The sequence below is a fragment of the Glycine soja genome, chromosome 8, assembly GCF_004193775.1.
Source record: "Glycine soja cultivar W05 chromosome 8, ASM419377v2, whole genome shotgun sequence".
NCBI lineage: Eukaryota > Viridiplantae > Streptophyta > Magnoliopsida > Fabales > Fabaceae > Glycine > Glycine soja.
In genome coordinates, this window is record NC_041009.1 from 36,470,118 (window position 1) to 36,542,206 (window position 72,089).

At 33.0% G+C, this 72,089-nt stretch overlaps 1 protein-coding gene and 1 pseudogene across 1 annotated transcript; one reads left to right on the forward strand and one right to left on the reverse strand.

Annotated features, from left to right (window-relative positions):
- Nucleotides 1–23,519: 23,519 nt before the first annotated feature.
- Nucleotides 23,520–33,826, reverse strand: LOC114424120 (annotated as a pseudogene).
- A 35,897-nt stretch (nt 33,827–69,723) lies between these two features.
- On the forward strand, nt 69,724–70,155 carry LOC114424121 (protein MAINTENANCE OF MERISTEMS-like). The gene is made up of 2 exons (XM_028390984.1): nt 69,724–70,020; nt 70,114–70,155. The coding sequence occupies exons 1-2, from the start codon at nt 69,724–69,726 to the stop codon at nt 70,153–70,155; spliced, it is 339 nt and encodes a 112-aa protein (XP_028246785.1).
- The last annotated feature ends 1,934 nt before the right edge of the window (nt 70,156–72,089 follow it).

Genomic DNA, 72,089 nt, shown 5'->3' on the forward strand with positions numbered 1-72,089 from the left:
TTTAAGCACGATAGAAAGTTATTTTAGCCACAAATAGTAAAAATTTATTGTCAGAAATATTAATCGTACATAAGATAAGTATTTTTTTAATATGATTAATTTATATTTAAGAACTAAACGAATTAATTCTTGAGTTACTTAAAATAAGAACACTTTGAGTTTGAGATCTAATTTTTTTATTATAGATTATAAATATGGGTTTAATATTTTTGTGTTGTCCGTATTAAACCACAAATCAATCAGAAATTATTATTAATATATTGATAAAATATAGTTCAATCCGTTAAACATGATATTTGTAAGTTGTTCGACTTTTATACATAAAAAATTATTGTTGATATAATTTTAAGGTAATAATTATCATAAAAATTAATATATTTATCATATAAATTTATAATTTTCCTATAGATTATTATCATATGTGTGAGTTTATATGATTAAAGTGAGTCATAAAACCTGATGTTAACTTTTTCTTCTTCTTTTATAATTAAACATGGAATAGTTTATTTTAATGTGTATTTACATGCTGATAAATATTAAATTCTTTTAATTATTTAAATTAACACCTTCATCGGTGAGTTGAGATATTCTTTACTTTAATCCAAAATAGCTTATAAATGTAATGATTAATTGGTATATATCAAACCCACTAGGATTGACCTAGTGGAGGTAGATGTATGAATACTTAAATTTGATCCTCATTGTCATTGTACACTCCCTAAAAAAATTGTATTTATCAAAGTCCATATGATAATTGGTTAATTATTATATACAAAAAAGTTAGTATGGGTTTATGTGCATATATAAAATCAAATATTAAATTATTTTTTAATTTTTTGGTATATAAATATTTTTACAACAATTTAAATCTTCTATAATTCCATAAAAGATACATATAGTCTAGATATAGAAAATCTTTTTTAATTTCTTTTGAAAAAATTCACATAATTACTAAATAAAAATTTAATATTTTTTAAGTATATAAATACATTAACTTTTTGTTTATTATGTAAGAGGATAATATAATTAAGAAGAAATCATTACTTAAATTTTTGTTTTGCAAAACTTTATATTTTACTTTTATTAGTAGTATCCATGCATGGCCAGTTGGACACTCGTTCAAAATATTGAATACATACATTAGATAAGATTGAATATTAACCGTAAAAACAATTTAAAAATATTTTTTGAGTGGTATATATCCATGGACAGTTGGACACATTGAAAATACTGAATACATTAGCATTATAAATTATGAATACTATTAAACTACAGTTAAAATAATTTAAAAGGATTGACTATTAGATTACAAATCATACCAAGAGTAGTGTTTTGCGTGGACTGCAGACGATTAACATCATTATCGAGGAAGATGGGATAGGTCCATAAGTCGAGGGTGGGAAATAGTATAAAATGAGATAATAATTTATTGAAGATGGAGTATAGAAATGGAAAAATTTTGACCAAAAGAATAATAAAGAAAGATGAAGCGGAGTGGCAGGCAAGAAACTTGTGGGAACATGAACGGCGAAGAAGATCAAATTGAAACCAAGGAAATGCGGCTATTCGGAGGCATGAAAGGCTGCATGCTTATGGCCATAAATGGCTCCCCTTTCTATTTATGGCTTATGCCTTCCCAATTCCCCCGTTCTTGTGGCAAATTTCCCTGTTTGGGGGCGCTATTAGAAACAATTTTTCAAAATGGGGTCATTTTTTAATTATTTTTTCCATGGGTTTCTTTTATACGTAAATTGCATGCATGTACCAAGCAAACTGTTAGTGGAACTGACGGTTTGCTTTTTGCGAAGGAGTCGCCAATGGTAATGGCGATATCGCCATGCATGGGAACCGCCAATCAAACTGGCGAGTTCCAAGTTGCAGGTTGTAGGCTTCAGGTGGCAGGTTGCAGGCTTGGCAGACATGCTTTTTTCAGATGGTAGGCTAAAGGCAAGTTGCAATTGCTATTGGCGAGTTAGGGCACTGGAGTAGCCATTACCAGTGGTGAGTTAGCCACAAGAGAATAGCCAATGGGGATGGCAATTTAGGGCCTTTATATACGCACCTGTTTCTTCTAAATTGTTTTAGTGTGTGTTTGAAAAATTGTTTCAGTGTGTTTCAAAACTAGATTTTAGTTTTTTGAAAACTTGTGACTGTTCTTGTTCTTGAGATTTAAATTTGTTCGCATAAGGTTTGAAATTTGCTTCTTGAGGCTTAAATTTGTCAGTCATAAGGTTCGTAATTTCCAGTCAAACAATTTGTATCAAAATTTTTTTAAGTAATTTTTTAGAATAGTTTGAATGTGAAGTTTTTATTAATTTTTTTATTAAATTAGTTTTATATTTGATATGCTTGTTCGTGTGTGTCAAAAATAAAAGAAATTTGTCATCATATTTATTTGAAGAAAATATTTTGAGTCCGGATAAAATATTTGAAATATGAAATTTTTAGTATATTTTTAATTAGATTAGGTTGGTGTTGATGCTTTGTTAGTGTGTTAAAATTTGATCAAGCATGTACTTTCAAAAGTGTTTAAAAGTAAAAATTTTTGTAGCATCATAGTTATTTGAAGTAAGTATTTTGAGTGTGGAAATTTATTTTAATATAAAGTTGTAGTAATTTTTTAATTAGATTAGGTTGATGTTCATGGTTTGTTGGTGTGTGTTAAAAATTTATGAGCGTTCAACTTGAACGGTATTTAAAACTAAATTTTTTTCCATTATATTTATTTGAAGTAAGTATGTTGAAGTTATTATTGTTAAGATTAATTATTTATAAATAATACTAACTTTGTTTATGGTTTATTTTGACTTTAAAATTACTACCTTGGAATCGTTTATTTTTTTAAGTGTTTACCATAAAAAATATTTAAAGTTAATAATTTTTTTATAGAATAAAGTTTTAATGTCAAGTTGCGTTAAAGGGATTTTTTTGTGATTACATTTTACTATTTTGAATTTATTATAATTAATTATTTAAAATATTGTTTTTGTAGGTACATCATGAATTCGGTTATAACAGTGTTGTATTTCAATGGAAGGGTATATGAAGAAAATGATAGTGTAATATTTGAAGGCAATAAAAAAGCGATTCAGATCAAACGTGGAATTAGTTTCAATGCGTTGAAGAAAAAATTGGAGATAAGGTAAAGTTAGAAAATAATGAAATTATTTGTGCTATCAGTTGTAGATTTTTAGTGTCTGGAAAATATGTTGCGTTGCAAATTTGTGATGACGAAGATGTTGAAACCATGCTCGAAAGTTTTCAACAACAAGATCAAATATCAGTTCTAGAATTGTACATAGAAAAAGATGTGGCTGATGGTTCTATGTTTAATTCTGCAAATTCTCTTACATCATGTGGAAATAATTTATCTAATAATGAGGTGCAATCGCCAAGAAATGTGAGCAATTTACATGGTGATGAAGATGATGATGATGATGATTATCTTGTGTCCAACTCATACGTGGAATAGTCTTTAGACGAAGATGATAGTATTGACGGTATATCTGATACAGACGATGAAGTCACCGACATGATTCAACCAGTAAGAATTGTTCACCCAGCAGAAGGTATAATTTCCTCTAAAAAAATACGTCAATACATTTATTATTTGACGACAATTGTATTTAATGGTAAATAAGTATGATTTGAATTTTTTTTTGGAGTATTAGGTGTACAAGGAATTCAAAATCCATTTTGGAATGATGTTTTGCATTATAATAATATCAATTGGAGTCATCCTGATGAGGAGGAGATTTGTGGTTTGGAGATGCCATCGAGTTTTAATGTTGGCCAATAATTATATGTTGGCATGGATTTTGATAGTAAAGATGCGGTCAAGAATGCAATCAAACAATATGTTATGAAGGTGCATCAAAGTTTCAAAGTGGTTGAAAGCAAATCGAACAAGTATGTCGTTTGTTGCTTGAATAAAAGCGCAGAGTGTCCTTGCCCTTTCTATATGAGGTCAATTTTATCTAAAAAAAACTGATTCATGGAAAGTCGCACAATGGGGTGGACCACACACATGTCTCAATATGACCATGACCCAAGATCACGAGAAGCTTGATTCAGATTTAATTGTCACTTGTGTAGTAGGTATGTATTTTATGTTCATATTATGCTATTCTTTAGCGTTAATTGTCATTTAAATTTTGTTATTCTATTGACAGACATGATTAGAGAAGATCCATCAATAAAAGTTTCTTTGATTCAAGAGAGGATTAACAGTGAATTTGCGTACAAGGTGTCGTACAAAAAAACTTGGTTGGCGAAATAAAAAGCCATTGCAATAGAATATGGCGATTGGGAAGAATCATATGCGAAACTGTCGTCGTGACTAACACACATGCAAAATCATTCTCCTGGATCATATTTTCAAATACTACATGACGATTTTATTATTGGGAATACGGTTAGTCGCAAACACTGTCAGTTTCATAGAGTGTTTTGGACTTTTGGTCAATGTAAAGAGACTTTCAAGTATTGTAAGCCAATCATACAAGTTGACGGCACACATTTGTACGACAAATACCGTGAGACCCTCTTAATGGCCACATCACAAGATGGAAATGGTGGTGTCCTTCCTTTAGCATTCGTCGTGGTCGAAGGTGAGACGTTGACAGCGTGGTCATGGTTTTTGGCACACTTGCGTGAACACATGATAGATAAAAATGGTATTTGTCTCATATATGATCGTCACGCGAGTATAAAGTCTGTTGTGGCTAACGAAGCACTTGGTTGGCAACCTCACCACGGTTATCATGTTTACTGCGTCGGACACATAGCAAGCAATTTCAATCGCAAATTCAATAATGCCAAACAAAAAGAAATGCTGAAGAAATTGGGTAAGATTTCATTTTTGATGGTCACGTTAATTTAAGTTTCATATATACTTAAAATTATTGTTCCAAACAAATTTTATGCAGGCTACACTCCGTGTAAGCACATTTTTGATCAAAATTTAGAAAAATTTCGTCAATTGAGTCCAGCTATAGCAACATGGATTAATCGTATTTCAAAGGAAAAATGGACGATGGCTTATGATAGAGAAGGACGTCGATATGGCCACATGACAACAAATCTCTCAGAATGTATCAATAAGGTTTTGAAGAATTGTCGCAACATACCCATAACAACGTTGGTTAAATCAACATACAGTAGGTGTCGAAAGTACTTTGTTAATCGTGGCCGACAAGCCCAAAGACAGTTAAATGAAGGACAAGTATATTGTTCTAAGCTTGTTAAAGAACTTAGAAAAATCAAGAACAAGCTTGTTCGCACATCGTTCACGTGTATGATATCCACTCCACAAGGTTTGAAGTAGAGGAGACCTTCAACCCTATAACGCAACGTGGCGGACAAAAGTGGGCAGTTAACTTGAATGGTCATCATTGTCAATGCGGAAGGTATTCTGCGCTTCACTATCCATGTTCACACATTATTGCAGCTTGTGGTTACGTGAGCATGAACTACTACCAATATATAGATGTTGTTTACACAAATGAGCACATCTTAAAAGCTTACTCCGCACAATGGTGGCCTCTTGGGAATGAAGTGACTATTCTCCTTCTGATGACGCATGGACACTTATCCTTGACCCAACTACAATTCGTGCGAAAGGTCGGCCTAAATCAACAAGGATAAGGAATGAGATGGATTGGCTCGAACCATCTGAGCACCGACAAAAATGTAGTAGATGTGGAGCAGAAGGGCACAACAGGCGTCAATGTCCAATACAATCTGACCGTGGGAGTTGTTAATTTAATTGATTTATGTATGCTACACGAGTGACATGTATTGGTTTAAGTTGTCTTGAATGTATTTACTTTGTGGTCTTCAATGGAATCGTTAGTTAGAAACGTTACTTATTTTGGTTTGTATACTTTAGTTATTTCTTTAACATTAGTTATTTTGGAATGTAGCAGTTTCTTAATGGCTCCTAAACCATAAACCCTAAGCCCTACGCAGAAAACACTAAACCCTAATCCTAAACCCTAAACATTAAGCCCTAAACACTAAACAATAAACCCTCAATCGGAAACCGTAAACCCAAAACCCAAAACCCTAACCCTCAAACCTTAAACCCTAAACTGTAAACAGTAAACCCTGAACCCCAAACCACAAACCCTAACCCTCAAACCCTAAACGCTAACCCTCAAACCCTAAACCATAAATCCTAAACCTTAAACCCTAAACCCTTACACTAACCCCTAAACCATAAACCATAAACTCCTAAACCCTTACACTAAACCCTAAACCCTAAACCATAAACCCTAAACCACAAACCCTAACCTTCAAGCCCTAAACACTAACCCTCAAACCCTAAACCTCAAACCTCAAACCCTAAACCATAAACCCCAAACCTGAAACCCTAAACCCTAAACCCTAAACCTTAGGCGTAAGCCATAAATCGTAAACGCTAACCCTTGAAATCTATGCAGCTTCTAATGAGGAACCTTATAATTTGAGCAAATAGGTAGGTAGAAAAAGTCCAGACTGATGCATGTAATGAAATAAAATTACATTTAGAAGTTGAAATTGGTGTTCATTGTTAGTTAGTACCATTACTTATTTTCGTTTGTCTACTTTAGTTTTTCTTAAAACTTTATTTATTATTCTAGTTTAATGCGCAACATAAACTGTATCCATTAGTAAGGCTTAATAAATGAGATACGATAAATTAAGTGTCAAATTCAAATTACAAACATGCAACAACAAATTTAAACAGAGACATCAAAATCATTCATTATGGTGTCTGTGATGCCGTGAGGATGTGCCCCATGGTCGATCCCATCTTCGGGCTTGACGATCAGGATTTCTTCTGCCGCGCTGTCTCCCCGCTTCTACTTGCTCAACCTCAGCAGAAAACTCGTGACGCAAATCAACACCTAATAAGTCACCCATATCAGGTATTGCTCTGGGTATATTCCATTGCGGAGCTAATGGGGCGTTAGGTGTTGCCATTGGGGCATCATGTTGCTGTGAAGGGGTCATAGTCGGCCATGAAATAATGAGGATGTGTTTCCGCAACACCACCAAACGAATGTTCGCTTGCAGACATATCAGTGTCATGACCTTCGAAAGGATACTGGTACATCTGTGAAGGATACTGAGAAAATGTTGGTGGCGTGTAATACATTCCATGGCCACGCTCCTCCATTTGTTGGGAAAATTCTTCCGCTTCAACAGCCTGCCTATGTCTACCAAAACCCCGAGTTTCAACACTTGACTGAAACATGTGAAACTCTTGTGGTGGAAATCGACGCTCTGATGCTGGACCATGTGCCACAGGCTCAATGATTCTCTCTTGCTCTTCAGATAAAATCGTTATCTTCTCCATATAAGGCACGAGATCATCAACTGTCCATGTGTTCCTCCCTTGCGGTGACACCATATACTGTAATGTCTCTGCAACTTGAGCCTGCAATTATTAGGGTCAGGAAATTAATGCCGATGCTTTAAAAAATAATTTGAAGTTAAATATTCAAAAAGAAATAAATACCAATGTAGTTGTGTTTGAATTCTTTGGGTCGACAAACATCTTCTTTTTCGCTTATACCAGACCATGTAGTTGGAGTTAATACTCAATAGGCCCTCCTGTCGAGGATAAACGTCGACCCTAAACTCAGCTCGATTGTTTCATTGATTGATCATTGGGGCCAACAGCTGGAACCGATTTTCATCTTGTTTGCCTTTCTGCGTTAGGCCATGGATATTCAGTGATTGCGAAGGACACTCGGGAATAGGTTGTTGCATTCCAAATTGTCGCAACACTCTATCGGGTTAGTGCCACTCAACAACATGGAAACAAATGAGTTGCACCACCGCGCACCACGCTACACTACCAACCAAACAAATTGGAGGCAACACTGACATAACAGTTGTTGTGTAAGGCTCCCACAAAAACTACATACAATAACACAATTGTTAATTTTCACTTAAACATGACATTTTATTTATTACTTAACGAATACATAACGATCTTCTTACCTCATGTCGTTTCATGATATCCAATTTGCGATGAAAACTATCAGATCATCATTGCCAATATGTTGATTTCCACGTCGCAGCGACCTACAAAAAAATATGAAATCATCAGTGGCGTTACATTATTAATTATTTTCAAATGAAATCTTATTTTTTAAACAACTAACCTATGTCCGAGTGTTTTATTTTCTATTACAGGAGGAGTCCTATTTGGAGCCAAAGTCGTGCATCGTTCCCATGCCCACATTTGGATTAAGATGCACATACCTCCGATCGATTTTATTTTGTAATCGGTGGCGCTGCACATCTCTCTATATAAAAAAGCAAGCACGGCAGGTCGCCATATGCATACGTGCTGCACTATTCAAAGTCACGTAAAAATTGGAGGTACCTTAGTGATACTTTGCTGCTACTTTTGTCAACAAATAGAACACCTCCTATGAATCTAAGGATCCATGCACGGGTAAACCTTTATAGTTGTTCTACGTTACCGTCATGGTTATTTATTTGTGAAAAATGGTGAGCCAACCAACTTAATTTGACCACACTGCCTTGAAGTTCACCTTCCTGTGGTCTGACTCCCAACAATTCTTCACATGATTCAACCCAATCAAGATTAGTTTGACCAATTAATGGTGCCCCATCAACACGCAGACCTAATAATACAGAGACGTCTTGAAGAGTAATCGTACACTCTCCGCATCTCATGTGAAACGTATGTGTTTCGGGCCTCCATCTTTCAATCAAGGCAGTAATTAATGATGCATTTATTTTTAGGTAGCCCATCTTCATTATCCAATAAAAACCAAATTGCCGAAGTAGAGAAATAATTTCCTCTGGTATTTCTTCTTGTCCTTGATAAATGGGGACAGCTCGTCTGATGTGTAATTTTCTGTCTGCTTCCCCATTCTAAACATGTTTTGAAACATGCTTAACTTGCATTCATAAAACGTCTCCATCTATTAGACCAGACTTAATTTGTATACTAGATGAACATGACGACGAAGATGTCATTGATACTGTAAAATAAAATATAATACAAAAAATTGACATAAAAAATTTTACATTAAAAAAATTAACTACACTTACAAAATATCAATTAAATATACATATCACATAATTAAAATCTGAATAAATAACAAAATACATTAATTTGAACAAATAACAAAATTAAAAATAACAATATATATATATATATATATATATATATATATATATATATATATATATATATAACACAACAATACGTACATAAATTTAAATAAATGACCAAATTAAAATACATAACAAAATTAAAAATTAAAACTCGTACATAAATTTAACACAACAAAACTTAAAATACTCTACAAATAACAAAATTAAAAATTAAAATACGTACATAAATTTAAATAAATGACCAAATTAAAATACATAACAAAAATAAAAATTAAAACACGTATATAAATTTAACACAATAAAACTTAAAATACTAACTAAAATACTCTACAAATAAAAAAATTAAAAATTAAAATACCTACATAAATTTAAATAAATGACCAAATTAAAATACGTACATAACAAAATTAAAAATTAAAACACGTACATAAATTTAACACAATAAAACTTAAAATACTAACTAAAATACTCTACAAATAACAAAATTAAAAATTAAAATACCTACATAAATTTAAATAAATGACCAAATTTTTTTTCCAATTACTAAAATTTAAATTAAATAACATATATTATACAAAAAAATTAAAATAAATCAAAAAATTACTATGGAATCAAAAATTTAAACAATGTATATATATAAAATTAATAATGTATCATATATTTCAATAAAAACTATAAATAAGTAAACTAAATAATATTAACATTCTAATTAAACCTAAAATATCATATATATAATACAAATAATATCATACAAACCTAATAAATCTAAACCAAATAATAATAACATAAGAACTAAAATTAACATAAACATATATATAACACAAATAATAACATACAAATTTAAAAAATCTTAACAAAATCATATTAATAAATCAACTAAAACTAACTTACAAATAATAATATACCAACTAAAATTTTTAACATATACATATAACACAAATAATATTAATATTTCAACGTACTACTTAAAATTTAAAAGTACCACCTAACATCAATAAACCTAGCACATACATATAAAACAAATAATACCATACTAATTTACAAAATTTAAAGAAAATAATATTATCAAATTAACTAAAACTACCCTAGCGAAACACTTACCAAGAAGAGAGAAACCACGTAATAGGAAGAGGAAGGAAGCACTGTCCTACAAAGAGGATAAATAAATCTAACGTAAATAATTTTCATATATAAACTAAAATTAACATATATATATATATATATATATATATATATATATATATAACACAACAAATATTTAAAGTTACCATTAAAAAATACTTACCAAGAAGAAAAAGCACTTAGTAGGAACAAAAAAAGAAGAACACAATGTAGTGGAGGAACGTATGAAGAAGAAGAAAGCAATGCAGGGAACGCAGCTGTGGAGTGATGGAGCTTCTTCTTTTATAACGCCAGAATTTTTAATTAAAGCAACTCGCCAGTGAAACTTGCGAGTCCATTCTGTCCACAAATCGCCAGCCAGGCTGGCGATTCCCTCCCCCAAAGCAAATCGCCAATAGGGATGGCGAGTTACTACTGCTCTGCGTCCCTCCTGCATGGCCTGACCTCCCTCCGCCCTGCTGAACCTGCACCTAGCCCTACTGAGCCTGCACCTACCTGTTGGAACTCGCCAGTTTGACTGGCAGTTCCCCATGCATGGCAAAATCGCCAATGGGGATGGCAAGTCCTTCACGGCACTGCAAACTCGCCAGTTCCACTGGCGGTTTGCTTTGTGCATGCATGCATTCACGTGTAAAATAGACCCATAGCGGAAAAAGTTTGAAAACGGCCCCATATGGGGAAATAGTTTCTAAAAGTGCCCCAAGGGGGCAATTTTCTGTTCTTGGTCACATCACATGCATGCCCTTTAATTAATTTCTATACTCTCACTTCACTTTGAGCAAAATTTAAAGTTTAAATTAGTGTATTTTTTGGGCCAGACGAGCTGACATGTATTTTTATTTGACTCAATTTTGTTAGATCAATGACATCACTACTAGAAAAATTAATTTTTACAATGTTGATTTTATGTCGGTTAATAATCAACCATCTTAGAAAAAAATGTGATGACATTTTTGTAAATAAATACAATCATTCTAAGACGATTTTGTAAAAATCGTCTACAAAACCGTCTTAGAAGGATTTCATTCTAAGATAGTTTTATCAAACTATCTTAGAAGATCTTCAATTGTTTTAAAATCTCCCTCTACTCTCTCGCGCCTCCCTCTATTCTCCCTCTCCCTCTCGCTCTTTGTGCCAACCTCTCGTGTTTCTGCGCTAGGGTTTCTCCATCTTCCTTCTCATCCACCTTCCTCCCCTCTTTCCACCTCCTTGTAAGTCCTATCAATCTATTTTCTTCCTTAACCTATTTTTCCACTCATGATTCTTTTTTGTTGCAAGACATCGTGCCTTCGGGGGGACTTGCTAAGGCCGTTGCTGCTGCCCAATCCTTACTTGACCACTCTCAAGCTTGATTGCGGTCACCTCGACGATTCCGCAATTGGTTTTTTGCTCAAACCCTCCTCGCACCACCTTTCTCTCTACAATGGCGCTGATTTCAATGGTAGACTCTTGTCCTCCATCTGCACCCGATGCAACCATCTCAGGTCTCTCTATTTGGGCTCCATTGCTGAGAAAAAAGTGAGGGCTATTCATATTTTTGATCTCCAGGAGTTACTCACACTTGGAAGTAAGCCATCCATCACAACCTTATTATTTGGATTTCTTTTTTCTTTTTTTTCCTGCATTAAATTGGTAAAGGGTCTGAGCCATGTTGCATTCTCACTAGCACAACCCTTGTGGTTCTTAAGTTGGGTGGTTTAATTATGAACCATGTTTCTTCTTCTGTTGTTGATCTTCCTTCTCTTAAAGCACTTCACTTGAGAAGGGTTCATTTCCTTGAACTTAGATGGCTTCTTCAGATTTTGTCTGCATGTCCACTTATTGAGGACTTGCTCATAAGATCTTTGCATGTTACTAACTTTTCCAGTGATGAGCAGTTAAAAAGGTTACCAAAATTGGTCAGAGCTAATATTTCTGATTCATATATATATATATATATTCCTTTGACAGGGTTTTATCATGTGGAGTTTCTTCAAATAAGAACATATGTCTCAGTCTTACTGACTTATAAAGAAAGAAGAATTAGTGGCACTCAATGTGATTGAAGATTGATAGTAGAATGAGAAGATGAGCGGTGGAGGTATGAATGTGCAGTCGACGCCGAGAAGCTCAGGATACGCTAATGGTATAGGGATTGGTTTAACTTTTTTGATTATTGGTGTTATAGTTGTGATTGCATTTGTATTTGTGCTTGTGTATGTTCCAGAGACATTTGATGAAGTGGAAGTAATATGGAGGGAGAGAGCTTGGGGCAAGAACCCCAACACACAGAACCTTCTTGAGTAGGGAAGTCATTCCTAAATAGATTTTTCGTGTAGCATTTCACATAAGCATCTTATGACTTAATTGTATATTATTTATATATATTTGTTCATGTGGCGTCCCCAAAATAATGACTGGTTTAATAGTAATGATTTAATTAACAAAAACCATGGTATTTTTTTTTCTTCTTTTTCTTTTTCATTTCTTTCTCTTTTCACTAAAACAAGTTTTCGAAGGAAAATCCTCACTACAGAGTCCTGAATGGCCAGTTCACAACTCTGTTCGGAGTCATTTCTTTCTCACTGCTCATAATCTCTAAACTATTTTGCTTTTTCAAAAGAAAGAACGTACCAGCCATTACTTTAGGTCGTCACGTGAAAATAAAAGAATAAAATACGGTCGATAAACTCTTTTACAAATAAAGTTGCTAACGCTTTCTTTTCAAATAACAAGATCAATCATAAATGCATTCATCATTTAAAGCTGTCCAAAATATGGGAGTTTTACAAAATATATAGTGTCATCCAGAGCAAAGGTGTCCATAGTGGTGGCTTCAGCCACATGTATACAATCATCAAATTCCTATACATCAGGTCTACCCATACAAAAACAAAAGAGTAAATCTAACCGTCAGTCCTAGATACACCCACCCTAAAAAATACACAAAACTAATCCAAGGAGCTGTCCACTCCACCGTGCGCTGAAGCGTCCGTGCAGGTTCATCTGGATGCACCAAAGAAGTAGCCGTGAATCCAATGGTGCCCCGAAATCGGCACCTCGTGTTGCCTTCGAGGGTCTCCCAAGCTCCCTCTAGGCACTCCATCTCTACTCGATCACGGATTAGCTGCGCCGCCATCACGATCTACAAGAAAGAAAAGAAAGGGGTAGACTCTTTCACAAGAATCTAACTGCACCGCACACCATTTGTCTCATAACCACTATATGCAAGTAAAAGGGGTATTTTAAGGCTTTCCATCTCTGGTAATCGATTACACAGCCTTGGTAATCGATTACCAGAGGCTAAACTTGAAATACACAGCCTCAGGACATGAAATATGCAATAATACACTGTGTAATCGATTACACATGCCTGGTAATCGATTACCAGTGACCCATTCCTCTGTGTAATCGATTACACAGGCTGGTAATCGATTACCAGAGGCTCCCTAAGTTTCCTGACTTCGTTTTCAAGCCTGGTAATCGATTACACCCCTTGGTAATCGATTACCAGAGACCATCTTAGCCTCCTGTCCTCAATTTTAAGCCTTGTAATCGATTACCCACCCTTGGTAATCGATTACCAGAGGCCACAATCCACATATTACACAAAATTCACAGCTGGCCAGCCACCACAAGCCTCCTTGCTTTGTGGTCTTGTTTTCCTTTTATCTGTTGACTGCCAGGAGCTCGCCTGCTTAGGTACATCACAGGTTCTCACTGACCGACTATGCCTGGGTTAGGTCGGGATTGGTCAAGCTTGGTTTTGGGCAATAGCACCCCACCTGACGTCCCCAAGGTCTCCTGACCCCCGCGACATATCTCCAGGTACCACTCTGTGGTCAACAATAAAAGCAGGAAGTTTCACCCTTCAACACTTCCTCATCTCAAGCTTGTAGGATTATGGGGTACCCATCACATGTGGTACTAGGTGGCGGTCGGGCGATGGTGCACAACAAGTTTTCCACATCCACAATGCGCGCATAAACCCACCATCCCCTGTTGCCCACCTCCAACTGAGCTCACGTACTCCCACGTAGCCCATAGCCTCGTTTCTCTCAACACCGGGTCCCCATCAATCCTCCCAAGCTTCCACAACATTCAAGCAAAACAACATTCAAACAGCATAAGCTATCACAACCAAGCAAAACAGAGCAAAGGCAGAAAACTCTGCTCAACACATCAACCAAAATCACAGCTTTTCTCACGTAAAGACCACAGTAACAATTCCTTTGATCCAATTCATTAACCGTTGGATCGACTCCAAATTTTTACTGGAAGTCTCTAGTACATAAGCCTACATTTTGACCGTTGGGATCTACTAGCAAACATCCAGAACTCATTCTGCACTGCTCTTTCCACAACCAGCAAATGCCTAGTATTTTTCTGCACTTGTGCAAAATCCTGCTGCACAATTTCACAGCAAAAATCTGCACAAAATGCAGATTTCGAAAACCACACTTCCCCTCATCCAATCTTGCCCAAATCAAATCCTACAAGTCCCAAATCATGTATCAATCATGTCTAAACCAAGGTCAAGCTTCAAACCACAGCAACACAAAATCTAGGTGTCCAAAACCCCTCAATTCAATGGGTTTTCTAGGTTTGAAAAGTGAAATTTAGAATGAGGTAAATTTGAGGCAAACTCTCACCTCACACCAGTCCATAACATCCATTTAGACTTGTTCAAACTGGATTTACACCTAAAATCTCACCGAATCAAAATTTGACTCTTCAACACCCAAATTTGCCCTAGAAAAGGCTCTTTGTTCACTTTGGTCATTTGTTTTTCTCTCTAGCTCAGCCTAACCTTTCTCACATGTTCTAAATGAAATTTCAAGCTAGTATTAACTCACTCTAACCTCCATTTACCACATAATTCAGACTTAGCCTTCCAACTCTCAAAGTCTCACTCTTTTTCCACTCATAACATCACATTCTCACTTTCTAACCTTGGGTTAGTTCTACCCTTCATCTCTAACAGATTTCCATCAGCAATTTCAGCATATAAACATCACAAACATCATCACAAAAACCCTAAAACAGAATGGGTATGTTTAACTCATCCAAACATGGCAATTTCAACAAGTTTTCAGCAAATGTCTTCACAAATAATCATCACACAGCAGAAAACTAACAAAACCACCCATCATATCTCCCAAAACCCCATACCCACGAAATTTAAGAGAGAAAGAAGTCCACCCAAACCTGAATTTTCGAAGTCCCACTCGTAGCCACGCACTTCACGACCCCGAAAATGCTCTCCTTTCACGATTTGGGGCAGAAATGAGCACCAAAGGTTGAAGCTTTGTGTGGAGCTTCAATGGAGAATGGAGGAGAAGGAAAAAGCAACGTGAGGAAGAGGGAGAGAGAGAGCTGTTCTGAAATTGGGCTGAGTGAAGAGAGAGAGGGTTGCTTTTTTTTGGGTTTTAATAAAAGGGTTTTCCCTTTTTCTATTATTTTATTCAAGCTCTGCCACATGTCCCTATTTGATTGGAGCAAAAGGGCCCACTTTCTCTTTTTGACTGTGACCCATACTCAGTCACAAAAGTGAGAAAAATCTGACCTTTGAAACGCTAAAATCCTGCCTCGGGTTGCGTGTCATTTCTCTGATTCCAGTTTCTCGCGTTTCTCTGCGTCCGCCGGGGCCAGTTTTCGAAAGCAAGCAATATATATATCAAAACGCTCAGAATAAAACCCCGAGCGTGGTTCAGAGGTTGGTTTCGTTAAATTTTAAGTCGCACGCAAAACGATGATTTTTAACTAATTAATTAGGAATTAACCCATAACCTCCCAGTTATGGATTTCTCTCCCTTAAATAGCCTAACCCGCATATCTTGCCCCCCGCTATTCCTACTTCTACCAAGAACATATAGGCATATACACTGAATAATACTCATATATAATCATTCAAAATACATCGTTTCCAAAAATTCCGGATAGAAATTTCCAGGATGTTACAGTTCACATGTTTGCTTTGGTTAGCATCTTATTCAATGATCACTAGTCACTCCTAGGGGCCTTTTGGGCTATCAAGTAAGAGGGGATTTGGGAAGGTGGCCAATTGCAATGTAAGGATTAATTGGGCCATAATGAAGTATCTCTTCGGTAGTACTGTAGGCTGTACTAGTTTTTATAAGACATTGAGTTGAAACACTATACCTTTGAGGCACCAAAGTCTAGTTCATTTGTTAAACAATGTCTTCTCATGGCTGTAACATTCACTTTTCCAAGAGGATTGAGGAAGATACCATTCGAAAGGGGGAGTTGGTAATCGTTCTTTCCTGCCATCTCTTATATTCATGTAAATTGTAAATTCATCTATAACTGTTGCAAGGTTTCTATAATATATATTCATTTACTTTTTTTTCTTGTAATTTTAAAGGGCTTAGATTTTGGAAGCTGCAAGGACTATTTTTCTATTAACTTGTGATTATTTTAAAATCAACATAATTGAATGTTGTACTAGTATATTGACAATATATAAGTTTCTAACAGAGGATTCCTCGAAGTTTTGTGAATAAATGTTGGGAAGGAATGTCAAACCCAACACTCCTTCTGCTTCCTAATGGTGCTAAATGGAAAGTGAAATGGAAAAAACTTGATGCTGATGTTGGGTTGATCGACGACTGGAAGAAATTTGCAGAAGCTTATTCATTGGACCAGGACCATCTTTTGGTGTTCAGATATGTTGGGAGTCAGAGTTTCAAGTTGTAATACTTGATCAAAGTGGCTTAGAAATGAGTTATCCTTGGATGGAAGCAACTTTAGATGGTGAAGACAATGGTAATACATTTGAAATTTGTGAAAATTTTTGCTGTAATGTTGATTTTTAATATGTATTATCATTAATACTAAATTTCTCTCAATAATTCAGTATATTAATTTCACTTTTTTCTTGTTTATTTATTTTCATAGGTCACTGGTGTTGGTATCAATATTGAATGAGGGCTTCTAATGGCTAGCATCTCAGAATATACTAGTGAAGAAACACCATTGCAGGTTCTTTTGTTAGTTTTGATTTCTGATTGAGTTCTATTTCTCAAAATTTACTCACCTATGCAAGTTTTCAATTTAGGTTCACTTAAATGGTGTATCTACTTTCATCAGTATTGTAGGACTTACTGTTGTTGTTATTGTCCTAATTGTGCTACTGGCAAGGTAACATAGATAGTATCGTATGGTATCCATATATACTTGTGGTTTAATTTGAAGAGTATAATTTGCATGACTCTAAAGTGGGAATTTGTTAGCAGATATTTCTCTGGGCATACTAAAAATCCTGATGGGTCAGTTCAATTCACAACAGGCAAGACTAAAGTTGGTGATGCTATTGATGGTGCAATTAAGATAATAACTGTTGTGGTATGTGCTATGATAAATACTAGATTACTAGATCATGCTTGGTGCAATTAAATATGTATGTCCATATTTATATTTCATACTTTAATATCTATGTAGTGATAATAACCCAATGAATATCTAGGTCACCATCGTAGTGGTTGCAGTACCATAGGGGTTCCCATTAGCAGTTACTTTAACGTAAGTTTGCTAATTTTGATTTGCACTTCATAGTTTTAATCATTTTTTTGCTGTCAAAGTGGATGTTTTATCATTGGTTGCATTTTACATTGTGGATAAATTTGTTATTATTCTTATTCTTTGTTATTATCAAATTTTCTCCCTTAATTTTTGTAGTTTCCATATTTTAGCAAAAACTTTTTGTGAATCCCACGTTGGGTCCAATATAGAATCTATAGTTACCTCTTCATCTTGTGGTGTGGATTTGGATTTTGGAACCTATTCAAGACTTTGATTAGTGAAATCTAGTTGTTTGAGTGATGAAAGGGATTAATTCTTCACTATGGATGAGGAAGAAATAAATGTGGCTTAGAAACTGTGATATTTGTTATGAGTACTTTCTATTTCACTATAGGAAACTCAAAAAACAAGAGATTTTAGTTTCCTTTGTTTCAATGTCAAATTCAAAAATTGTAGGCTATGTTCAATGGAAATTTAGAATGAATTCAAGCGATCAGGCTGGCAGAGTTGACCTTTAAATTATTTTAATATAAGACTTATTACCTTCATAATCAAGTAATGTTCTAATGCATACCCTCTGGATTTTTATCTCTACCATTCCATTTCCTTTTATTCCAGTTTGATTATTCTATGGCCTAGAAAGAAAGTACAATATTTTTTTTTTATTGAAAGACTACTAAATCCATTAATCTTAATGCTTGTATATAAGAATGTATATTCAAATAGTCTAATGTGCGTATTAATTTCTAAAGCATAGTTATCGTAGGCATAAATTTCATTCTCACGCTAGAATGACTTTATTAATTATGTGCTTTCCCTTTTTTCTTCCTTACCACAGTGAGACATACTGATATTTCGAACAGGAACCCAACTATTTACACCGTGAGTTGCTAACTTAAGTACTTATCTTTTAAAGGTGTTAGCCTTGTATTGTTCAGCTCTTTCTTGACCATGATTATTTGCTGTCAGGATATCTTGCATGTGCTCATTGTTCAAGCACAAGAGCACTTGTTTTGATTGAACCAGTATCCACAATCAAAGGTGGAGATAAGCCTCTATCACCACCAAAAATTGAGAGATGTTCAAATTGCTTTGGATTTGGCAAGGTTGGTTATTAGAAGTATTGATTTCATTGTCTGTTACCTTTACACCAATTATATTAAAGAACAGCCATAATCTACATGCCTAAAGCTCAATGTCATTCATTTAAAAAACATTAAAATTGCTAACAGTAATAAGTGCAAAATCATTATGTTAGGATGCCTTTTGCAATAGTAAACATATGTTTAACTATTTTTTCAAGATGTTTGATTTTATGTATGCATTCTGTCTTAAACAAGATTTTAGCTTTAAAATCAACTTTAAGTTTTAAGCCTGCCTCGAGGAGCTTTTGTGTTAAACAAGACGTTAATTATATGAAATTTTTTATTTTTTTAAAAAACACATTCTAAGACAATTATTTGAAAAATCATCTTAGAATGTCAACATTCTAAGACGGTTTTTTTTGAGAAAATCGTCTTAGAATCCTCATTATATTTTATTTTTTATATAAAAAAATGCATTCTAAGATGGTTCTTTGCAAAACCGTCTTAGAATGTCTACATAGTAAGATGGTTTTTTCGAAAAACCGACTTAGAATCCTCCATATATTTTAATTTTTTTTAAAAAAAATTCAACCTAAGATTGTTTTATGAAAAATCATCTTAGAATGTCTACATACTAACATGGTTTTTTCGAAAAACCATCTTAGAATCCTCAATATATTTTAATTTTTTTTAAAAAAATACATTCTAAGACGGTTATATGAAAAACTGTCTTAGAAAGTGTATCATTCTAAGACGATTTTTAGTTAAGAATCGTCTTAGAATGATATCTTTTTCTAAGACGGTTCTCTATGGAACCCTCGTAGAATGTACACCGATCTAAAAATCTTATAAAGGGATTGAATTTATTTTTTTATATTTGTTTAAATGTTTAATTTTTAATAAATAATAGTTTTTAAAAAAAATATTATTTTTACATATAAAATTAAAAATAATTTTTATATTAAATGATAATAACAACAAACACATAATTAATTTTACACTAGTTATCACGTTAAACTTTACAAAAATATTAAATACAACTAAAGGTCAATTTTATAAATTTGAATATAATCCAACTAGAACCACATAATATTTGGGACTAGACCAAATTTTCTTAACTTGTTGACATAATATACTACATTTATTCTTCATTATATAAGAAATATGTGATAGTTGAAAATATAATATCACTTTTTTTTATAATGAGAATTTAAAGTAATATTAATCTAAACATTATTTAGAACTAAAATGTAAAACTAAAGAAAAATACAACTAGATTAAGATATATTTTAAGACAAATTAAATGATATTAGTATTAATACAATATCGTTTTAAACAAAATATATTTTTTATTAAGTCAAAAAGATGTATTATATTAATATATAGTTTAAAATAACTTACTTTTTAAAATAATATATAACATCAATATATGTTAGGATGACCCAAAATATAGTTTGAACTCGTCCTTAAAATGTATGGGGTTTAATTTCTTAGATTCTACCCGTCAAAAGTATATCAACTCAAACCAAGAATTACTATGATCACATTTTATTATGGCTTTCGGGGTATAGTTGGGTGGTTATTTTTGGTTTGTTCCCAAGGTTATAGTGTATTTATAGTCATTTTGTTGGTAACAATAAAAATTAACCACAGAGGAGATAGCGAACCTATAAAATTCTTTTTATTGGATTCATTATTAAAAAGAGATTTTGACTTATTTAAAGTTTAACCAAAAAGTAAGTAAAATCTAATAAAAAATTATTTCTGACTAAAATCGAACTCGAATAATATTCGAATAGTTCAATCGTAACTTTGATACATTAACCACTTATATTTATTTACTTGGTTATATATATATATATATGGTATCCTTATATCCATATAAATATAATCTTTTATCTTTTGCTGATAAAAAATAAAAATAGAACAGGCCGAGTTATGAACACAGTTTAAACCCTGTTGGCTCATTTTCTCAAGATTTATAGTAAAGTTACTTAAGTGACATTTGATTAGATTCAGCTTGATTAAATCATGGGTTACCACCCACTATGTTGGCTCCATTATTAAGAATTATATATATACTAGTCTGTAACCCGTGCATACGCACGAGTCACTTGGTTAATAAAATTACAATCACAGGAGCATAATTGAATATTAAATAAATATATAATTATAATGTTGATGAAATGGAGATTGTTCAGAGAAAATAAACAAAACATAATTACATATATAACAAAATATAATCACATATAAAGCGAAAATTATAGCCACTTCCTTTCTCTTCTGATGACTATTTCCCAAATTCTTTCATGTGGCCGGTAATAGAATGATACCTCGTCTCCGTGATGGAAATTGTTTTCCCTGAGAAACTTGTACCATGGTCGGACGATACTTTTATCTTTAATGCCGCGGTCAAGTGTAACGACGTCCCATTGCAGAGGAGGTGCATTCTTCCTTAAAATTGTCAAGTGATTCTCACATTGTTTCAGATATTTCCTTGCATGTGATGGGATTTCCTGCGGATCATTTATAGAGATTAATAATGTTATTGAAATTCTCATAATAATGCAAGTTAATGTGATTGTATATTACCAGTGGTTGGGGAGCACCCAGTATACATTGGGTAATTTCAGTTCTCCAGGCATGTACACGGGAATGAAGTATTGGTCTACCACATGTCTGTTGATTCAGGGGAGGTGTAAAATGTAGATCAAAGATGGTGTTATCATCACAGGCAAAGAAGTTGATGATAATATACTCGTAAATTTTTAAATCTGCCCTGACGGTTGAGAGTCCATCTGCAAAAAAATATCTGCCTCGGTGTTGTTGGATCCGTATTGGGTAGGTTGCTCCATTGCATTTGAACCGAACTTCGTGTGGGTAATTGGGTGCCCATTGTTCATGGTAAAATAGGGGTATCTCTATGAATGTCTGGATATAAAAAGCAAGAAAATGCATGAAAAGAAATAATATGTCAAAAGAGAAAATGAAAAAAATTAAAGGAACTAAATGAAAATGATATAAACTTCCACGCGAAATCCACAGTCAAAGCAAAATGCTATATATTTAAAGTAGTAATGTGGTGAATTGAAAAGCATGCAAATGCAATGGAAGCATGGAAGTCAGCAGAAATAGGCAAAAACAGAACACGCAAGGCAGGAAACAGGGAAAAAACAGAACAAAGAGAAATGACATGATCAATAAAAAATCATGCAAATGGAATGTAAGCAATAACCAACAGATGCAAGGGAAGGAAAAAAAGCTTTTTGTATTTTAAACTATAACCTGGTCATTGTGGAAAGCTACTCTGAATTGCATGATTGCAGGTGGTCTCACAATTGGATATCTGATTTGCATGAACAAAAGATTTTCTAATGTCAAAAGTTTAAACCGAAAAAATAATGCATTGGAAGATATAAACTTTGTAAGAGTGGCTCCTTACTCTGGTTGAAGCGGTGGAGGATGAGGTACTCATCTTGGGTTTTTCTGAAGTAAAAGTATGGTGATGTGATGTTAAGATGATGTTTGCAGAGGAACGAGTAATATGGGTTAATAGTTTAGTGCACTTGATTAATTGATTTATCTTTTCGATGACATAAGTGGCGGTAGGTTTATGTTGGAAACGGTGTAAGTGAATAGTTGCTTCTTGAATGTGAAAGGCAGTGATGATATGAAGAGCCTCAAGGTGAATAGTTGTGGAAGTAACCGAACGGTTTTTTTCTGAATGGTTTCAGAAGTGATTGGACTTTAGTGCTGTTTGTGGTGTGCATATAATAGTTGGGCCTTAAATTCATTAATTTTTTCCATGAGGTTTTCGGCTTAATAGATTAATTAATAGATTAACAATGTAAAGTTCACCTAATCATTAAAGTATTTTGCACATTCCCGTGCTTGAAGTAATTGCAGTATCAACTTTGCCATCACCCATATCTTCTCAATTAATGCCCCTGTGAAACTGTTGTGTGTGCAGTTTCTAAAAAATCAGTAAAATGGAGGCACGTTAGAAAATAGAGAAGAATAGGCAAGATAGAGTAAAAAAAACTGAAATTCAAGCTGAAATAAATTAAAACAAAATGAAAAGGATTTTCTGTGAGGACTCTAATTCTCCCAGATAGATCAAGTTCCAAAGGATTGTAGTGCACTAACTACTACTACCGCTACTTAGTCATCCTTATTTATCCTTAGTTTTTTATTTATAATGTGATTTAAAAGATAAGATGTTTAACTGATCTAGCATATTTTGGTATTAATAAAACCACGTGTGTGTGTATATATATATGTATGTATGTATTTTTCTCGATGTGTGTCTGTGTGAAAGTGGTGATATGAATGGAATTGTCATTGTTATTTAAAAAATTATAGATTGGTTGTTGTTATTCTTGGTGGATTCTTAGTATTTAAAATCAATGGAATTGTCTGCAAGAAGTGATCACAAAAGAGTAGCACTGTTTCAGAAAGCATCAGAAAAGAATTTAAATTGATTGTCAATTCTCAATATTTAATATCAATTGAATTGTATTGAAGGTTGTAATAACTCAAATTATATAATGCAGTGATAATATAATATTGAACAATTGATTATTAAAGAATAGAACTGTTTGAAAAAGCATGACAATAGAATTGAATCTGATATTAAACAACTGAAACTTAACTTTTAATGTTTCTGAACACTTCTTTGTATACTACATTGGTGGTGGAATTCATGCTTTTCTACTCATCATCATGAATCAGAATTTTTAATCCTTTTGCTGAGTTGACCCTTGACAATGCAACATATAATTGGCCATGAGTGAATACCGGTGTCGGCAAATAAAGTCCAACCATGGATAGTGATTGTCCCTGTGACTTGTTTATTGTCATTGCATAAGATAGCATAATCGGAAATTGTCTTCTTAATAGTTTAAACGGCCAGGGTGATTGTGAAGGAGACATTGACATTCTTGGAATATAAACAGTGAGGCCAATGTTTTTACCTGAGATAATTTCAGTTGCAATTACATGTTTTGCCATCTTTGTTACCACTAATCTAGTACCGTTACATAGACCTTGATTTTGGTCGAGGTTTCTTAACAGCATTATAGGACTTCCAATTTTAAGTTTGATAGAATGAGTTGGCAAACCGGATGTTTTCAATGAATTAAGGAATTCAATAGTAATTAATTGGAAATATGAATTCTCACTGGTTTCTGATTTATCAATGGAATCAGAGCTTAGATATTCCATGTGGTCACCTATGATTTGCAAAATTACAATTTCAGTGGTTATATTTTTGTCTAAGCAAGTGACAATTAAATAAGTAATGATATAATTACCTGGAATGAAGGATAGCACGTAATCATTGATTTGTTCTACCGTTTCATTTGTTAAAGCTAGTATTGCCTTCGATTTAAAGAATTCAGGATTATTGTGGTGCTGATCTAAGTCTGGGAATGTTGATTTGACTATAGCACTGATTGAATCATCATATTGAGTAATGAGTAGATGAGCAGGAATTTGAATTGTAGCATAACCATCATTTTCATCATCTATAATTCCATCTCCAATGTCTAGAATCCATTTAGCAAATGTGGCAGTTTCTTGTTCATCAACTGATTCTAGATTGCTGTGTAAGCGCATGTTTTTTGTCAAGGTCAATATTTCACACGAATCCCATAGATAGGATGAATTGATTGCTGCATTTACAATGTTTGAGCGCGTTCCTCTTGGGATGACTGGTAGTATTTGGCAAAAATCTCCACCAAATACTATAACTTTGCCTCCAAATATTTGATTTGACTTTGATTTATCTGTGATAATATCTCTTAAACTTTGATCAAACACTTCAAAATAGAATTTCTGGGCCATTGGTGCTTCATCCCAAATTATTAGGCTTGTCTGGTTCAATAATTCTGCTAATTTGATGCCTTGATGGATATTACATGTTGAGTCTTCAAAAATTGGTATAGGAATTTTAAATCTGGAATATGCAGTTCTGCATCCTGGTAATAATAGAGAGGCTATTCCGCTAGAAGCAACAATAATTACAATTTGATTTTTTGCTCTCAATGAACTTGCTAATGTTCTCCATATGAATGTTTTTCCTGTGCCTCCAAATCCGTATAGAAAAAACATTCCACCTTCATTGTTGCTGACAACTTGGATAATTCTGTGATAAATTATTTTTTGTTCATCTGCATTGATAGGTAAGCTTATGTTATATTGAAATGAAGATTAATTTAGTCATTGATGGAAACAATTAAGTGAGGGTAGATTGCCTGTTATTAATAGAATATTAAAAGCATCAGTATAATTTATAATTTGCAATGACAACTTTTTATAAGATGTTAACTGTCATTAATAGAATTTATAATATATGAAAAGGTATATTGCCTGTCATGGATGGAAAAAGATGTTCAAATTCTGATCTCGTTTCATCATGGTTGTAGTCGAGTTCTGATAATACCAAGTTGTTTTGTAGGTAGGATGTGAGATTGATATCCTGAGGATATGGCATTGTAGGATAGTCTTTTAGTGATCTTTGGTTTATGTGTAATAGTTGTTCAATTTCAATCAATGTCAAATTTCTAAGAGTATCATCATTGATCTGTACTTCTAAGAAAAAAAAAGCAAGTTGTTAGTCAATAAAAAATAAAAATTAAGTTGGTAGTGAATGATTGTGACCATTGTTGTGGAACATAAAAACTGTTACAGCCTACTTAAGTTGATTGTTGATTTAGTATATTGATATGCAATGTCATAAGCTAGCCAATGCCAACATTGATTCCAAACTTCTTCAGGTTTGCTCATGGCACCTGTTAACAGAATTAATACAAATAATTTCCTTAGATAATTAGCTGTGCCCCAGTCTTTGGCCTCTTTGATTGCCTCAACATATTCTCTGTCATCTTGTAGAAAACCCATTGCAAAACATGCTTCTCTATATGTTGGATATTGGATATTCGCAACAGTCCTGATATCCTCAAATGAAGTAGGTCCTTTGCAGCTGCCAAACATCATTGTTAAATAAAACAATTCTCCTGTGGTTGGTGGTACCCATATCAGTCTTCCAATGGTATATCCTTTTTTTCTAGGTTGCCATGATCTGTTTCTTTTATTATATACAAACTTTGACACAAATTGCGAATAAGTTAGATTCTTGGCCTCATCAAAATCTTTATTAGTGTTCATCCAAGCTAGGAATTTTGAATCTGAAATAGTTGGTTTCGATAGTACATCATCTATATCATCATGATCTTCATAAATAATGTTGTGTTGATCTGGAAGATGAAAATACAATCTCTCAACAGCAGGCTTTCTACCATGGATTGGAAAAGCAAATATTCTCCAAGCAGCTTCACAGGAAGAAATGTATTTGTGATATAGGTTGGTTAGTAAAAATAATAGTTAGATAATAAATTATGCAGGTTAAGATGAAATTACCTGCAATCTAGATATTCTTTAAGTTCATCATTTTGAATATTTACATTTTGAACTACATTATCGCTATCAGAAAGCATAACAACAGTCACCCTATCATAGCCTTTGTTTATGTATTTAAATAAATATTTGATTGAAGTACTTTGATTACACCATTCAATATTTATATGAGCCCGATATTTTTTCAGTAATTTTGGATTGTAAGGTACTACATATCTGTTATCAATGATAACATCATTCTTTGAAATTGAATGACCATTGTTTCTTCTACGATAGACTGGATAACCGTTTGAATCCAAAAGAGTCTGAGGCTGAAATTGTTTAGGATAAAAACGACTGCATTTGCCTTCTTTCATACATGGAGAGTTGGGTTGTAAAATTCTGCATGGGCCATGTATCATATGGTTCTCCACCAATCTGTAGAGTTCTGGGTCATCTTGATGGGAAGGTATTTCAGCTGATATTATCTTATCAATGTCAGTTGAAGATGGATATTTATTGTCTGGATGTAGAAATAGTAATAAATGCACGTGAGGGAGTCCTCGCTTTTGAAACTCTATAGTATGCATATCTGTGATCCACAAAAGATAAAGTTACGATGGTAAGTATAATTCTGTATTTCATATTTGTAAAAGTGTTGGTTAAATTGTAATATTTTAGCTATTAATATCTATGTTATAGAACAAAGAAAAATCTCCAAATGACCAACTAATATTTGTATTTAATTTAAGTATAAAAACTGATGATCAACTAAACTCTATAAAATGCATATCTGTGATTCACAAAAGATAATGTTATGATGGCAAGTATAATTCTGTATTTCATATTTGTAAAAGCGTTGGTTAAATTGTAATATTTTAGCCATTAATATCTGCATTATACAACAAACAAAAATGGCCAAACGACCAAGTTATATTTGTATTTAAGTATAAAAATGATGGTCAACTTACATGCAACCACTTTTCCCAGTAATTGACCCTTTGTTAAGTCTGACAGCATGTGTTCATATTTTAATCTGAAAATTCGTGATACAATATCTAGCCTGTCTATCAGTTTGAGATTCAAAGGTGAAAGTAATCTACGAATTTCAGGCCAATTTGGATTACAGGTTAGAGTAATAAAAAGATTTGGAAAACCAACATGACTGCATATTGCCATACCGTCAAAGTAAAGTTGATCCATATAACGTGGGCTCCCAACAAACATTGAGGGTAAGATGACTCTTTTTCCCTTGGTTAAGCCTTTAGCTGTTCCAGTATCCAATGAAGTTTGTAAGCTAGAATACTTATCAACTCTAAGCTTCTTTTGGTTGTTTCTGATATAGCTAAGTCTTTCAGATTCCACCATGGTATAACCATCAACAATGAATTGTTGAAATAATTTTCGAGAATGCAATAAAGTCTGTGCTTCATTTGACCTGGACTGAAGTCTATAAGCAAACCACTCTCTCATTGTCAAACGGTTTCGCTTTCTTTTTTTGCTGGATGAAGTAAAACGATGAAGTATGTCAGCTCTATATCCGTCTTCTCCATAAGGAAAGAGTAGAGGATACTGTAGTGGTAGATAGCTAGGATGAAGCTCATGGATTCTTTGTAATTCTACATTTTGAGTTTCAACAATAATGTCTCTTTTTGAGCCTGGATGAAAATCGCCAACAATAAGTGCAACAATTTCCGGAACATTAGGCATATTATATACACGACCATCTTTTCCCCGAGCAACTATGAGTTGCAATTTGATATTATTGGCTTGATCGGCTGCCAATCTATCTCTGGGCATTCTAAAACTTTTAGCATGAGAATTGTGTTGATCGAGCATGTGACTTAAAGCTGAAACAATATGATTCTGAATTCTGGAATATTGACTGAAAAAACAATATTTAAAAATATCCATAACTGCACAAACTATTGAAAGTGAATGAATAATTTTCTCACTGACAGAAATAAAAGAACTTCTACCTCATGACATTAATTCTATTTTGCACTTCATTTTCTGTGTCAAAGATATATAGCTGTGCAAATTTGGGTTTTTTCCCAGGCATTGGTAATAGACTGCCTATTCTATGGCATGGTTGCCCTTATTTTGATCGTCGTAGGTCCTCTTGAATTATTAATTGTTTTATCTAGCTTAATTCCAGCAGAAGTAAAGGCAAACATTATGTTGTATGCTCGCAAGTTATGTTGATAATTTTTACTATCAATTGTATCATCATGAAATATAAGTTGTTGCAGATATTGGGGTGGATTTTGTAATAATGGCAATTCAACTTTGCCATCTCCACTACATAAACTGAACCTTGGATTCTGACAATTCTTATTTTTTGATATTCTTTCATCATACCACATTTGTGCATTACAATATCTATATTGGATGAGTTGATCACCAAGATCAGAATATCCTGAAATTGTTCAATATCATAGTACAATATCATGATCAGAATTTTGAATATTAATTTAAGAACATGTACAGTAGCATCTGAAATTGGAAATCAGAATTATAGTCATTACCTTTAGTGTTGATTACAGGCTGATTAGTTGGAGATTGACAATCCTCGAAGGGATTCATAAAATTAGAGCCTGAACCTGCATAAATTAGAAATATATATAATAGCAATATTTGAAACATAGCAAAAAAGAACAGGAAACATTTTTTTCCGGTACCTTGTGTGGATTCAGAATTTTCACTTTCTGATGAATCAGAAACAATCACTACAAAATAGAGAGGAAACAAAAGAACATGTGATTAAGGCAGCTAAGTAAATTCATTTCTTCCAGAACATGGTATATCAGATGTCTCACTATTATATTCTGAAGTGCAATTAACTGTTGGTTGTGAAGATGACTGAGCATGACCATGTCGCTTCTGCTACATAACACATTTTCTGTTGGTCCTTGCTTTTGCAAAATCGCATCTCTTTGCATGTTGATAGTTCTGCATGTTGAAAATGACTAAAGGCAGAATTGAGTTAATTGTGAACTAAACAATAGATTCACATTCAAACAAAGATCCAAATACTTGTTTTAAATGTGCAGAAACTACAATAAAATTAGAAGATGGAAAAAATCGAGGATGAAGCATTTCATTGTTTCTTGATTATAGCCTGACTATTAGTGGTGACATAAATTAGAAATACATATAATAGCAATGTGTAAACCATAGCAAAAAAGAGGATGAAACATTTTTTTTTCAGTACCTTGTGTGGATTCAGAATCTTCACTTTTTTGATGAATCAGACGCAATCACTAAAAAATAGAGAAAAAACAAAAGAAAATGTGATTAAGGCAGCTAAGTAAATTGATTTATTGCAGAACATGCTATATGAGATGTCTCACTATTATATTCTGAAGTGCAGTTAAGTGTTGGTTGTGAAGATGACTGAGCATGACCATGTCGCTTCTGTTGCATAATACGTTTTCTGTTGATCTTGGCTTTTGCAGAATCAGATCTCTTTGCATGTTGATAGTTCTGCATGTTGAAAATGACTAAAGGCAGAATTGGGTGAATTATAAACTAAACAACAGATTTATGTTGAAACGAAGAACCAAACGCTTATTTTAAATCTGCAAAAACTACAATAAAATTAGAAGATGGAATAAATTGGAGATGGGGGACTTCATTGGTTATGGATTATAGGCTGACTATTAATGGTGGAATTTCCTGGATTAGATATGTTTGCATGTTGCCAATTCTATATATTGAAAAAGGGTAATGATAGAATTGCCTGAATTGTAAGGCAAAGAGATGAGACCAAAGGTAGATGACATAGCAAAACTATGATGCAACATCAACAGCTAGCAAAATTGGTAATATAGAAATCATGACACTTGGTTTTGGCAAAAATTGGGTTTTGGGACTGTTGCTAAGCTTGCAATGAAAAATATTGTCTATTTAGGACTCTGGTGGCAATCTAAACACACAAACCAAGGCCATGATGGAAAATAGGTAAGGTAGAAATGATCATAGTTATTGGCGGAAATATTGACTTCTGTAACTGCTACTAAGCTTGCAATGGAAGACATTGTATATATGTTGATAAATTTTCCATTCACTAACACAAATTTGTTTAATTTGTACGCTCAAATCTATTAGCTCATGTGTTCAATTTGAAATATGAAATTTCTATTTTACATCTTTTATTTGGCATTATGTAACCTTGTCCAGCACATCACAAATTTTTCTTTGATTTCTCTTCGCCATAGATTAGACCTGTTTTATATAGTTCTACTTTGCTGTAGTTAAAATCAAGATTAAAGTTGCGTAAGCCATCAATGAAGTTAAAAATTGCAACTGAAATATCGAACACATGATTTTAGCAAAGCAGTGATAGCTACAAAATTGGAGTGATAACATTCATGGCAAACACATTCCAAATAAGGAAATATGATGTCAAGATAGAAACTTTGATTAATTTAAAGAGCACCTCGATTGATAAGGAAAACTGAAACTAAAAATTTAACACAATCCTCTGCATGCTATTTTTTTCTTAATCTGGTTTTTTTCCAGTTATTTTCACGCAATTCAGATGGGAATGGAATTCATTAAGCAGTTAATCAAGAAACAGATTAAAAACGTGAGAATATCGAGTAGCAACATCATCGCCAACGTAGCTATAAATTTTCCTCCTTGGTTGTTTCTTAATATTTGATGTTATTTGAACACCAATTTATCTCCTTCACTGTTTTTTTTATTTAGGCTAACTCCGCCATTAATTTGTTAGAACCATATAGACCATCAAAGGTATGATAAACAACAATTCAATTGTATCGAGGACAAGCAAACAAAGAATACTGGGAAAATCAATTGTTTTCAATGCCATATTTAATATAAGAAAACTTGCAATACTACAGTAGGAACACAATATGGACAAATCTCAATTTAGAACGTCTAAAAGCATGAATAAAAAAAAAACGATTTTCAAATGTGCAAATGCAGTGATAACAAAAATTACATAATTGTCTGTTCTATATGCCAATATTTTAATAGCAGCGTGAAAACACAACAATAAGAATCTGGAATCAGCTAAATTAGCTCTTATGAGAATGTCTTGTTAATTTGTTAGACGATAGTTGGGCTGGCGAAATTTGAGAGCTCCCTAACTCTTCATCGGCTTCATCAGATGACATCCGCTTTTTGGGTGTTAAAGGCAATCCCGCAACCGGATCATGGTCAACTGTGACAGACAGAGATTGTTGCATAAAGCATAAACTGGTAAATAAAAAAAAAATATAAGATATCAATGTTCATGACAGCAACATTAACTCACACATTCAGCATGCGTAGCATCATTGCAATCAACATTGGAAGGATCTATTTTGGAACATGCCTGCACCATATATAAGTTGATGATAGTCAAACTCATGAATCATATCATCATGACAACAACGACTAAAATAGATATCAGAAAAGAACACCTCACTATCAGGCAGCATCTCGAGAACAACATTGATCAAATCCAGGTCTTTTGAGTATCTAAGTACAACTGCATTTTTGAATTTTGATTGAATCCTGACCTTAAAAGCAAACACATGACCCAACAGTTTGTCAAGTGCTTAAGGGGAAGCATTCAAATCAAGATCACCATCCTGCCAGAAACAACACAAATTCACCAGCTGCCAGTTACAACTCGAAGAACAAAATATAATACATAAAATGAGAAGCAGCATATGATAAAGCATGAACATACTTCAATCTTGACCCTATTCACATCATCAGCTGTTTCACCAATCAATTTAGTACATTCACGGTCCCAGAGCAAAAATTTGCTACTCTCATTGTTTTGGGTAACCATGACTTCAACTCTATACCTACCAATTTAGATGCCAGTCAAAAACAAAATACTGAATAAAACATGTTAATGGACTAAAACTCCAATTACCTCAGAACAGGCTGATCATTATCCTTGCCACATCCACATGTGAATGGTCCTGTTTGGATGTCAGTTTTCCTATGACATTGAGCACAGACTGGATAACACCATGAATGGTTATCCATGACTATTTTGCTAATAGTCCCCACCGTAACTCAAACAACGTCCTTTTAAAAAACCATAACAATCAAATTGCCAACAATAAAATTCCATTGTTAGACACATTAGCTATAATATATGAATGCGAACAAATCTAGCCAAATTTGACTTCCAACTACAATGAATATAAAATAAACACAGATAGCAGGTCCACCTCAGAAATGACATTGATTTCTAAAATAGTTTTGGCTTCAGCCTTTAAAACAAACGAATCCTTTGATGATAGCTAACTTCCCCCTGAAACTTATGAGCTTGCTTGATCGCCAGGTAGCAAAACTCGACTCACCTCAACACCTAAATCTAAAAGCCTAAGCCAATCGAATAAATAGAATAAAGCAACAGAAAACAGTCAAGACGATTGTCACACGAATTTAACAACCACAGAGCAAAGATGATAAGCAAAATACCTCTCTTTAAATTCCTGAATTTCCAATATAGGATCATTAATCAATAGTTTTGACGCCTTGAAGGAATTGCTCACTGAAGCTGGATAACTTCCTGTAAATGCCAACAACAACAACAACAAAACTCAGCTATTGAGTATCCAAATCAGCAAATAAAATATCATACTTACCCTGTGCATCTTTTATTCTGGCATGTGTCAATATAATAACCATCGACCCATCATCCCCAGGTTCATTCAAATAGGATAGGAACTGAGTACAGTAATTCTCCCAAAGTGTGCAAGACAAAATTTCACCACTACAGTAAAGAAACAACATTACGTCCATCACCTCATAAGGATAAGATAGACATAAGCACAATGCAAAATGAAAAATAAAATTCTCGACAATATAAACTCTAAATAACCAAATATACACAGGAGATAGCAAAAACTATGATTAACCATAACCTCAAATCCTTCATTCTAAAAACAACCCTGGTATTTTTCGATGAAACATGCCGAAAGACCACCTGATCAACGACCCCAATAATATCTTAAACCACCAGAAATGAAAATAGGTCATCGAAAAAAACCCAAAGAAGTTATGATCAAAATGAAAGCACAAATTGTGACTGTACTCACCAACCAATAGGCCAGACACAAAATTGCCAGCAACAACATTTGCAAATTCAACAAATCTAAATTCCTTAAAAGGCAGTTCATGCAAATCAGCTTCTCTAACAACTGTCACTCCAATAAAAAATAACTTGTACTCATGTTCGCACACTCTAAATTGGCCATCATTCTTAACAACTTTGAAATTATGCATAACATAAGTGCAATTCTCTTTCAAATCAGCTTTCCAAGACTTGAGGTGGTCCGATTTACAAATAGCATGAATTTGATCACCCTGAAATATGCAAACTATATAATCAATAAATGACATGAACAACAATCCAACAATCAAATAGAGAGCACAAAATATACCTCATAATCAACAAAAACCATTTCCGCTTGCTCAGACTTGTTAGGAGTCCCAACGAACCAAAGATCGGTGATCCTAACAGCAAGCTTAAGCGTTTCTTTTGATCCATCAATAGACCAAATCTTGTCATGAATCCTCGCCATAAAATTACATAGACCTGCCAATTCTAAATGAAAAATGTAATAAATCCAATGCTAACAAAAAATAGAATAGCAACACACACTCAAATGACACATGCAATAACATTTCAATGAATAACAAAATAACATAAAAACAATGATACTATTCGTTGAACTACTAAGCCAATACATGCAACAACCTGAACCAAAAAAGAAAAGCCAAATTAGCAAATAGCAGAGAAGCAGAAACAAAAATTATATCTCTGAACAAATAATATTGCAACCATCAACAAACAAATAGAAAGGCCGAAAACAAACACAAAAAAGTTCAGCTTTTGGAAAACAGAATACCAACCCATCCTTAAACCACACATGCAATAAGATTTCCATCAATGCCAACATACCACAAAAAGTATTACACTATCAATCAAGCCAACGAACAATAACAGACAAATGGAAGCCAACAAAAAGAAAACTAAGAATTTGTAAATAATAAAAAACAGAATAGAACACGTGCTAGAGCAACATAAACATGCAGAATCCAAAATCACCAAACAACAAAAACCTGACAAAATCACACATGCACAACACACAAACAATAATATGGTTAATAAAAAAACACACAAGCACAACAGACGAACAATAATATGATTAACCAAAAACCATGTAAATACAATCCAACCATCGAAGCCAGTGATAAGAGACAAAAAACAAAAAAGCCAACTCAGCAAAAAAGCAAAAAAAAAAACAGAACCAAACAATTATAGCTCTAAAGGAATAATACGATCAATCCAAAACCATGTAAATGCAATCCAAAGAACAACTGACAAATGCAGGCCAATGAAAAGAAAAGCAAGAATTTGTGAACAATAAAGAATAGAACAGAACACGTGCTAGAAGAACATAAACATGCACTCGAACCTTCAACCACAAAAGAACGGAAATCACGAACTGGAAACCACAGCCTCACGCCAAAATCCTAAACAACAGAACAACTATATTGAAGATGGAAGCCAACTAAAAACAAATGAAAAAAGTGAAACAAATGCAATCAGCAACTTGGAACTTGCTAGTGAAAGAAGTAAAAAATGCTACAAAGAAGCCACGTACACCACCAACCACCAAAACTGCAAACGACAATCTAATCACTCAACAACACACCAAGCTACGTGGCTTAAAACCATAATCATAGAACCATAAAATAACACATGGCAGCAAGGTGGCAGAAAACCAACCCAACCTTGAAGGGCATAAATGACCAAAAAACAAAAAACTTGGACAGGTGTCAAGCTCTCAGCTATGGGTATTTTGACCAAAAAACCAAAATTTTGGACAGTTGTCAAGCTCTCAACCATGGGTATTTCAGTATTTTCCACATACTTCAATTTTAGTATATAGATATTGATTTACCTGTCATTTAGTGTATGTGTGTAAAAATCACAAGTCAATGGCACGTATCTTTGCATTCCTGATTCTCCACACAAAATATTATGACTACAACAATAAATCGTGTTCTAGCGAGATTGGTAACTATCCGAACTAATAATTGTGAAAGGGAAAGGTTAAGAGAATTAATATTTTGTTTTAATTTATTTATCCAAAAATATTATTGTAATTTAATTTATATTTTTTATAAAAAAATAATTTCACTTTCCTCTGTCCTCTCTCAACTCTCACACGATGCCATCACTTCTAACTGCACATTCATTTCCACCACCCAGATGCATCTATATTCATATTTGAATCAATATTTCATATTTTGTGAGTTTATCTTTAATTATATTGTTGTGGGCTTATATGGATCTTTTCCTTACTTATATGATACTAAATTTTTTTATTTCTAGCCGATGTGGGACTTTACACCTCACATTGTTGCTTTAGGCGGTTTATTCCACCAATCTCCCCCTCAAGTGTGAATCAATACATATGATAGTCTTCCCCTCAAGCAGAAGTCACTTTCATTCCATGAGCATCCAATGGTGATCCTTAGAACTTAATTATGGCTATCCAGGCCCGCCTAGTCATTGCTACCAACATACTCTAGTACCTTTCGATACAAGGGATTCTCATGTTCATGGATCCATCATCGTCATCTTAAAAGTCAGAAGTGATCAAAATAAAATGAAAGATTTAAAAAATGGTGAGTTGCACAACACAGTTTTTACACAAAAATGAAAATAAAATAAATGATATAAAATATATTTAATTATCAATTTAGTCCTCATATTCAAAAACATTTCAATTAGGTCTTTCAATTGTTAAAAATACATCAATTGAGTTATTTTTATCCAATTGAGTTTGACGGTGTTAAATTATATATTACAACAATTTAAATAATGAATAATGCTGGTTAAAATCGTCATTGTATTATTATGCATGAAAGTGTGAATCAATACATATGATAGTCTTCCCCTCAAGCAGAAGTCACTTTCATTCCATGAGCATCCAATGGTGATCCTTAGAACTTAATTATGGCTATCCAGGCCCGCCTAGTCATTGCTACCAACATACTCTAGTACCTTTCGATACAAGGGATTCTCATGTTCATGGATCCATCATCGTCATCTTAAAAGTCAGAAGTGATCAAAATAAAATGAAAGATTTAAAAAATGGTGAGTTGCACAACACAGTTTTTACACAAAAATGAAAATAAAATAAATGATATAAAATATATTTAATTATCAATTTAGTCCTCATATTCAAAAACATTTCAATTAGGTCTTTCAATTGTTAAAAATACATCAATTGAGTTATTTTTATCCAATTGAGTTTGACGGTGTTAAATTATATATTACAACAATTTAAATAATGAATAATGCTGGTTAAAATCGTCATTGTATTATTATGCATGAAAGGTCGATGGTCATAGGCTGGAAAGGTCGTCGGAGTTACAACAATGGAGTTGGTGTTGTTTGTGAGGCTTACGCATGAATAATGAAAGAAATATGAGGATGCACTAAATAGGACGAAGCCGCCCCCATGGAAATAAACAATGAAAGGGAGTGGTCGAGAAGGGTGGGAGGTGTTTCTTGATTGGTTGATGATTACGCCTTCAATAAGGACCGGAAGGGTGGAATCGAGTGAGGGTGATGTGGGTGGGTCATCATGTTCGCAAAGGGGTTGTCGGCTCAATTTTCAAAATAATAATAAATATAATGACGATTTTTAACTACCACTATTCATAATTTAAATCATCATAATTCATAATTTAACAATGTTGACCTCAATTGAACAAAAATGATTCAATTGATGCATTTTAAATAATTGAAGGACCTAATTGGAACATTTTAGAATTTAGGGACCAAAATTGACGCATTCTAAATAATTTAGAAACCGAACTAATAGTTAAGCATATAAAATAAGCTTTTAAAATAGAGAGAAAAAACCTCCATGTGCTCCTCGTGTACTTGTTTCCATTTGACGGTTACATGTGTACTATGTACATATATAATCAATTATGTTAAGACATAATTGATTACATATGCATGTATAACAAATTATGTTATATGTTAACATATAACATAATTTTATAACATAATCAACTATGTTATATTTTTTTTTATTACCCTGATATTTGTACAAAGTATTTATTGGCTTTGTCAATGACTAATCTTTGTTAGAGAATTTAGTTACCTTTGATGGGATCTCTCCTCTAAACCACATTTTTTCATCCACAAAACTAGAACCGAAAATCTTTCTTTAGGAGACCAAACCCAATAAATAATAATAGAGTTGTCAAATTTGGTTAAGCCTGATGGCTTATCGGGCTATGATGTAAAAAATTTAGCCTAAAGAAAATCAATCCAATTTGGCCCAACCTAATGGACCAGGCCGAGCTTATGCCTATTTGTCCCAAGATCATTTTTTTTTATTTTTTATTCTTTCCTTATAAAATTAGTGTAAATTTAAGCAAAATAAAAATAAATAGTAAGCCAATTTGGCCTAACCTAACTAGCCAAATGAGTTAGGTTAGGCCACAAAAAACATGACCTATAAGAGATTCGGGTTAGACCAGGCTGATCCACTTGACAATTCTAAATAATAATAGTAAAAAATAAGGATAATAGTAATAGTAAAATAATTATGATAAATAATAATAATAAAATAGATAATGAAAATTATGTTAATCTTTCTTACCTTTCTAGTCATTTTAATTCAAATATTTCATTTATTTTGCACTCTCCTTCATCTAAATCAAGCAACCTCTATTTAAAGAAATATTTAGTGAGTTTTTTTAAATTTTGATAAAATTTTAATGTGAATTTTTTATCTGTAGAATCAAAGACAAGTATAAAGGTGTTTACAACAACTCACACACCTTATTTGAATAACTGAGCTAGATCCCTTTGATTTTAAAATTATGAATTAAAAATATTTGAAAAGGCATTTAAAAGTAAAATAATGTTGTCAACTAAAATTATATACATAATTCTTTTGAAAATATACATAATTTATTTAAAAGAGTTTAAATTTCAAAAATTAAGAATCACATGTGACATATTTTAAAAGAGAATGGTGGTGGTGGCAGCAGTGCCGATGGTGCTGGTAGTGGTGGCAACCAGTGGGTGTGGTGGTAGTGACAATGGTATTGGTTGTAGTGGTGATGGTGATAATGGTGGTGGTGTTGGTAGCTGTGCAAATAGTGGTGATGGTGTCGGTGGCAGCGGAAAGGATCATTGTCAAATGTAGGAAGTGCGTATTTTTTTTAAAACTAAAAATTAAATGTACAAAACTTTTTTTTGTTGGTTTTGAAAATGAATATAAATGTGTTTTTAGAATAAGTTAAAAATCATTTCAACTCTATTTTTATCGAACACATTTTGTCTTAAAAATATATTTAAAAATTAAAAACCAAAATATGCAACCACCATAAATGGGCCCTAAATTACTTTTAAGAAAATGTACTAAAGTTTTTTGGTCTACCCATGGTTATCAAACTCTAGAGTTAATTCGTAGACTCTTACGAGTTTAAGAGTCTACTTGGTCCACACGGGTTAAATCACAAGCAAACCTGTTTTTTGGTAGACTTGTAGTGGACTCAAACCAAACTCATGCAAACTCGCGAGTCTAGGACGAGTCACACGAGTTTACTTGGAAAAAAAGGGGCCTTTACGACGTTGTTTGGTGCAGCCTAAAAAAAATTGAAACTCGTTTAGGGAATTAGGATAGCCATTTCTCGATCCTTTTTGCTTCTTCATTTGTTCCCTCTCTATCTCCCAATTTCTCCTTGTTCTTCAATCCCTAAAATGACCCTGAAACATCATGATTCATGACGAGTTCAAGATGCGAGACGCGAGTTTGGTGGTTCGATTGTGAAGGTTGAGCGTGAGATGCGAGTTCGATGGTTTACCTCAGGTTTGAAGGCTCAAGCCCGAGATGCGAGTTCTCCAATCACGACGAGCCCAAGACACAAGTTCTCCAATCACCTCTGGATCGGTTGTAACTTGTAATCGTGTAAGCACAAAAAGTCCCAATCCTCTGTTTTGGACTTTTGGTTGGTTCTGTAATTTTGTTTACTAACATAGTTACATGAGTAATAGAATTGAGAGAAATATGTTAATGTAAATGGAGGGTCCTGTATCCTGATGGAGGCTTGTGTGGAGCGAGAACGGGCTAGTGTTTCCCAAAATCATTTATAGGAGGCTGTGATATTATCATGGTTACCATTGATTTATTTCCCGTCTTATTGTCATTTTTCTTATCTTTATTGTAACATTATAGGTAGGGATTATATTTCCAGTCTTGCCTCATGGCCAAATTTGTAGGCAATCTTTTAAATCACAAGTTTTGGATCAGTATTCAGAAGTACTATAACATTGAAAGGCATAATCGACATGATTGACATACGTTTTATTGTTTTGCACTGAGAATCAATTTGATAGAATGAACTTGATGAGCTTTCCATTTGAATGAATGCATGAAAGACCAAAAAAGCATCGCCCTGTGATTAATTTGTTTAATTTTGTTACTAGTTATAACTTATGACACACCTTATTTTTCCTAATTAAGATTCACATTTGGATAATTTGAGATATAATACCTTTGTTGCATGATTTGTGTAGCGGGTTAATTTGTTCTATTCTGACAATGATCAACATAGGTTTATCATATATCTTTAGGCAGTACATGTACATCGATTTTTTCTTTTGTGGAATGAACCGAAAAATGAATATTTTTTAATATGCAGGATGGGAAAGGTTGACATAGTAGGAATGCAAAAGCTTTGATCAAATTTAGATTTTAATATTTTAGATTATGTACATTTTATTATAGCTTGAGACAAATATGTCAATATCTTTGTTCATGACTTGGATTAGGTATAGTAAAACGAATGATATTTATAGGTATTTTTTATTTATGAAATAGACTCTTACCATTTTACTAATCGAGTTTAGGAAACTGTTATGCGTCTAAGTAAAAATTCAATTTTGATAATCTTGGGTCTACCAAGGATTCAAATCCGAAAACTTTAGTTAAAAAAGAACAATTTGACACCAATTAATCCACGTGATATATGTACTAGAGTTTAATATTGAATAATTCAGAAACCCAGCATATGCCTTTAAATCTCCTGAATAAGCGGAATATATTCCTCAATATTATTCGGTAAGACACCTATTAGTTGCAGTTATGGAATTAAACTATATATTAGTCATACTTCTGTACCTAAACCAAATGCACTTCTTTGATAATATAAAGAAAAGCTTACCAGTTGATTAGAAAATTAAAAATGAAAACTTTATAAGAGAATGTTTATGTATGCTAACAAACACGAATTTGTTTATGGAGTAAAAAAACAAAACACGTATTTCTTCAATAATCTACAATATCCTCACATGCATCATGTTCACTTTAAAATATTTAAGACCAAAAAGCTTATACCTAGCAGATTCCAAATTCCGGTATTGTCAAACAGCTTATGCAAATGCACTAACTACTTAAATTGTCCATATCCTCAAATGAAATGATATTCTTTGTGCTTTTTAACCCAATGAAATGATTCGAATTCGAAGAGCATATATTGTTGTCTGTTGTGAGGCCTGGCGTTTCTGTCTGACCTTACATGGGGACTGGATTATAACATAATTAAGTCTTCTCGAAACTTACAATGAATGGATGTGTACTATCACCGATTCACCGTGTTTGGTTTGGAAAATGTCATTTTTTTTTTATAATCTACTATCAATAACATAATATATTATTACTAAAATAATGACATTTAGTTAATATATTTATTATAAAATAATACTTTATCAATAATATAATAAATTAAACTATTTATAGTTATGATAGATAATATAAATATCACTCAAGAGAGTCAAACTTACTTAAGATATAAATGGTAAAATTAGTATTTAATATAATTGTATACTAAAAACTTAATCATATTTATTTTTACTCAGAAATTATTTTTAATTATGATAGAGAACACAAATATCATCAGAGTAAAACCTGCTCAAAATATAAACAACAAAGTTGTTTTAAGCATTTAACAAAATTACATACCAAAAACTTTATGATATCTATTTTTATTTTGAAATGCTATAAAATTATTTTTACATAAATGTATTATTAGTTTATTAAAACTAATTTATCAAAATATTTTTTTTAAAAAAATTTAAATTACATACTCAATATATCATAAATTAAATAAGTTTTAATTATATATTTTTATGATAGAGATCACAATTATCATTCACATAAAACAATTTTACTCTATGTCATTATAGGTGAACCATTACAGGAAAAGAACTTATTCTGCTAGTATTTAACATGGTTGTATATAAAAAATCAACAATATTTGTTTTTAATTTAAAATCCTATAAAATTATTTTTACCTAGAAATCATATAAATAAATTTAAATATGTTCATAAATGAATATTTGTGTTTTTTAATATTTATATTTTAGGGTTTAAATTTTTATCCAAAAATTAATTTAAATCTAAATTATTCAATATATTTATTACAAAGTAGTTTGTTATTACAAATTAATTTTATAATATTTACTCAAAAATATCACAAATTAAATTATTTTTTAAGATAGATATCACAAATATTATTTAGGAGAGTCCCACCGACACCATTATGTACAAACCATTATAGATAACAAAGCTCTTTGAGTATTTAACATAAATTTATATCAAAGACTCAACAATATATATTTTTTAAATTTGAAATCCTATAAAATCATTTTTACTTAGGAACCGTATACAATTATTTCATAAATTAATATTTTGTTGAATAATATTTATATCATGTGATTGAAAATTTTATGCTAAAAAATAATTTAAATCTAATTATTTAATATATTTATTATAAATTAATATTTTGCCTCTATATTTAATAACTCCATTATTAAAAAAATAATTAATATTTATATAATAAGGTTAAATATCATTTTTACATAATTATATAATAAATATATTAAAATCAATTTATTAAATATATTATTATTAAAAAATATTACATACATAATAATATGATAAATTAAATTAATTTTAATTTTTTATGTTAGAAATCACAAATATCATTCATGAGGATGGAGATGAGAATCTAACTACTTGTCATGTATCTATTGTATGATATTTTATTTAAATGCATGTATTCAGCTACTATATTTACTACAAATTATATTATATTTTAACTATATTTTTAATAATTTCATACAAATTAATCTTATCAGTTAATATTTATAGAACCATCTTGATTTTTTTTTACACAAATACATCATTATGTTTTTAAATTTTTTTATTTATTGCATAAATAATCTTCAATTAGGCATGACTAATAATTCCAAATTGTCTTGATGACAAAAATTACCTGCTTTGGCGAAGTAATGATACATGCATTACATGATTTTTTAAACGAGAATGAGAATGAGTATCTAACTATTTATCTCATACTTATTATATAATATTTTTTTAAAATGCATGTATTGTTAGCTAATATATTTATTATAGATTATTTTTATGACTCTTTCTTTAATAATTTTATACAAAATAATCTTATTGGTTAATATTTATATAACCATATTGGATTATTTTTACATAACTACATAATTATGTTTTTAAAATTATTTCTTTATTGCAGAAATAATCTTCAACTTGGCATGACAAATAACTCCAAATTGTCTCGACTTTGACAAAAATTATTTGCTTTGACTAGGTACTAATACAAGTTGTTGGAATTTTAACAAATCATATAAAATACCAAATGAGCACCAAAACACATTATGTCATATTATCAAGAGAAGGATTTAAGGAATATTTGAATCCATAGAGCTTGATCAAACAAAGACAATGGAATAAGAACAATCACGAACAATTGATTTTACGATCTTCCTCAACCAAATTCTTATATTTTATTTCTTTCAAAAATATTTTTTTAACCTTCTAGAAAAAATATAAAGATAAGAAATGTGTTATTGTAATTATTCAAAAACATATAAATTCAATTAAGCAATTGAGTTTTGGGGACTTTTTGTAACACCCTAAAATATCGATAATTATAAATCGATGTTTAATTATATTTATCGTGTTATTTGATTATATAATTGAATTGAATGAGTTTAGGTATGCTGTGAATTAGTTATGCATTATTTTATTGATGTGAATGTTGAGTTATGTGGAGTTTTATTGACCTAAGTTGAAATTATGAGATTTCAAATTTTACCTAAACCTATTCAAGTAAAATCACAATCCTGAATTCATTAACCGTTGGATTTCGTTAAAATTTTGACTGGAGGTTCTTAAGAAAACTATCCATGGTTTGATTGTTGGGATTTTCAAAATAACAACTTTTGAGCTCTTACGTAGCACGAGAAGTGCGCTAAGCGCAATTCCAACCCCGAGAAGGAATTGCGTTGAGCGAGAATTGTTGCACTTAGTGCAAATCCCAACCCGAGGGGAATTGCACTAAGCGTGAAAAGTCGCACTTAGCGCCAAAAGTGGACTCTCGCTTAGTGAGACGAGTTCGCTAAGAGAGATCTGCAGATTATAAATATGTTTTTCAGTGAGAAAAACACGATTTCACGCCTCTCTCTCTCAAAATTCCATTCAAACCACCCTAGAGACTCCTCTTCCACCACCCACAAACATCGGTGGCCACCACGAGCTGTCGTTACTTGTCGTCCAACCACCACACCATGAGGAACGTTTTAATCAGAGTAGAATCCTTAGAATCCACCTCAAGGATTCATGGAGAAAAATCTCTCAATCCTTTCTTTCGTAGCTTCTCTGAGGTAATCTTGACTTCTAAGTCTTTCACCTAGTTAGTTTGAGCTTCTCTTAGTGTCTCTTGTGTTTTGGGTACTATAATATGGTGCTTTTACACTTCCTTTGAAAAACCCTTGAAAATGAAACGTTGTAAAAGTTATCTTTTTATAAAATAGATGTTATTTTTGTGACCTTCACTGAACCCCAGTCACATTGGCATGATCAGAATTTCAAAATGACATCTCCTTTCAGTAGAATCCGAAACACCCCTTAGCCATTTATGTTTTGACAGGGGTAATTGACCTCGAATGTTGTTATTAACCTTGTTTTTGATATCTATACTAAATTTCCTTCAATTTAGTATATAGAACCTTGTGTTTGGACTGACGAACGTGAGTGAGAGAGGTCTCTGAGCGACATGAAGATGAAATGATGGAGAGCTCATGATAGGTGAGGAGAGTTTATTATAATTTATGGATTTTGATACCATAGTTTGGGTCAATGAACCTAACTATGGGGATGTATGACTGTCCTTGTTGTATATTGGTTTTCAAGAAAACAATATTTTTGACTAATGCGATGCGATACGTCTGTTATTGATAAACGACATTATTATTTTTATTAGACTTGTGTTGTAGGAAGACCTGGGGAGTGTGAATCTCAGGCATGAACTATATATGTATGTATAAGTGGAATGTGATTTACCAATGATATTGTTATTGATGATATTAATTGATATAAGGTGACGTTGATGTTTATGATAATGTTGATAGAGAATGATGTTGTTATTGAAGATGATACTGATAATAATTGATACGAGACGACGTTGGTGTTTATGATAATATTGATACGAGATTATGTTGTTATTGATGATTATGTTGATGTGTTGTTGATAATGTCATTGAGATAAGATAATGTTGATGTTGAGAATGATATTGAGATGAGATGATATTGATGTTGAGAATGACATTGAGTTGAGATGTTGTTGATGTTGAAAATGTCATTGTGATGATGTGTGATGTGTATGTACATGGGGGGGTGTAGTGATCATGTTGGATATCCCTAGTGGGGGAAATAGAGTGGTTAAAGAGTTTTAAGCATCTCTGGAGGGGGATGACTTAGAATCTTTAATTATCCACGGTCAGTGCATTGATGGTGCTCATGTTTCATACTTCATATTGCATGGAAATAGTATAAACTTTGTCAGTAAGTACTTGTAGTTTCTCATGAGGGGGAATACTTGTACTTGGGGGCATGTCACTCGGTTTAGAACACCCTTGAGACTCAAGCTGATCACCATGGGGGGAGTTGCCTATGCATGACAGGGTGACCTCGACACTTGCTACCTAGTTTTCCTAAGTGAGAGTGGTTTGTGGACACACTTAAGCTATTTCCTTGATGAATGGTACCACATTGCATTTGAGAGTTGAGATCAGGTGCATACATCATACTGAGCATGATTGATTGGAATTATGGATGGATGATGACTACTTGTTGAGTGTATGTTGGACTAATGGATGTTTGTGTATGCTTATTGTATTTTTTAATGTTTTCTTACTAATTATGGTTAATTTATTTTTGTATTAATTTCTTTTATAATAAACTCACCCTTGCAATTGTTGTACCGTGTGGTTTGTACCTGTGATGATCGTGAACCTTTATTCATGGGAGTAGAATGACAGTCGTAGAGTTCGTGAAGTGAGATTCTTTTGTGGAGTCGTCAAGCCGACATGATGATGTTGAAATTATTTTAGGAGAAAGTTATGTTTTGTTAATCAACTCCTCCGTAGCTGGTTCTATAATTCTTTTTTGAATTGAGGATGTAAATTACAGATTTAATTATATGTATAAGCTAATTTACTTTCCATTATATGGATGATGTGTACTGAGTTACTATATCTATATATGTATTCATTTAAGTAATTATGCATTGTTTGCTGAATGTATATCGCAAAAAATTTACTTTCATTTTTCATAAACAAATTAACAGAGTTTTAATTTAAAAATTGAAATTTTCGCAGTTTAGCGTGGTGATATCGTAACGACGAGGTGGGTTGTTACATTATGCTCATAAAAAAAGGTTCCTCAAAATGAAAACCTCGAAAAAAACTTTGCTAGCTGTTGTGACTTGACAATTGCCATCTCTTTTTGCTTCTTCAAGAAGTATGTCAGTTGTCTGGGCTCCACTTCAATGATTGTCTTTGAAGCTTTAAAAGGACGTGAAGGAGAATCATGAAGACCAATTGAAGCAATCTTAGAGAGAGAAACTTGTGCTAACATCTTTGTGTGGAAAATCTTCCATTGTTCCTTCAACCCTCAGTGAAAATTTTATGCATGAATTTTGTGTAGGCTGACATTATAATACAAGACAACTTTATGCAACCTACTGCATGAATTTTGTGAGGCTGAAATTATACTATGTGATTGTGCTCATGTTCCATTTTATCAGAGAAATGTTTCTAGCTATGCTATTTATTTGTCTCAAGTTTTCAATTTTGTTTATTTGCTTTAAACCTTATTTTTTACTCTCCTTGATTTTTCCGAGTCACAATTGCTTGATGGTCCAAGTGCTGGGTTCAAATTGTTAGACCCTAATTTTGCCTGGACAAATTTTTCAAAAAAGACAAAAAAAACAAAAGAAATGAAAAAAAATAAGAAAATGAAAAAATGAAAAAAAAACAAAAAAAAAAGAAATAAAAAGGGAAGGAAAGAACACAAAAAGAAAATAAAAAATAAAAAAGGAAAGAAAGAAAAAAAAAAGAAAGGAAAGGAAAGAAAGAAAACAAAAAAAAAGAAAGAAAAAGAAAACGAAAAAGGAAAAAAAGGAAAGAAAGAACAGGAAAAGGAAAAAAAGAAAAAAAAGAAAGAAATAAAATAAGAAAAAAAAAAGAAAAAGTGGAAAGGAAGAAGAGAAGTAAAATAGGAAAAAATAATAATAAGGGAAAGAATTATAAAGGACGGAAGGAGAAAGAACACTATAAAAGGAGAAGGTATGAACACAATTACTTACACTAAAACATAGAGAAAAAAACACATAGAGAACATGAAAAAAATAAGAAGAGGCATAAATCCTGAGGAGGCGAAAGAAGTTCACTGTATTGTGTCATTTGACACTAGAGTCAGGAAAGAAAGAAGGACCTCCAGTTGTTGGTGAGACTCTTAGAATTTTTTTAAAATGTTTGTTCGCCATCATCTTTTATAATAAAAAATATAAAAAAAAATGAAAGAAAGGAAAACAAAACTAAAATTGCTATTAACACCACCTTTTTCACATATATAATTCATTCTTTTATTTTGGGCCTAACCTGTTTTCGAAAAAATAATTGTACATAAAATAAATATCATTAGTCACACCTTCATTTATATGCACACCCCACTCCTTTCGGGCATAGCCCAAATAAAGTAAAAAAAATTTATTTACACCTCCTTTATTCTGGTTTGGCTCTATTTTTCATTTTTGATTTATCATTGTGTTTCTTAGTTTGTAATGTACTGTAAATATTTTGTCACTTATTTATTTTCCCCATGTCTGAATCCTATGCCCTTAATTACTAAGAGTATTCCCTACTGCTATTCTATCCTTTTATATTCCCATTCGATTTATTTGTGTGTGTCTCATCTGTTGATCGCTTAATGTAGAAGCAAGATATCATGATATTTTGATGATGCCAAAAGAAAGGTGCTTATGAAGTTTAATTCATGACAAGACTTCAAGAAATTCAAGATAAATGATCAAGTTGATCTCTAGAGTCTTAGGAAGAAGTTTCCAAATTGAAAAAGTAAAAGGTTTGGCCAAATAATTTTATCTAAACTATTTTAAAATGAGATTTACTTTCTGGTAATCGATTACCAGAGGCTGTAATCAATTACCAGTGGCCAATATGCTTTCTGAAAAGGTTTTAAATGGTTTTAAATATTTTTGAAAGCATGTAATCGATTACACAAGGCTTGTAATCGATTACTAGAGGTTTTGAACGTTTTAAAAACAGCCTTAAGAAATTTGAATTTAAATTTCAAATTATGTAATCGATTACAGTGAGTTGGTAATCGATTATCAGTGTTTAAAATTCAAATTTCAAATGTGAAGAGTCACAACTTTTCAGAAAACAACTGTGTAATTCATTACACTATTTTGGTAATCGATTACCAGTGAAGAATTTTCTAAAATAACTCCTAACAATCACATCTTTTCAAATGATTTTGAATGGCCATCAAAGGCCTATATATAGGTGACTTAGGACACGAATTTTGAGAGAGAGTTTTTTTTTAACTGAAATGTCTTATCCTCTCAAAAAGGATTCCTTGGTCTAACACTTGCATATTCAATAAGGAATCTTGATTGATCTTCAATTGTAATATCTTTCTCTTAAAGAGAGAAACTTATTCTTCTTCTTATTCATAGGAAATTGTTTAAGAGACAGAGGGTCTCTTAAGTTGTAAGGATTCCTGAACACAAGGGAAAGGTTATCCATGTGTGGTTCAGACTTTGTAAAAGGAGTTTCACAAAGAGAGTGGAAAATCTCAAGTGGGTTGCTCGAGGACTGGACATAGGCACGGGAAGTGGCCGAACCAGTATAAATCAAGTTTGCATTTCTCTCTTCCCTTAAACTTCTTATATTTATTGCTATTTATCTTTTACTTTAAAGATGTTTATTTTGAATTGCCTTTTGAGTAATTCATATTATATGTGCATTGTTAATCCAAAAAGAGAGAGTGAACTTTTTAATTGGGGAATAGTTTTTGTATCTTAATTCAACCCGCCCTTCTTAAGATAACTAAGGCCACTTGTCTAACACTTAATGCTACATTAATCATTTTGAAATTCTGGTAGCACTCTTCAGTACATGCTTACATTCCGTGCACTTTATGTTGGGTCTCCGACGTGCTTGGTGGTGTTTTAATAACGTGAGTAAATTTTGTGAATGTCATGTTGGGTTCCGACTTGCTTGACTTCGCAAAGTTTATTGCAAACCCAAAATCTTTTTTTCACATTTTGTGCACTCCATGCTAGGTCTTTGACTTGCTTGATGGTGTTTCAATAACGTGGGAGTAAAATTTCGTGAAAACCATGCTGAGTATCTGACTTGCTTGACTTTACAAAGTATACTTGAGATTCTCCCTTTTCTCATAAACAAATAATCATTCAATTCTCATTTTTCTCCATAAAAATTGTACATTACTCGAGATCACTTCAAGGTCCAATGCCTTAAGCGGCTCTCTACATCGTTTTCTTAAAATTCAACGTTGTTTCAAGGTCCAACACCTTAACGACTTTTTGTCACATAATTAAAAATAATCTTTCAAAAAAATATAATCAACCCAACACACAAACTATTTTCTACCCAAAGAACTACGTAAGTCTGATTTCCTCATTGCATCTGAGGATATGTAGGAGCGAAGGCAAATCCCTTGTTGACCTAAAAAACTAAAAAAACATAAAATTCCCTTTTTTTCTAAAAAATAAAATTCGCTTTCTTTTCTAAATAAACAAACATAACTCATGTTCTCAAGGAAAAATAAATAATTAAAAAGTCACTTTATTTTTAGCACACTCAATTAAAGGTTGTCGTCTTCATCAAGGGCGCATGGGGTGCTAACACCTTTTCCGCACGTAAATGACTCCTGAATTCTTTTTCTCAAACTGTAAAACATTCCTTAGCCTTTCTGATTTTCCCAACGTTTTCCTTAAATAAACGTTGGTGGCGACTCCCCCAGTTTTCCTTTTTGGAAGACCTCTTTTTAGCTTATTTTATCGTCGTCCTGTTGTGGCCCACTTTGTGACACAAATGTTAATTTAGCTAGGCAAAACCTTGTTAACGCTTTTGCAAATGTTGGCTTTGCCCAGGTACAACGAACCTCACCATTCTTCTTCGACTGATTCATCATCAACGATGACATGATTCCTTTGCCAACAACAACTTCCTTCCCTCCAAGGTTTAACCTCTTCCACCATCCTAACCCCAAGAAAGCCTTTTGAAGGTTGAACAAAGATGCCTCCTTGTTTAACCATCCCACAAAGCATTTTTTTAGCCACTCTTCATTTGTCCTTTTGATTTCCATCTCCAACCACCTTGGGTACTTTCCTCCATTTCTTCACTAATCTTTGGGAACCCAAATCGATTTGTTTGTCAATGTAGCTTGTGCATAAGAGCATCCCTCCCTTCTTAATGTTGATTGAACATTGGTATTTCTTTCATCTACCCTGTTCAGACCGGAACCTTGATTCTGTTTCTCCTCTGGTTTCCTGTATTTGGGTACATTCATAAACAACCTCATATCTCTAATACAAATATTGTTGAGTCACTCCTCCAACACGCCTTCGTCATGGACTCCCAAAAACTTGAAAGAATCTCCATCCACCATTCTTTTGCGAGATATGAATAGGTAATCCACACTACTCAACCTTTGGAATATTTCCCACACATTACTAACCATTATATATTCAAGAAAGTGGGTGAAGAAAAAGGAAGTTTTCTTTTGTTGATTTGATCTCCTCAGCCTCTCTTGTGTCCCACACTTATGTCATAGACTATCCCATTCCCTTCTTCTGCCTCTCAGCTCGTCCCTCCTTCTACCTTGTGACACCCCATGCCTCTAGTATACATGGTTGTTAAATAGATATGAAAGCTATGGTGTTAGGAAAATATCACTATGTTCTCTAGTTCCTTGTTTTGCCAATGCAAGTTTGTTTGAGTGTCATGTTTCACTTTTCTAGTGATATTTTAAGCTAGTCTTAAGTTATATTTTGTTGCAACAAACAAGGATGTTGTTGACTGTAGATGAAAACTCGAATCCTTTATCAGTGTTGGTTGGGATGGTCATGTAGTAGGTTGTTGGATAGGTTGGTCATCCTAAGACAATCATTGGTTTTTAGACTCGCTGTGTACCTGTTCTCTTATCTATTAAGTATATAGGGTAGAGCTAGCAACATAAAATTAATTAACATACCACTACCCTGAAATTTAATAACAGGCGTGTGTATGTTGTTGTCTTCATAACTAGGAAGCACGAACACGACTATGGAGTGGTGTGTTGAGATGTCCATTGCACGCATGCACTTCTATTTCTTTTTTGTTTTTTTATTTATTTTAAAGTCAAATTAAAAAATAGTAAAGAGAAGGCAGAAGATATAACAAACCATTGGCCTTCTCAAGTCTCTTCTGCTTCGCGTTTTTGGTTTCCCTCTTTGCACGACATTGTCTAATGTCGTTTGAACTCGAACCAGCCTCCATTCACCGATGTTGTCATCGCATAGTACAACCTCACCAATGTTGTTTCTTGAACTTGAACCAAACAACGACCAAACATCGTCTTCTTCGTCGCAACTTACAACCTCATTGTCAACAACCTCGCACTAGACTGCATCATCATTGTCGCACTAGAACATGTTGTTAGACTCACACGGGTGTCATCGGCTTGTCGCACCCGCACCAAAACAATGTTTGATTTTTCACTTCCTTCCACTATTTATGTAATGTTTCCCTTGTTTTCACATTATGGGTTCCTTCTTCGTTCCCATTTTTTTATTGCGATTGGGCTATTGGGATTCTGCTAAAGTGAGTTGGGGTTTTTTAGGGTTTTGTTTTTTGTAGAGTGCTTCTTTTGTAGATTGGGCCACAAGGGAGAAACGTTGTGTTGGCATAATTGTGTAAGGCTACTTTATAAATTATATTGTGTAAGGCTGTAAGCTAGTTGTCCCTATGTTTTTCTTATCTATGTAAGACTGAATAGTGCATACAAGCTTTATAAATTATACTGGGTAAGGCTGAATATATAAAAGTTCTACATTTGTTGTTGACAAAAAAATTTGATATTATATATTGTAGTTTTTAGTTATATTTGCTAGGTAAATTATACTTTACAAATAAATTTAACAAAACTATTCATTTTTAGTTATATTATATATTGTAGTTACATACTTTTCAGCATTAACACTTCATGCTAATATCTTGTATTTGATGCATTTGTTGTTTTACATTATATTTATAATTTGAGACTTGTTGGCTTGTTGCTTTTGTTGTCACACAATAGCACACACACAACAAACTATTTCATTCCTTGCTAATTTTTATAAATACTTTTATGAATGTTTCAATGCATATTGTTATTTATTGTATCTATTTGCTTTGGTTTTATTGTATAGATGAGTGGTGCTACTAATCAAGCTATAGAACAAGAGGATGAAACTAGACCTCTATGGAAATATGTTTCAAAGACAATAAAGATTCTTGGTGGTGGAAATTATGAGATCAAGTGCAACATTTTTGAAATTCCATTCAATGGATCTTACACTAAAGTAAAGGCTCACTTGTTAAAAATCTCAGGAGCGGGAGTTTGAGTCTATGCAAAGATAACTCTTTCAAAACTTGCTGAGCTAAAAAAAGTTGGACAATGAAGCATCATTGAAATTAGAGAAGTCAAATAAAAAATGTGTCCTTTTACCTCCAATCTCTAAGGAAGATCAAGAGACAAACATTAGTGCTAATCCAACTAAGAAACATCATTTAGAAGCTTCTTTCAATGTGCAAGCCAAATATGCTCTTGATTAAAATTGCAAGGAAGTTTTATTCTTCAAATCTACCATTTCATTTAGCAATGAATCTTTATTATAGGAAGACATTTTCTTATGCTGTCAGTTCTTCTAATATCAATTAGTATATACCTCTAAGTTACAATAAGTTGAGAACAACCTTTCCTACAAAGGAAAGAAGCCACGTGGAGAACCTATTGCATGCAGCCAATAAAAAAATCATGGAGTTAGAAAGGGGTAAAAATTATTAGTGATGGGTGGAGTGATCCTCAAAGAAGATCTCTTATCAATTTTATGGTTGTCACTGAGAATAGATTGATGTTTTTAAAGGCATTAGATTGCTCAGGTGAGGTAAAAGACAAGAATTTCATCGCTAAACACTTGAGAGATATCATTATGGAGGTTGGGCCATCAAATGTGGTGCAAGTTGTGACTGATAATGTAGCTGTATGTAAGGAAAAAAGTTTTCTCATAAAAGCATATATTCCTTCCATTTATTGGACTCCTTGTGTTGTGCACACCTTGAACCTTGCATTGAAAAATATATATTCAGCCAAGAACATTGAAAGAAACAGTGTTGCTTACCAACAATGTTCTTGAATCACATGAATTATGGAAGATGTTAGATATATTAAAAACTTTATCATGGGACACTTTATGAGATTATCAAAGTTCAACAACTTCAACTCATTAAAGTTGCTAGTCCAAATTTGCTTTTACCATAGTAATGCTCAAGAGGTTTAGGAGTTTGAAAAAAGGGCTCCAAGAAATGGTTATCAGTGATCGTTGGTCTTCTTACAAGGAGGATGATGTCAATAAGGTTTTATTTGTGAAAGAAACTTTGTTGAGTGGTATTTGGTGGGATAAGGTTGATTACATACTTGCTTTCACTACTCCTATCTATGATGTTCTTAGAAAAACGGATACGGATGCAACTTCTCTTCACTTGGTATATGAAATGTGGGATTCAATGATTGAGAAAGTGAGAAAGGCCATATACCAACATGAAAGAAAGACAAAAAATGAAGAACCAATCTTTTATGAGGTAGTGCACTCAATATTACTTGATCATTGGACTAAGAGTAGTAGCACACCTCTTCATTGTCTAGCTCATTCTTTAAATCCAAGGTAATACATTATATCCTTTACTATAATATATTAATTTCCAAAGTCTAATTTTTTACATACATTTTTGTATTAGGTTATAGTAATTTATGATTATATTTATAAATATTGAAGATATTATAATCATCAATGGCTAAGTGAAGATTCACATAGACTTCTTCTACATTAAGATGTGGAACTTACTCTTGAAAGAAAGAAATGCTTTAAAAGGTACTTTGTGGCTAGTTCATGGTGCTCATGCACCAATACTTCAAAAGATTGCCCTTAAGCTACTTGGACAACCATGCTCATCTTCATGCTATGAAAAGAATTGGAGCACATAATTTTCCATACATTCTTTGAAAAGAAATAAGATGACACCTCAAAGAGTAGATGACCTAGTATTTGTTCATAGTAATTTTCACCTCCTTTCTAGAAATTCTCCACAATAGAATCAAGGGAAACCTAAAATGTAGGACATTGCAGGAGATGAATCTGGTCCACTTTGATGCAATCTTACCCCCAAGGGCATTGGATAGAGGAGTCCAAGAAGATTGGGCTAGAGAGGCAAGAGAAGGCCCTAGGGTTTTCATGAGCCTTAGGGTAGATTTTGGGCCCTTGGACTAAGTATGAGCTCACTTATCTTTGTATATTTTAGATTAGGATTTCATTATTTTTGGGCCTTGTATTTAGGGCTCCATAATGTAGGTAGGGTACTCTAGTAATGTAAGATTTTTCAGCCCTTGTATTTTAGGGCACCTAGACTAGTTTTTGTATTAGGAGTAGTTTTGTAATTTCACATGTATTAAGTGAATATTTGATGTGTGTGTTGGGAGATAAATTTAATTGAATTGGGAGAAGCCCAATCCAATTAAATTTTGGTCTAGCCTAAGGGGGAGGAGACCATTTGTTTGCTACATCTCATTGCCACGTTATATAGTCATACTTTGTGTATGTTCTTCATGCTTTACATGCCTCATGACACCTAAGTACACTTAGTGGAGAATCTTGAACTTGATCTTGGATTAGTGGGCTGAGCGATAGCTAAAATTCACTAATCATAATTAGTGAAATTTTGGCTCCAAATTTGACTCCACAAATTCAAATTCAAATTCAAGTTAAATATTAATAAAAATTTAAATTTCCCTCCAATTTTGTGTGACACTTAAGCTATAAATAGAGGTCTTGTGTGTGCATTTTTTCAAATTTGATCATTTGAGAAATTACACTTCAAATTTCATACCTCATTTGAGGCATAAAATTTCGTGCTCCTTCTCTCCTTCTCCTTTCACTCATCTTCTCCTACCTTCAAGCTCTTATCCATGGCTTCCTATGGTGGCGAGCTTGTTCTTGAATCATCTTCTCTTTAAAGTGGTGTCTCCAATCATCTTCCTTTCTTCTAAATTCCACTTCCATTGATCTTCAAGAAGCAAAGGACTCCATTGATGAAGAAGATCCAAGGCCTACAAGCTTCACATGGAGCTACGTCATGTGGTATCATGAGCATCTTTGTCTAAGTGATGTTCTTTTGCTTCCTCTATGTTTTTGTTCGATCAATTCACTTTAATTCCTTGTTCTTATCTTATTCTCCATGTATATCCTCTATTATCTTGTGGTTTGGTGCTGTTTAGAGTAGATTCAAAGAAATAAACCGATTAAATCTTAGATCTACACTTGCTCTTGCATTTCTATGCTTCAAATTTTATAGATCTACTCTTGAATCATGTTTTTGTGTTGATTTTAGGTTCTATCATTTTTCAGTCATATTCTTGTGTTGAACCTTTAGATCTAAATTTTCTTCCAAAATATTGATTAAAAAAAACAAAAAACCAAGTGTAAATCACTTAATCCATGTTGTCTTAGAGTCATGTTTAGTCATAATAATTGTCACATTATGTTCTAAGTTTGTGTTGAATTTTGATTTTGTTGATTGAATTCTAGATACATTTGTTCATGTATTCTTGTCATCCCTAGCCTATCTTTTGAATTTTGAGTCTAATTCATGCATGTTATTTAGTTCATAACATGTTCTAAATCAATTCCAAGAAGTATTCTTGTTGAACTTTTCTTTTTGTTTTCTAAGTTTCCTAGGTCATGCCTATGAAGAAGTTGAGTTGTGGTGCTGAGTTGTGGCTGGATTTGTGAATCAAAATAAGTTTTAAGCTCTCTTGAATTGTGTTATTTAAGACAATTGAGCATAAGGAAACACAAATTGTAACTATCTAAGCCTTAAGCAACATAAACACTACTCTTGATTTCTAGGTTGAAATCATTGGTGCTGGCAACTTGAACATACGAACTTGTAAAATTTATTGGGAATTGGTCACTACGAAATTTGAGATGAAATTTTTACTGAATTTTCTAGACACCTGGAAAAAAATTAGAAAAAAGAACAAAGTGATTTGGATAAAAGGAAAAAATAATAAAAATCATACAATTTGGTAGGAAAATCAGTGTCTAGGAAAAAGAAGTGAAAGGGAAGTGTGTTTGTTGTTTGGCTCAAAATTTGATCTATAATTGGTGCCTATTTTATACCAATCTTAGTTTTGAAATTTCAATTGAAAATTAGTGTGAAAACAAGTGTCAAAACTAGAGGTGTCTTGAGTCTTTTTTTTTTAGTTTTTTTTTTTACTCTACTCTATAGCCATTCTAGATTTCTCTTTGAGTCCTAGCTTGCTTTTGTGTTCTTTTCATTGCTTTAATTGTTGAATAATCCTTGAAAATTTGTCTTCTTAAAGTTTAGCTTTCATTTCATTTTCGGTCGTTGGTTACTGTTTGTCTCTTTGTTTCCTTGTTTGTGAGTTGTCATATAGGGAATTGGAAAGGAGGATTGATGCCATCAATTGGAGAATTTGAGTCAAGAAGCAAGGGGTCAATCACCTTAAGAGCTATTGGACTAAGAAGCACTTCAAATTGAGTGAATCACCAAAGAGAGAACAACCACCAAAATTGAGGACTATTTTGTAATTTTGAAATTGACAATTTACTTACCTTCATTGCTTTCAAATTTTGTAACAAAAAGGCCTTTCATTGGAAGTGTGTTGGGAGGCTCCAATAAGTTACCAAACTTCCATTTGGCTGTAATAATTTTAGGCAATTTTTCCTTAGGATAGTGAGTGTTTTGTTGGGAACCTTAAATCTGGTCATCAAAACACTCTTAGGATACACCTAGTTTACATTTCTTGCACTTTAATTTCTTGCTTACTTTCATAGCTTATTTTCTTTACTAATCACGCCTAGTTTATCTTGTAATTACATAATACTTTCTTTTTGCTTATCACACTTATCTTGAGTTCTTTTGGAAACCTAGCTTTTACCTTTTTGTAAACCCCCAACAAGAAGAACAATAACTTAGGAACCAACATGAGTCATCATTCATCTAGTGTTAATGGTGAGGGTACTAGTCATAAGGACCCTCTATCTAGAATCTTAGATGAGTTGAGTTCCCTTAAGTTATGGAAAGAAAAGAAAAAGGAAAGGAGAGGGTAGAAATAAATCAAGACGAGAGGGAGCAAATAAGGGAAGAAGAAAGAAGGAAAAAACTAAAAGAGTTAAGAAAAGAAAAACATGCCACTTATAGTAGTCACAACTCTTGTAAGAGCCTAAGTGAAGAACTTCGTGACTATTATGAAAGAAGGCATAGGTCGCATCTTAGACCTCACTCCCATAGGAGAGAAAAGGAAAGAAATCCTTAAGAGGCTAACATTAACCTCCCATACTTCCATGGAAAGGACAATGTAGAGACTTACTTAGTTGGGAAATAAGGGTAAAACAACAATTTAAAAGAAAGTTTACTTCAAAATCTTATGGCTCTCACTCTTATCCAAAGAAAGACTAAAGTCTAGGCATCTTAGGGGCGACACCTTCTAAGCCCAAAGATGATAAGGGGAAGACAATAGAAAAGCAAACTCCTAAGGCTAGTATGCAAGAGAAGTCTAGCTCTATAAAGTGCTTTAAATGTCTTGGAAGAGGACACATTACTTCTTAATGCCCCACCAAGAAAACTATAATTATGAGGGGCCAAGAAATTTATAGTATCTAAGATGAGGCTATTACTTCACCTTCCTCTAGTGAAAGTGAAAAGGCAAAAGGGGAAGGATCTAGCGAAGAAATCTACCCCCAAGAAGAAGGACAACCTTTAATGGTTAAGGAGGAGTTGTAAAAAAGACACTTGTTAGCACTGTCATACCTCTTGGGCTTGATATTATTCCTCAAATAAAGGATTTGTTGGATCAGGATTTGGTTCGTAAGAGCTTAAATCCTTGTGCTTTGTTGGTGCCTAAAATAGGTATTATTAGGCATCAAATCCCTAATATAGGTGATATGATGAATGTGTTGAGTGGTGCAACCCTCTTTTGTAAACTCACTCATGTGCCCAACATCTTCAAGATTCGGGTAGATAGGGACTTATTAGGTAGTTTTGTTCTTATTTTTGGTTTCAATACAAACCTAGGTGCTCATATGGGACACCTTAGGTTTGTCGTAATTTTTTGTGGGAATAATCAACATGAAAATAAAGAAAAAGGTATGTTTTATTCCATTACTTTCCTTAACTTTTTAAATAGTGATCAAGGGGTTCCCATGGACCCTAAGAGAATAAAGGTCATTCCTGAATGACCCACTCCACCAAGTATAAGGGAAATTTGGGGCTTCAATGACTTAACAAACTTTTACAAAACGTTTGTCTCATATTTTTCTATACTTGTAGCACCACTCATTGAGTTGGTGAGGAACCATGTTCTCTCATGGGAAGATGGCTAGGAAAGGGGTTTTCATTCCTTACCCTACTCTAACATACCCAACACCACTAATACATATATTTTTATTTTTTTATAGGTGTTGAGGAAAGAATCCCTGAGTTTCAAGAACCTCGGGATTTGAGGTCAAATCCTTTTCAGGGGGGAATGATGCAATCCTACCCCCTAAGGGCATTGGATAGAAGACTCTAAGAAGATTGGGCCAGAAAGGCAAGAGAAGGCCCTAGGGTTCTCATGAGCCTTAGGGTAAATTTTAGGCCCATGGGCTAAGTATGAGCCCACTTATCTTTATACATATTAGATTAAGATTTCATTATTTTTTAGCCTTGTATTTAGAGCTCCATAATGTAGGTAGGGTACTCTAGTAATATAGAATTTTCCAGCCCTTGTATTTTAGGGCACCTAGACTAGTTTTTGTATTAGGGATAGTTTTGTAATTTCACATGCATTAAGTGAATATTTGATGTGTGTGTTGGGAGATAAATTTAATTGAATTGGGAGAAACTCAATCCAATTAAATTTTGGTCTAGCCTAAGGGGGAGGAGAGCATTTCCTTGTTACACCTCATTGCCACATCATACAGTCACACTTTGTGCATGTCCTTTATGCGTTACATGCCTCATGACACCTAAGCACACTTAGTTGAGAATCTTGGACTTGATCTTGGATTAGTGGGCTGAACCATATCTAAAATTCACTAATCATAATTAGTGAAATTTTGGCTCCAAATTTGGCTCCACAAATTCAAATTCAAATTCAAGTGAAATTTGAATAGAAATTCAAATTTCCCTCCAATTTTGTGTGACACTTATACTATAAATAGAGGCCTTGTGTGTGGATTTTTTCAACTTTGATCATTTGAGAAATTACACATCAGAGTTCAGACCTCATTTGAGGCATAAAATTTCGACTCTTTCTCCCTCCACTCATCTTCTCCCACCTTCAAGCTCTTATTCATGACTTCTTATAATGGTAAGCTTGTTCTTGACTCATCTTCTCCTTGAAGTGGCGTCTCCAATCATCTTCCTTCCTTCTCCATTCCGCTGCCATTGATCTTCAAGAAGCAAAGGACTCCATTGATGAAGAAGATCCAAGGCCTACAAGCTCCACATGGAACTACATCACACTTGATGACAATGGAATTCTTAAGGTTGCTCAGTTATCTCTTGATGAACCAGAGTTAGAAGTTGTGTTCATAGTAATCTTCACCTCCTTTATAGAAATTCCCCACAATACAATCAAGGGAAAACTAAAATGTGGGACATTGCAGAAGATGAATTTGGTCCACTTGATGACAATGGAACTCTTGAGGTTGCTCAGTTATCTCTTGATGAACCAGAGTTAGAAGTTGTGTTTTTCAATGATGGTGAACAAGAACAAAAGGAAATGGCTTAAATCTTTATTTACAATGATGGTTTCTCATAGTATTTGGAAGGTTTTTTCAATGCAGATATATTCCACTATCTCCTATTCTTGAAGGTTTTTTATTCTTCCAGAGAATCCAGATTATATGGAAGAGTGAGGACTCGAATGATGGATGCTTTCCATTATGGTAGAATTGATATTAGAAGCGATGGTTAATGCAAATTATTTAGGCTAAATTAATTATACATTTGATATTTTGTGTGTTTGGTCTGGTTTGCAATGCAATTCATGGTTAGATAGTTCATCTAGAAGATTGTATGGGTTGAATATTTTTAATTTCTGAGATTTTAAAAACACTTCATTAATTCCTATTTTTGGAAAATAATATTGACTTTAATTTTTTTTAAGTACAGAATAAGAATAAAATATAAAGTGAAAAGTATTAAAATGAATGGCTATATTATATACAAGGTTATGGACTAGTGGAAGATTTTCAAATTTTCTGGGACTAAATGCCCCAATTCATACAGTCTAGTGGACAAATAAACAAAAAAATGGGCTCTAAAATTAGCCTTTTATTTATTGCTGCATAGCCAACACCCCATTTCTGCAAAAAGGTTTCTAAACTTTCATTTGTCTATCATTCTAGCCCTTCCTTCTTTATACATGGCTATTTCCTTTTCTTTTGATCTAAAATGAACGTTTAGACCTTACATGACTTTCCTTTGAGTCGTAACTTCTAAAACAATTCGAGCTATAATCTATCATTTTAACAAGACCATGTCAAGATAGGTTGCAGTTTGAATGCATTCAGAATGGGTTTTATAGCAATAACTTTGTGCATTAATGTAGGTACATGAAAATTGAAATATAGACCAAAGCGAGCAAGACCTATATATGTTACTATCTTAGTAAGTTATATGTACACAAACTCACATGTAGAAGCTTTAGTGATAGTTTCAAGCTTATGGTGAAGGTGTAATAATTTGTTATGTACATTTTGGAAAATGAAAAGTTCCATCAGTTTTGGAATTGAGAAGCCAAATTGAATGGCTACTAATGTATGGTAATGACCACTAATGAGCGGTAATGGCTACTAAATGCATTCTTGATGGTAGAATGTCTATATATAGCACGTGCACTTGGTCCCTGAGCTCACCTCTTCCAATTTTGTTTGATACACCATTTATAGAGAGAGTGAAAGCTTGGAAGAACCAAAACAAGGCAGCTCTTTCATGGCAATAGCTAGAGGTATAATTTGATTTTTGTTTTTCCGCATTTTTTTAATAACCTGTGTTTCATATTGTAGTTTGTAACATCACATGTTAAAATTTTTAATCTAACATTTGGTATCAAAGCCTCAGTTGCCTTAGAGCCTTGTTTGTTAAAAAAATAAGATTAGAAATCTTTATTTTGGTTGATTTCCTTGTTTTTTGCTTTTGAACTGTGTAAAATGATGCCCAAATGAGTGAGAATCGACCGGGTCTGCATATGAGTCAGGTTTGACCCGCTAGAGATTGAAGATGATGAATAGTGTTTTGTTCGGGAAAAAACAAACAAAAGATGCATCATTTTTTGCGTTAATTAGGTTTCAAAACCATAACATACAACATACCTGAATACACAAGCCACTAGATCGTTAAACGTCTTTTGATATATATTTGTTTTTCATATCTTATATCCTTATTTTGTTTACCTTTACAATTTATGGAATTTTGATTTACTTTATACATGAATATATTCTGAAAAATTTTATTCTATGCATATATATATGAAATCAAATGCATAATATTATGTTTCAATTATGAAATTATATATGAAAATTTTATTCATCATTGTATTATATCTTGATCTTGAAATACTTAATATGATTTATTCTCATATGATTAAGTTTTATGTTTAAGTGATCTTTATAATTTTGATTAATTATGGATTAGCCATAGCATCTATAATTTGATTAAAATTATATATTAAGTTGTTTAAAGATCATATATGGAATTAGACTTAATATTGTGATTAATTGTACTTTATATAATGAATTTTATCCCATAGGAATTTTTATTATATTTGTATAATTAATTGGGATAAAATGACATATTATTTTTTATGGTTTACCCACAGGGATCATGAGGTATGTATAATTAGTCAATTTTATCACAAAGTAAATATTTGCGATAGAAAATTAAATTATTTTCATGTTGTACCCGTAAAACATGAATTTGAGTATGTAATTTGATTATTCTATCATAAGGTTTAATTGTTTCTTATTGAATTAAAAATTTAGCCCACAGACAATTTTTATGTCACAAGATTCAATTTTCTGGTATGTTTACATTGGTGAAAGATACAATTAAGATTAATATGTCTCAAATTTTGACATAAGCCTTTGGATTTTGCAGCTTCTCAAACTGTTAGCTTTTTTATATTTAATGTGATGTTCTCAAACTCAAAGGAGATAACTATAAGATATGGAAGGAGAGAATTCTTCTGCAATTGGGGTGGATGGACATAGATTATGCTATAAGGAAAGATGAACCACCTGCAATCACTGATGAAAGTAGTCCAACTGATGTTGTGCTATATAAGCGGTGGGAGCGATCCAACCGACTCAGTGTGATGTTCATTAAGACCAAAATCTCGGCTAGGATACGTGGTTTTGTCAACCAACATGAAAAGGTCTGAGACCTTCTTAAGGCCATTGATGACCAGTTCATCACTTCAAATAAGGCTTTAGCAAGCACCCTGATCATGAAGTTCTCCTTTCTCTAACTCACTAGTGTGAAAGGTGTGCATGAGTACATAATGCAAATGCGAGATATTTTAGCTCAACTTAAGAAACTGGAGGTTGATATGTCTGAGTCCTTCCTAATGCACTTCATTTTGAATACCCTTCCGCAGGAATATGGGTCGTTTAATATTTGATACAACATCATAAGGACAAATGGTCTATCAATGAATTAATGACCATGTGTGTTCAGGAAGAAGAAAGGCATGTAATGGAGATGGGTGAGAGTGCATTGCTGACAACTGCTTGTGGGAAGAACAAAACAACTAAGTCTCAAGCTAATCAGAAGGGGAATGGTAAATACCACCTCAAGCTAATATTAAGAAGGTGGCAAAGTATTTCTTTTGCAAGAAGAAGGGACACATGAAGAAAAATTGCCCCATATTCCAAAAATGGCTTGAGAAGAAAGGTAAATCAATCTCATTAGTATGTTATGAATCTAATATGGCTAGTGTTAATATTAACACCTGGTGGATTGATTCTGGATCTACTATCCATATTGCAAATTCTTTAGAGGGTATGCAAAACCTAAGGAAACCAATGGGAAGTGAGCAAAGAATTTTATCAAGCAATAAGCTAGGCTCACCTGTGGAGGCTATTAGAACTTGCATTTTAACTTTAAGTAGTGACTTTATTTTGAAATTAGAAAGGACCTTTTATGTACCAAGTTTTTCTCAAAACTTGATTTCTGTTTCTAGAATCGTACTTTTTGGATATCCTTTAATTTTAAAGACACATTGTTTGAGTTATTTTATAATTCTAAATGTGTTGGGAATGGTATCTTGTCTGGTGGTCTTTATCTTCTTGGTTTACAAAATTATGCCACTTATAGTTCAATGCATGTTCAAATTGGTATTAAAAGGTATAATATTAATGAGAATTCCTCTATGTTATGGCACTGCAGATTAGGACATACCTCCATTGAAAGGATTAAAGGGTTAGTGAAAGATGGGGTACCCAATACTTAGATTTTGCTGACTTTAAGACTTGTGTCGATTGCATTAAGGGTAAGTAGACCAACATGTCTAAGAAAGGTGCTAACAGGAGTTCAAGCATATTAGAAATAATTGCTACTGATATTTGTTGTCCAAATATGGATGCGCTGATCAGAAATATTTTATCACCTTTATAGATGACTTTTCATGATATATGAATGTTTATTTTCTTCATAAAAAATGAAGCATTGGATGCCTTCAAAATCTCTAAGGGTGAAGTTGAGAACCAATGTGACAAACAAATAAAAACAGTGAGATCAAATAGAGGTGGAGAATATTATGGCAGATATACTCAGAATGGACAAGCACCTGGCTTTTTTGCAAATTTTCGTCAAGAACATGGGATTGTTGCCCAGTACATTATGTCTGGTTCTCCAAATCAGAATGGTGTTGCAGAAAGAAGGAACCGAACATTATTGGACATGGTACAGAGTATGCTTAGCAACTCCAATCTTCCTAAATCCTTGTGAGCTGAAGCACTAAAGACGACAGTGTATATATTAAACCGTGTTCCAACCAAGGTTGTCCCAAAGACACCTTTTGAGTTGTTTAAAGGTTGGAAACCGAGTTTGAAACATATTTGTGTTTGGGGTTGTCCGTCTGAGGAGAGAATATATAACCCACAAGAGAAAAAACTTGACCCGAGGACTATTAGTGGGTACTTCATTGGATATGTCGAAAGGTCTAAAGGTTATAGGTTTTACTATCCATATCATATTACTAGGATTGTAGAATCAGGAAATTCCAAGTTTCTTGAAAATGGCTTGATCAATGGGAGTGATCATTTGAGGGACTTAGGTTCTAAAATTGATTATATAGAGTCTCAACTTTCCACATCAAGTGAAAGATTGGTTGTAATTCATACCCCTTAAGTTAAAAGGGCTGATGAACAACACATGATTGTCATTCCACAACCTGTTGTTGATAATCCAATAGATCAATTTGATAATCAAATTCCTGAAAATGATGAACAACCAGCTGAACAACATGATCCCCAAGAACATGTTGATGCAACATTAAGAAGGTCTACTAGAGTAAGAAAATCAGTTATTCCTAGTGATTATATTGTATATTTGCAAGAATCTGACTATAATATTGGAGTTGAAAATGATCCTGAAACTTTTGATCAAGCCATGAGTTGTAAACAGTCAAATTTATGGTATGATGCCATGAAGGATGAGATGAATTCTATGTAGAATAACGGAGTTTGGAACCTTGTAGAGTTTCCTAATGGGGCAAAGGCCATTGGTTGTAAATGGGTCTTTAAGACCAAAAGGGATTCATTAGGCAACATTGAGAGATACAAGGCAAGACTCGTTGCTAAAGGATTTACTCAAAAAGAAGAAATTGATTACGAAGAGACTTTTTCTGCTGTATCTAAGAAAGATTCTCTTCGTATTATCTTGGCATTAGTTTCTCATTTTGACCTTGAGTTGCAACAAATGGATGTGAAAACAACCTTTCTTAGTGGTGATTTAGAGGAGGAGGTTTATATGAAACAACCTGAATGCTTCTCCTCTAGTAGTGGTGAACATTTAGTTTGCAAGCTTAATAAATCCATATATGGTTTAAAACAAGCCTCTCGTCAGTGGTACCTTAAGTTTCATGGGATAATTTCTTCATTTGGTTTTGATGAAATCCCCATGGACCAATGCATCTACCACAAGGTCAGTAGGAGTAAAATATGTTTTCTTATTTTATATGTAGATGATATTTTACTTACAGCCAATGATTGGGGTTTGCTACATGTGGTGAAACAATTTCTCTCTAAGAATTTTGTCGTGAAAGATATGGGTGATGCATTTTATGTCATCGGGATTAAGATTCATAGAGATAAACCTCGAGGTATTTTAGGTTTATCACAGGAAACCTATATTAACAAAATTTTAGAGAGATTTCGGATGAAAGATTCTTCCCCAAGTGTTGTTCCCATTGTGAAGGGTGATAGGTTTAATTTGAACCAATGCCCAAAGAATGACTTTGAGAGGGAACAGATGAAAAACATTCCTTATGCTTTAGTTGTTGGAAGCCTCATGTATGCTCAAGTGTGCACAAGACCTGACATTGTTTTTGCAGTTGGAATGTTAGGAAGATATCAGAGTAATCCAGGTATTAACCACTGGAGAGCTGCTAAGAAAGTGATGAGATACCTTCAGGGGACCAAAGATAACATGCTTATGTATAGACAGACAGACAATCTAGATGTGATTGGTTATTTAGACTCAGACTTTGCTGGCTATGTTGACTCTCGCAAATCAACATCTGGGTACATTTTCATGATGGCTAGTGGAGCTATTTCATGGAGGAGTGTTAAGCCGACTTTGACTGCTACTTCTACCATGGAAGCTTAGTTTGTCTCTTGTTTTGAGGCTACATCACATAGTGTATGGAGTTTCATTTCTGGGCTGAAGATAGTTGATACTATTTCAAAGCCTTTGAGAATTTTCTATGATAATTTAGTTGTTGTCTTGGCTAAGAATTAAAAAAGTGGAAGTCGAAGTAAGCACATCGGTATTAAGTAATTAACCATTAGAGAAAGAGTAAAAGACAAGGAAGTGGTCATTGAGCATATAAACACTAGTTGATGATCGTTGATCCTTTAACTAAGGGCATGCCACTGTTTAAATTCAAGGATCATGTAGAAAGAATGAGACTTGGTTCCACTTTATGATTGTATACATATAGGTTAAAATTGAAACTTTTATATTGTGATATTTTCTCATATTCAGGTGCACATTGATTTATTTGAGAAAAATTATATTTTGAACCAAGAATAAACATTGAGTTTATTTATTAAGTTTTATTACCACTTTGAGTATACTACTTGGGAAATTGAGCATATTGTAATACATAGATGGTATTACTCGTTATAAGAGGAACTATCACTATGATTCCTATATTCATTTCTTAAGAAGATTGAGCATTGACTTATTTTAATCATTAAGTCAAAACATTTGGACCAAGTGGGAGAATGTAATAATTTGGTCCATACGTTTTGGAAAATGAAAAGCTCCATTAGTTTTGGAGTTGAGAAATTAAATTGAATAGCTACTAATGGGTGGTATTGACCACTAATGAGTGGTAATGGCTACTAAATACATTCTTGATGGTAGAATGTCTATATATAGCACATGTATTTGGTCCCTGAGTTCACCTTTTCCAATTCCATTTGATACACCATTTATAGAGAGAGTGAAAGCTTGGAAAAACCAAAACAAGACGGCTCTTTGGTGGCAATGGCTAGAGGTATAATTTGATTTTTGTTTTTCTGCATTTTGTTAATGACTTGTGTTTCGTTTTGTAGTTTGTAACATCATAGGTTAAATTTTTTAATCTAACAGAAGAATGACCATAACATGAAATGAGGCTTTAACATCAAGGAAAGAGAGTGTTTTGCAAGTCCCTCTTAAGTTCTGGTAAAATAAAGTTTTTTAATAAACACTTATAAAAGAAGAAAACAAAAAGTAGAATAAATAAAAAAATAAATTCAAGTACTTTAACTTTTGAAGATATTACATGAGAGACTTTTTATAGAAATTAAGGTGCATAAATTGATTTTAACTGATAAGAGAAGTTTATTTTTACATGTAGGAGAATTGAAGACTGTCAAAGAATTTACAATAACTTACACATCATATTCAACTAATTAAGTTAGAATCATTTGGTATTAGCGAGAGAAGATTAATTCACTAATGAGAAATTTAAATAGGACCTTAGTTTGTTGAAACAGATTATTTGATCAGAAACGGGTAGCAGTAAACTTTTTTTTTTGTACATTTTTTTTGGTACATAACGGTAACCTTGCGTTTTGACTTTTGCGTGAAAGATAAATACTATAAGGATTATAATCTAACCAAAAGAAAAGAAAAAAATAAGTGATCGTGAAATGATAAAATACGAAAACAAGCTTTAATTTCACGTTACCAGGAGTCAAGGGGAAGTGAATACTTAAATAGTTACCAATACCATTATATGATTCTTGGTTTTGTGTTATATATATTCTTAATGGGCTTTGTTTTATGGTTCACTTAACATTATAGTCACAACAAAAATATCATATTGGGATTTTCTTCCTGCATCTAAAATAATTTCTTCTACATCTAGTAAGTGTAGTGAAAAGACCAAATTACTCTTCAGTTAAAAATCAAATACATCATCCCTCCCCACACCAATCACCCACGCCAATGACGTCTTCTTCCCCTCCTTGTTGTGTCGCGACACCAGACACCATTGATGCCTCCTTCCCTCCCCTGTTGTGTCATGAGTCTGTCCCTCCCCTCCGTCGTAATCAACCTACATTCTTCCATTCCATCATGCATCCCTACCGTGAATACCCCTTTCCATACATCTTTGTTTTTTACTGCTTTAAACCATACAAATTGACAATCCGTATGGATCATACGGATTGACAATCCATATGGTCCATAAAGATTCACAATCCCTATTTTTCTTAATTTTAAATATTTCTATCTTTAATAATTTTTTATTTAATGTTTAAATTTTGTTATTGATTGACAATCCATATGGTCCATAAAGATTCACAATCTATATTTTTATTACTTTTAAATATTTCTATATTGAATAATTTTTTATTTAAAATTTAATGTTTAAATTTTGTTATTATTTTATTATTTTATAAATAACTATTGTTGTTAATTTTATTTATTTATTTGATTTAATGTTTTTTATTTTAATTTAATAAATAAATAATTTATTTAATAAATTTTTTTATTTAAAAATCAATGTATAAATTGCTTTGTTATTTAATTATTTTTAAATAACTATTTAATACTTTTATATATTTAAAATAGTTATTTTTGAAATATTTAAATAACAAAAATTGCAAATTTTTATAATGTTTATATTTAAAATTTTAGTTAAAAAATATGTAATATTGTATAAGAAAGAATGTTTTTTATTAATATATTTGTATAAATATTAAATATTTAATAGTATTAAATATTTATATAAATAATGTTTCAAAGTTAAAAAAATATAAAAATTAATATCTTCATTTATTTATAAATATTTAAAAGTATTAAAATAGTTATTTATAAAATAATAAAGTAGTTATTTATTAGAAATAAAAAAAAATTGTACTTTGATTTTGATCATATATTTTAGTTTGCTAGAATTAGTTATTTCAACTATAAAAATTTAGTTTAATTAAATATTTATTTATGAATAATTAAATTGTGATTTATAAAATATTTAAAATAAAATTGTAATTTGATTTTGATGATGTATTTTAGTTTGTTAGATTAATCATTTAATGTTAATTTAAATTTTTTATTACATTTGTTAAAATATACTACATTTAATAATACAGTATGGTTTTAGAAGATTTTTTAGTTAATTTGTTAGTTAGGTTTTGAGTAATAGAATGAAAAAATTTTGTTTTCAAATATGAAAGTCAACTATTATTTGAACGATGACATTGCTTGATATTAATGTGAAAATTTTTAGATTATGGTTAGAACCAGATGATTGTATCAGGCTTTAGGTAGAGTTTTACGAAGAACCTTAGGTAGACAGGTTGTTGGTGATAAGGAAGAAGCCCTCAGCGACGAAGGCCGACAGCATCTGTATGTAGACAACACGGGCAACTGCAGTTGTTGCTGAGGATGTTGACCATGTGGATCATGTTGCTGACGAGATTCATAAGCAGCCTCAGGAACCAATTACGGATGATGTGGGTACTAATACAGAGGGTTTTCCAGATGGGTCCCATGATACATCAGTGTTGACATCATATGTTGATCATGTGGCAACAAAAGTTTGGGCAGGAGAGGTAATTATTTGTTTAATTATATCATATTTGAATAAATATTTATCATTTTATTTGAACTAGTTAATTTTAATTATTTGCAGGAACGTACTAAGTTGAAGTGGCTTCTCATGAGAGGAAGGTAGAGAAATTTGGAAGGCATGCACCTAAGATTGAAGGCATAGTGGTTGCTACAGGATTAAGTTCTCTAGTTACATGTTAGTTGAAGACAAGTGACAGAGGACTTTTATCAGCTTTTGCAGAGAGGTGGCACAAGGAAACTAGTAGTTTCCATCATCGATAGGAGAGCTAACTATAACCCTTGATGATGTGGCATCATTTATTACATCCACCCATTACAAGTGCCTTCCATACCTTCGATGCTATTGATGTAGACGAAGCCATGGACTTGTTAGTTGAGTTGCTTGAAGTCAATACACAAGAAGCAAAAGATGAGACTGATCAACGCAAAGGGGCATATGTTCTCCTAGCCTGGCTGCGAGACATTTATTGTAACAAATGTGACGCAAGCAAGAGTGTCACACACATCAGTGTGGTATTCTTAGACGCATATCGTGACCTCAGCCAATCTGGAGTCTATTCATGGGGAGCGGCTGCACTGGTCCATATGTATGACAATCTGAATGTTGCATCCAAGCATACGACAAAACATCTTGCAGGATATATCACTCTGTTACAGGTAATTATAATTATTTTTACCTCTAGTTATTAATTTTATACTTGATATGTACTATTAATTAGAAATTTAATTTGTATTTTTTAATATGTGCAGTGTTGGATCTACGAGAACCCCACAATTGCTTCCATCATTTGACACAATCCATATGTTTTGGTTGTTTAGATGATGATGCACAACACTTCACTGAAGAATTTCTATTTTGATCAGAATGTAATGCATTCACATATTCCCAGTAAGACGGATCATGCTTCGTTCTTTGTTGTTTGGCCATATGTTTCTTTTGAGCACCTTTTGTTTTGACATTTTCAAGAGGAACACACATAGAATTTAGATCAGAGTAGGCAATTTCCCGAAGATTACTCTTTAGAGTCACTTTGCCACATCAATCAAGCTCTTCAAATCGCTTGGATATAGTTTCCATGTCTTCGATTATGCTGACTTCGGGCTCAGATAAACCTTGGTCTAAAAAACTTAGCCTCTGCCAAAACATATGGATTATGTTAAGTGGTATGCTACCAAGAACATATCTAGCCAGATCACATGCACATGAAGACCATAAGTAGTTCTCATTATACATCCATAATGAGAATTGTCAATAACAACATAATTTACAAGCTTAAACTCAGCAGCAATCTGATTTAATGCATACCTTGACACCATGCTAATTAGTCTCTTGTATAAGGTAACCTTAAAAACATGTCCGACCACATGTGTGCTTGTCTCAAAAGATGTCTTAATTTTAGTGTGTTGCAAAGTGATCATGTTGTTCATGGCTTCCCAAACACCAGATAGGTTTATTTTGCAGTAGTCTCTTTAAGGCCCAATGTGCAGACTCAACCTTGCATTTGAAAAACACAAACAATTATTTTGATCCATTGATGTGTTGTTATTAAAACCAATATATATTTACAATTTTCATACTTGTTAGTTGTTGTGTTTCCTAGATGGATCGCCTTATTCGTCTAAGCTTTAACAAATCTCTGCTTGTGGGGGAATCAACCATGTTTGTTTGACATAGTCAACAAACATTGGCCATGGTGAGCAAGCAATTTCAAACTTCATAAGACAATCATCGAACTCTTGCTTAGAAGGACAATCCACCAGACTCCCCCATGCTTCCATGACATAATCCCATGCATTTTTTTTATCTACAAGGATTTTACATTTTGTATTCACATTATTATCAATGTGAAACCAACACAACAAGTTAGCTACCTAAGGGGAAACAATTTTCACTGCATTCATCAATGTTGAATTTCTGTCAGTAACAATAACTTGAGGGATTGCATCACATCTCAGAAAAATATCTTGAAATCGTTCCAGAGCCCAAACAACATTGTTTACACGTTCTCCCTCCAAATAGGCAAATGTAGCTGAAAATGTCACCCTAGTAGGTGTCACACCAACAATGTCAAGTAAAGGTGGCCTGTATCTATTTGTTTTGTAGGTACTATCTATAAGAAATACCAAATTGCAGGTATTGGTTAATTTCCCTGCATCATGATGACTCCAAAATATATCACGTACAACATCTTCATCCTTTAATCTATGTCAATGAATATACTAATCGCATTCAAGAAGCTTTATTAGTTGTTGCATTTCACTATTATTGTCTCTTATAGAAGAACGATATGCATATCTTGCATTATATACTTGCTTCGTAGTTGTACAATTGTTGACATTGTGCTCCTTCAAAGTGAGAAGAATATTCTTTGGTTTGACCATTGACTTTGTCATATCACCAATAATAATCTTCTCATCCTCATTTACTGGAGTAACATATAGATGTCCAACGAATGACTTAGCCAATGCATGATTATGACTCCCACATATTAACTTCACCATCCACCTTTCACCTCCTAACACTGGTTTCACTCGTAGCTTAAAAGGACACCTACATTTTCTACTGTCAGTCACTGTTCGTACTAAATTTTTCTTGTATGCCCTATATTTCTCACTCATCTCACAACCAATTAAAACATATGAGGTCCTTCCTCTCTTTCCAATATATGTGCTAACCTCATTATTACCGTCACAAAACCAATATCATACGCAACAGAGCGAGCCCA

Excerpts from the sequence above, each read along its gene's own strand:
- LOC114424121 (XM_028390984.1), top strand. The coding sequence starts at position 69,724 with ATGGACTTGTTAGTTGAGTTGCTTGAAGTCAATACACAAGAAGCAAAA. Across the intron at positions 70,021-70,113 it reads GATATATCACTCTGTTACAG|TGTTGGATCTACGAGAACCC; the intron begins GTAATTATAATT and ends TAATATGTGCAG.